This window comes from Pongo abelii, chromosome 5 (assembly GCF_028885655.2).
Source record: "Pongo abelii isolate AG06213 chromosome 5, NHGRI_mPonAbe1-v2.0_pri, whole genome shotgun sequence".
NCBI lineage: Eukaryota > Metazoa > Chordata > Mammalia > Primates > Hominidae > Pongo > Pongo abelii.
The window spans coordinates 40,514,489-40,586,407 of record NC_071990.2 but is presented as its reverse complement, the minus strand read 5'-3'; the positions used below and the strand labels follow the sequence as shown (position 1 = coordinate 40,586,407).

The window sequence follows — 71,919 nt, the reverse complement described above, 5'->3', positions numbered from 1 at the left end:
CCGGCTTCAGCCTTCTGCAGGGGGCCTAGCCTCTCTCTTAATAATGCATGGTCCACACCCACCACAGCCAGACACCCAGCGATTCCCAATGAGAAGCTCGTTATGCTGTGCTGCAGGAAGGAATCAGGAACTTGTCCACCCTCTGATCCTCTCAGGGGAGGGCAGCAAGAGCCACACAGAGGTGTCAAGGCCTGAAGTCTTGTGAGAAAATGAACCTACCTACGATGTCACTGCACATGAAAATGACCTGTATCCTCCCTCCTACGGGTACCAGCAGACGGTCTTTTGGTTTCTGGCTTTAATCCTGGGGTACAAATCCTGTAGCCGTCTGCTCACCAGATCCCTGAAGACTGCACTGTTCTCTGTGTATAGAGCAAGCTGCTGGTTAGAGGATCTGAAGCTACTTAATGCACTTGCACTGTTTGCAGAACCTTCCTCTGTTTGTAGAGCCTGCCAATGCAGAAGGAGGGCTGTTGGCAGACTCTGATGCTGTTGGCTACTTCTGCCCCCAAGACACTCACAGTCAATGCCCTTGCTCATACACGTAGGGCTTCCCTTGGTCCCATATCTTAGCTCCCACTTGGTGCCCCATCCTTCTGGCTGCTCTGCCTGCCCCAGGGTCTTCAGCTCTGACTCACTGACCTCCCATGCCAGAGGTATTCCCCACCTACTCTCCCCCATGTCACATCTGTGTTCACAAATGCCTTCTCATCATGGATCCTGAAAATTAGCCTAGGACCTAGAGGTGTCTAGGGTGGGGGTGTAAGGATGCTCCTGAAAGGACCCCGTGCTGCTCAACAATGCCTACTGGTTGAAGTCCTCAGTGCCAGGGGTTTGCTTTTAAAGCTCCAAACTCAAGACATTAATAAGATTCAGTGTCCGTTTTATTGTAACACATTCTTGTTGGTTTTGTTTTGAATGTCTGTGGGGTGGATGATTGGAAGCAAGCTGTGGTTGTTTAGTGGTTTTTAACTTTAATAGCTTTGGTAATGTAGCTAAAGTCTGTTCAACTTCTGTTGCTACTGTTACCCAAATGCTTCAGGCAAATCATGACCAGGTCATCTGATTATTTCTCTAACAGGCCAGGCTTAAAGCTTGCAGATAGTTGGAATATTGTAGGACCTTTGTTGGGGGTTGGGGGCAGGGGATGGCCCCTCTGTGGCTAGGGCCAAGACTGATTACAAAGCTGTGCCTCCTCATAGGATGGCCTTCCTTAGTTTCTTTTTAGGAAACTCATTTTGTCATAGACAGGCTTGAAATGGCCAATGATGCTATTAATTACAACTGGCAGATGACAAGGCATTTTCACAAACATTGTATGGGATGTTTGTGAAACAGGTAAGAAAAAACAACTTCAGAAATGTTCAGTGACTTCTCCATAGAGAAGACCTCAAGTCTACTGACTCCAAATTCAATGTTCCCTGTGTAGGTCTATACTAGGAGTTCTTAACCGAGGTTCTAAAGAAAACTTCAGCTTCTGCAGAAGTTTCTGTTAACTATTAGAATTTATTTACAAAATACCGCATTGCAGATGTGTGTACACTTTCTCCTGGGGAGGGGGTCTACTGCTTTCCCAAGATGCTCAAAAGGGGCGCAGAGGAGTCAGAGACCACCATGCATGTGTGGAGGAGTCAGAGACCACCGTGAGCGTGAGGGGAGTCAGGGACCACTGTGCACGTGTGGGGGAGTCAAAGACCACTGCGCATGTTATGCCTTGTCCCCCACACCCAGATCCATGAAACCAGTGCCCTCTGATGCTCATTCAAATGTCTATTGAGTGTCTTGAAGTGCCAGGCACTGTCTCGGGCCCTGGGGAAACAGATGAGCAGCATAGACATGGTTCTTGCCTCATGTAGTTTTCAATCTAGTTGAGGAAGAGATAGGCGAGATTTCACTTAAAGTAAATGGAAAGGGAAGTGTTGGGTTGTGAGAAGTGCTATGAGGGAAATAAATGGGGGAGCCACTGAAATTTCTGCAGCTGGGTCTGGTATGCGACTGGCGAGTAAGGATGCACCACTATTTTGTCATCCTGAAATATTGGCGAGTCTGGAATGCTCTTTAATTTGGGGTTCATTCACTCAGTTATTTAAGAGAGACCTTTCCACTCCTGGCATCTACAGCCTGAAAACTCTGCTCTTCCTGTCCCTTTGAGGAAGGGTTATGTCCCTTTTCAATCCTTACAATTTCTTTCACAGTGTCATATTCTGAGCATAAAGACATTTTGGCTGAAGCAAGCCAGAACACCTCCTCCTGCCCACCTGCCACCTCTGCCCCTCAGCCCAGCACCCCATCCCCCTACTCACCAGCTCCATGCTTTAGAAAGCTCCAGCAGGCTGGCCCATTTCCCCTTCACAGCTGAGCATGTAACCAAAATTGGCTGTTGTAATGGCAAACTAAATGATGCCCTAATACCCAGATCAATCTTCCTGTGAAATAACTCATTATTCAGGCTCCAATTGCAGGGGATGGAATTAAAACCAGAACAGTTCAACAAGGAACTGCAGCGGCAGATAGCATTTGGAAGGTGCCAGGTGGGGTACAGGAGAAAGGCATGGAGAAGGAGGGGGCTGGGCTTTGGGGAGGGGCCATCAGTTGAAGACAACTCCCCTTTCCTTGAGAGGAGAGGAAGCCAGAATGGGGCTACACATCTGCAGGAGAACAGGCAGAGCCAGCAACAAGCTACAGGGTTCTAATCGGAATCACTTTGTTCTGGTCAAAACACAAGGCTCTGAGCAGACAGCAAGCCGCAATGACAAGAGCCCTGGCCAACACTCCCTAGGAGGAGGCTTTGTTCTCAGAGAATGGCCTTGGTCCTCTAAAGATATTTCCACAGAGAACAATGAAAACGGCCTTTATGCACACAGGAGAAAGAGGAGGGAGAAAGGCCACTGACTCCCCAGGAGTGGTGGAAGGGTCACAGGCAAGATAACAGTGCCAAAGACCTCCTCTGGGGACCCCAGGCATGTGGAGGTTGGAGCAGGGGTAGAGCAGGTCAAAAGGAGCTGCAGAAAAACAAGTAGTATTGTCTGAGTAGCTCTCCTCTTCCAATAGCATTCATTCATTCATTCATTTATCTAACAAGCATTCAGTAGTCTCCTACTATGTTTCTGCCACTGCCTCTGTGAATGCCGTAATGTAAAGAGCATTGGGCCAAGAGTGGGAAAGCCCAGGTTCTAATCCTAGCTCTGGGACAAGCTGGCCACATGACCATGAAGCAGCCTTCTTGGTACTTTGGACCTTGGCCTCCCATCTGAAAAGTGAGCAGACTGGAATAGAACAGGTAGTGAAGCTCTCATCCAGCCCTGATGCTTCAGTGTCCTCAAGGCTGAGCCATGGGAGGCCTCCCGGGAGGACTGAGCCTGGAGGCAAATTTGGAACAGAATATGAGCATGCTCTGGAGATGGGGCAGCCAGGGAAAGCGGCGCACATGTCAGTGTGAAGCCACGAACAGAGTGGGAAAATGGTTGAAAGAAAGAGCAAGAGGGAGTATATTAATTAGACAGAGAGGTGGTGGAGGGAAAGACAGAGACAGGGAGAGTGTCAGACAAAGAGAGGGAAGAAGGGAGAGAGGGAGATGGGAGAGAGAATGGAAGATGCTCCTCAGAAGAGGAAAGAATTCAGCTCTGCCTGGCTCTATTCAGCACGTTCTTATTGGGTATCTACTATGTGCTAGGTACCAGTCTAAGTATTGAGGAACAAAGACTAATATGCTCTCTGCTGTCAAGGAACTTATGACCATATTATAACATGAAAAACAAGCAAAGCTTTAAAATGTCAACCATGTCAGTGTGTCTACTGCAAGGGGATCTTGACCTAGAAGATAGTAATTCTGGAAAATAGTAATAGCTAACACCCCATGCCCTTATTATTTCAATCTTCACAGCAACCCTATAAGGTGGGTATAATTATCACCTCTTTTATTGGTGAGGAAACTGAGGCATGGGGGGGCAAGGTCACAGAGTCCATCAGTGGTGGGGTTAGGATTCAATCCAGAGCAGCCTGGTTTCAAAGCCTGAGCTTAACCATTGCTCTCTACCTACAGGGTGGGAAGCAGGGTATGGAAAAATGGAAGCCACCCTCCTCCAGCCTGAGATGGGGTAGAGGAAGCTCACCTCTTACTAGGTAGCTTTGCCCCACAAAGAGCTGATTCCTTCCCTTGCATCTGCTTTGTATGACAATAAGAAGTCTGTTGCTTTATAAATACACGCACCTCACAAGAGAAGGAGAAAGGAACAGAGCTCTGTGGGGACAAGCTCCAATTCTCACAGCAAGGGCCAGACCATGGCAAGATTGGAAGATGTGGCACATCTTCCCTTGTGTTGTCTCAAGCTCTCTCTAAGTGGTAATGAAGTGGTGGTTTGAGTAAAAAAATTCTGGTATCGAATCCTGAATTTGCCACTTATTAGCTCTGGGGCTATGGGCTAATGACTAATTATTTCCGAAACACAGTCTTCCCATCTGTACTGCAAGCAGGTTGAATTAAGTCCACTTATTATTCACTCTGTGTCCTAGACTCCACTTCCCTCCTCTGCAGCTCATCTGTCCTTCATTTCTATTAGGTGCTACATTCTTAAATCTTGTATCAGAAACTGGTTCAGGCAGTGAGCTTGGCAAATAAGCAGCTTCCATCATGGATATCAAGAAAGTGGTAAGTGGCTGTGTCTTCATCAGTTAGGAACTAATTTGGCTACCTATATCTGAAAGACACACAACGAAAGTAGCTAAAACAAGATAGAAGCTTATTTCTATTGTAAAAGAAATTCAGAGATGAGCCAACTACTCAGAAAGATGAATCCTCAGTGTCAGAGACCCGGCTTCTTCTGTCTTGTGTCTCTCCTAAACCCAATATGTGGCTTCCACCTCATGGTTCAAAATGGCTGCTAGAGTTCCAGTCTTTACATCTACATTCCAGCTAGTAAGTAACAGAAAATAAATTAAGAAAGTTGTGCCCTCTCTCTTTTAGGAAGGCTTCACAGAAGTCTCACACAACACTTCCACTTAGCTGTCAGTGGCTAGAACCTAGTCATATGTTACGTTGCTGGTGAGGAACTGTGTTCCTTTGGAGGAGGAGAGGTGCTCTGCTTTTTAGAGTTTCCAGTTTTTCTGCCCTGTTTTTTCCCCATCTTTGTGGTTTTATCTACTTTGGGTCTTTGATGATGGTGATGTACAGGTGGGTTTTTGGTGTGGATGTCCTTTCTGTTTGTTAGTTTTCCTTCTAACAGACAGGACCCTCAGCTGCAGGTCTGTTGGAGTTTGCTAGAGGTCCATTCCAGACCCTGTTTGCCTGGGTATCAGCAGTGGTGGCTGCAGAACAGCGGATTTTCGTGAACCATGAATGCTGCTGTCTGATCGTTCCTCTGGAAGTTTGTCTCAGAGGAGTACCTGGCCATGTGAGGTGTCAGTCTGCCCCTACTGGGGGGTGCCTACCAGTTAGGCTGCTCAGGGATCAGGGGTCAGGGACCCACTCGAGGAGGCAGTCTGCCCGTTCTCAGATCTCCAGCTGCGTGCTAGGAGAACCACTGCTCTCTTCAAAGCTGTCAGATCGGGACATTTAAGTCTGCAGAGGTTACTGATGTCTTTTTGTTTGTCTGTGCCCTGCCCCCAGAGGTGGAGCCTACAGAGGCAGGCAGGCCTCCTTGAGCTGTGGTGGGCTCCACCCAGTTCGAGCTTCCTGGCTGCTTTGTTTACCTAAGCAAGCCTGGGCAATGGTGGGCGCCCCTCCCCCAGCCTCGCTGCCACCTTGCAGTTTGATCTCAGACTGCTGTGCTAGCAATCAGCGAGACTCCGTGGGTGTAGGACCCTCCCAGCCAGGTGCGGGATATAATCTCCTGGTGCGCCATTTTTTAAGCCTGTCGGAAAAGCGCAGTATAAGGGTGGGAGTGACCCGATTTTCCAGGTGCCGTCTGTCACTCCTTTCTTTGACTAGGAAAGAGAACTCCCTGACCCCTTGCTCTTCCCGAGTGAGGCAATGCCTTGCTCTGCTTCGGCTCGCGCACAGTGCGCTGCACCCACTGTCCTGTGCCCACTTTCTGGCACTCCCTAGTGAGATGAACCTGGTACCTCAGATGGAAATGCAGAAATCACGTGTCTTCTGCGCTACTCACACTGGGAGCTGTAGACCGGAGCTGTTCCTATTCGGCCATCTTGGCTGCCACAACCTAGTCATATGAACACACCTAGCTACAAGAGAGGCTGGGCAATGTAGTTTTATATGTAAACTGGGTTTCAAGCCTGGTGCTCAGTTGAGGGTTTTGTTGATACAAAATAGAGGAGGAATGGGTATTTTGTAGACACTTAGCAGTCTGAGATCCAGGACAATGGAAATGATCATCTGGGAGGTTTATCGTCAGGAGGTGGCATAGCATTCAGGGATTGGAGTCCAAAGTTCTAGACTTATCTAGACTGCAAGAAGTTGAAGATGTGGTCAATGCCACAAGGCAGGAGCTCCCAGAAGGAAGTACAACAGCTGTGCTACCCCCACCCCACTCCAGGCCCTTCCAACTTCCTGTGTCCTGGGCAGTAGCAGCCCTATCTAGGAGCCAGGCAGCTCATCACACCAGACACGTGGCCTGGGAGAAAGGCAGGTGGTGAGCAAATTGAAAATGTCAGGTGCTTAGACCAAGGACAGAAAAGCCTGGACTCCTCATTCTTAGGAGCTGAAGCTCATTCTCAGCCCAGGGGTGGGTCCACATAGATGGCAGGGCTGGGCCACTCTTGGGGAGCAGGAGGGGGAGGGTCTCAGAAGCTGGCTAATAGGAAGCCCCCTCTGCAATAGCAATAGTATTCTAAGCAGGAGAATAAAGCTCGGGAGGCAAAACAAAGCTATTCCACTGAATAAATGTTCTCTGCATTAAAGCAGCCAGAATAGCAATGAATTAAACATCAGGTCTGAATGAAAGGAAAATGCCGTGATTTATAATTGCTTCAGGCAGGAGGCAGCCTTGGAGAGAGGCTGAAGCTTCATCAGGGACCCAGTTTCCCCTGCAGAGCTGCAGAAGTACTGAGAGGAGATGCTGGCCACCTTCAGGGTGGAGAGGACTGGTATAGAGTCTTCTAGAAAAGAGGACATCCTAGAGAGATGAAAGGAACATGCTCCAGAAGTCAGAAGGCCTGGCTGTTAGCCTCCGTTCTGCATGACCTTGATTAAGTCACTGGGTGTCTCTAGGCTCCTTTCCCGTTCTTCCAGTGGGGATAGTAACACCTGCCTCATCTCACTTGGTTCTTGGAGAATAAAGAGACATAATAGATGATAAAGGGTTTTGCAGATGTAATAAGCTGCTATTACTTCTTGGTCTCAGCATCACCACAAAAGCAGTGGCGAGGTTCATGCTGAGCTCTGGCAGCTTCTCCAAGGTGACCAGTCTTTAGGAAGGGGGAAGATGGTGGGGGAGAAAAGCAAGATGTGTTGGCAAGCTCCACTTGGAAATGCCACTCTGGAGATGCCTGTCAAAACTGCTCCATGCCAGATGGGTGCATCTACTTGCAGGGCAGTGTGTTGCGGTGGTTAATATCCTGGATGATCTGAGTTTAAGCCCCAGATCACCCTCTGGTTAGCATGTGACCTCAGGCAAATTAAGCAAATTTTCTGCACCTCAGTTTCTTCATCTGTAAAAGCAGGATAATCATAGTACCTCAGCTCATAGCATCCTTGTAAGGATTAAATGAGTTCATTTAAGTAAGACACTTACAGTGTTGCTTGGCACATAGAAACTTACCTGTAACTGCTAGCTCTTATTAAGTTTCTAATACCAAGTGCATCAACTAAACTTCTGGAAAAGAAGCCATGGGCTGGCTTTATAGGAACCAGAATACTGCCAAACCCCAGCTACTCATACTTTACTATGCATAGGACTCCCCCAGGGATCTTGTTAAAATGCTGATTCTGATTCAGCGGGTCTGGCCTGTGGGCTGAGATTTTGCATTTCTAACCAGCTCCCCAGGGATGCCGGGGCTGCTACTCCTGAGACCACACATTGAGGATAAAGAGGTGAAGGGATGCTACTGGCTGAATTTCGTGGCACTTGCCTCCCCCAGCACAGATATTTGGCTATTTCAGGAGGCTGGTGGGTCAGCGGCCCTGTGCTGCTTCATTCCGCCCCCACCTCCCACCTCCAGGGAGCTGCTACCCAGAGCTTCCTTCCTGGGGAAAAGGAATGATCTGCATACAAGAGGGATGAGCCTGGATTTACCACCCAACAGGCTCAGGCAATCTGTCTTGCTAGGATATTCCTGATCTATTAGAAATGACACAGAAATCCATTCCTAAAAATTCCTAGCAGCTGAGGACGGTGAGAAGGCTGCTGGGAGAAAAAGCAGTGAGTGGGTGGGTGTAGCTCCCCACTGGCTGCCCCAGATCTTTACAGGCTGGGCTGGTAAGTCTGTCCCTCCTGAGCTGTGTGTTTGGGGAAACTTACCTTCCCTGAGGAAGCCTGGCTTCCTCAGCAATAAGTGGGAATCACAAGAAACCCCACTTTATAGATCAGTATGCATGCATGTGAACAGTTCAAGACTGACTGTTAAGTTGAAGAAAGCAAATTGCAGCAAAGCATAATTTCATTTTTTAAAAATGTACAATCGTATTTGCAAACCCATGGGAAAGTCTAGAAAAATACATATCAAACTGTTAAGAGTAGTTATCTTGGGGAGAGAGAGGTGGGATTATAAGATACTTTTACTTTCAATATTGTGAATATTGTGAATTTCCATATTGTTTGATTTAAAAAATAATGAGTATTTATTACTTTTGTAATCGGAAAACCTCCATTAAAAAAAAAAATCTGCTTCAGATGGCTAGTGTCAGCCTTCTGGACCACATGGGGAGAGAGGGATTTCCATACGGTCCCTTCTCCTAAGCAGCACAGGCCACAGGGGCTGGGGGCAGAAGCTCTGGCTGAGGGGCTTGGCTCTGCTTCGCAGTCCTGCACAGGTTCCTCCATCTTCCTGAGCCCCTGGTTTCTCATCAGCAAAATGGGAATAATAACGACCTGAATCAGGAGGTCAGCATCCAGGGAACACCATGAGGACTGAGTGATAGCACCTTCCTCCAAGCCTGGACACTCCCCTCCTCCCCACAGAAGAGGAGGAGGGCAGGGCTGCAGGAGGGCCTGGGAACTCTGCTAGGCTTCTTAGGGTAGCACTGAAAGCTCCCACAGTTGGGCATTCCTCAGACCAGGAAAGGAGAGGAACAGGGCCTGGTGCCTGCAATATGACAAAGTCAACTTACCCTATGTTCCACTCTAACTCTTTCATGCCTCCCAGCCTCTGCTCATGTTGATCCCACTCCTGGGCTTGCTGTTCCTGCCTCCTGATTTGCCCTTGACTCCCTCACCTGCTGCTTCCTACTCACCTTTCAGGAATCCTCTAGGAATCTTCCCTGAGCCCCTGGTGAAGTTGGGGGCAGGGAGCCCCTCTTGGCTGTTCCATCAGCAGGCTGCATTTCTCTACCCTTCTGGGCTCACCTACTGCACAGTAATTACCTGTCTCCTCTTTGAGACTGAGAAGTGGGCAGGTAGGGGTCTTATTCACCTTTTAATCCCCAGCAGCTGGCAGAATGCCAGGCACTTATTTTTACCTACCTTTTCCCTTGTAAACCTTTTGACATAAACCTCTTAGATTATCCTGGGATTTCCTAATTGGCTCCTTTCTGCCAAGTGCGATCTGGCAGGACTATAAGGAAGGTAGAGGTAGGAGTGGGCTGGAGACCTGGGGTGGCAGTGAGGGCATGGTGCCCTCTTGCGGCCAGGTGCAGGGGTGGCTGCAGCATCCTTGCAGAAGAAAGGGAGGAGAGGACAGGTGGGCCGGTGAGCTAGATAAGATAGAGGAGGATCCCCAGGAACAAGTAGAGGAGTGGGAAGACCACTGCATTGGCAGTTTCCCCAGCACAGCTAGGAGTGGTCCTTCTTCCATAGATCCCAGTGAGGGGCTGTGGCTTAGCTTAAAAGCATGAGAAAAGTTGGAGGAAGCCCAGAGACTGCTCCCTTGTGGAGAGGAGGACGCCACTTGGAGGTGCATCAGGGAAATGCTTAGGCACGAGGATGGATGCAGAAGTCCTAGAGGTGTGTGACCCGGGAGAGGGACACTGGTGCAAGGCTCCTGCTCAGACACCGATGGAGGCCTGGAACCGAGAGGCCCTCCAGCGAGAGTAACCAGATCAGCTTACTCCTGCAGGGAACTCATACTTGGAAGCCTCTTGATCCTCCTCTCTGCTCCAGCCTTTACCGTGAGTAGGTCTTCAGCACACAGGATACCATTTTGTGCTTTGAGATGTTGGTGAGGGACCTGGAGGGGGCTCAGGCATCCTCTGGGGTATACACATCCGTTTCCAGGTGACATCTCTAGGACATCACACCGCATTCACAGTCCCTCCTCTATCTGCCCCCAGAACCCCACTTTTCCTGTGGTCTCAGAGATTAACTGGGGGAAGCGGCAGGTGAGAATGTAGGAAGTGGGGAAATCTAGGGAAGGCGGGTGGATGAAGCCGGCCAGCTAGGAAAGTGCTTACCCTAAAGGAGCCCCCCATGAGAGGCCCCCCTCAGCAGCCCTGCCTCCCACACCAGCCCTCTACCCTTAGCTCTCTCTAAAACAACAGAAAATCTTGCCTGGCTCCTCTCACCACCCAGCCCAAGAGAGGAAAAGCTTTCTTTTCTCTTTTCCTTCCTGCCCCTTCCCCATTTCTGGCCCCATCACCCCTTTCCAGGCCTCTATCCTTCTCCTGTGTTCATCCTGACCTCTCCCCGGCCTCCTGGCTCTCACTTTAAGAGTCAAACATGAGCTGGTTGGAGAAACACTGGGTCAGACGTCCAGGGACCTGGGTATGCTGCTGACTTCACCACTGATGTTCTAATTTCTGAAAGCTCCCCAGAGCTCAGTGTCTTCACTTGTAAAGGGGTGGGAGGTTGGACTGGATAATCTGCCACAATCCTTTGAGTTCTGACATCCTGGGATGCATTAGGCTCCATCAATCCTTGGTGACCCCTTTCCTAAAGCTGATCCCAGGGTCATAGTTAGAATGCATCAACTGCCTTAACTGGTGTGAGACATTTCCTAGGGATATAGCCATATGGGAGATAACCTAGAGGAAATGTGAAAAGTATCCAATTCCTGAAACATCACTGCTTCCCCATGCCATGTGAGGAATCCCCACCCACAGAAGTCATCTGCTCCAGCCCCTGCATCAGGCCCAGAAACCAGAGCAGACAGACCTTGCTCAGGCTCCTTCCTTGCTTGTCATATGACCTAGGGACAGTATCAGATAGCTCCTGCCTTTACAGCCCTCTAGGACTTCACATTTCCAGTCATCCTTGTGCCCGGCCCCTTGTGGGACAAGGGAGGGGCCTACCAGGGCCTCCTGAGAAGGGGGGCAGCGAAGGGACGTACTTAGTTCACCAGAAGCCTTCATCAAGGTTCACTTCCTGGAGTCTAACTTAAACCTTTTTTGCTGCTGTATAAATCAATGTCCCCCAGTTCTGGCCTCCCCACACTCCTCAAACTAAAGAGCTGCTCATTTGCATACACCTGCCTCTCCCAGCCCCATTTAACTCCCACCTCTCCTGGACTTTTCCTACAGGTTCTATTTTTTTCAACCTTTCATCATTTCTCCTATTGGCTCTGGCTCTGCTCCAGAGCTTCCAAATCCTTCTTAAATGTGACAGCTAAAATTAGATGCCGGGAGAAGGCCAAGTGCAGTGGGATGATCACACCCCGCCTGGCATGTGCCGCTTCCTCCTTCCTGGGTCCTGTCCCAGCATGGAAGAGGCTGGTCTTTCCCTAAGGATGTTATTAGACTCCCAGTCCCCTATGATCCTGGGTCCGGTTGGGTTTCTCCTCACCTCTCCCTGGATTGATGAGGCTCGTGCTGAATTTCTACAAGCCTTGCCTTGTATTTCACCCATCCTGAACGGATCATTTTTCTAATCTGTCAAGGTTTCTCCGAATTCTATTTCCACCCTCTTGGACTGGGTGTTTTCCTTCTGGTGCTCCAGGATAAGCCATGATCTCATTCTAAGATGTTCTTAGCTGGTCCTGGGTTATTCATTTGCTCACTCACTTGTTCATTTAGTCAACAACTATTTACTCAGTTTTTCCTTTGTGCCAGCTACTGTGCCAGGCTTGGGGATGCCTCCATGGAGATTGCAGCCTTAAACTGGACAAAGGCCACTCAAGGGCCTGTGGAAGAATATAAGAGGGGTCTCACTCTGCTTCTGGGAGAAATCATTATACCATATAGCAACTGTGTTTTGGTAATACCAGGCTATGCAGTGTTTTTCGTTGTCGTTGTTGTTGTTTGTGTGTTTTTAAAATTAACCTCTGAATCTTGGTATCTTAATACAATAAAAATTTACTTTTTGCACATGTAAATTCCAGTGTAGGATGTCTGATTCTCCAAGGCAGCTGTCCTCTCCTTGGGGATCCCTTCTGTCCACTGATGTCATGTCAACATGAGTGGGCTTCAGCTTACTGTGGCAGGAAAAGGAGAACTTGGAGAACTCACACCTGGTTTTAAGTGCCTTGGACCAGAGGGGATCCACTGCTCACAGCCCATTGGCCAGAACGGGTCACATGGATGGGTCAAGTTCACCTCAAAGGAGGCTGGGAGATATAACCTTGCCACATGCTCAGACAGAGGAAATGGGGAGGTGAACACAGAGCATTGTCTCTGCCATAGCAACTCATGTGGCTGGATCCCAGAGAGAAAAGGTCGGGAGTGGCCATTACCTCCAAGATATAGGTTTAAGAACATGGTAGGAGGGGTTCCCAGAAGGTGAAGAAGATGAAAAGAAATGTGGGAACAGGGTGAAAGAGGTGGAGAGGAAGCAGAGGCGCTGTTACCCACAACCCCTCCCTCGCCTCACACTGACTGATTCCAGCGGCCAGGGACCACACCTTTTTCCTCAGCCACCTGTCTGCAAAGCAGCTCTTGGTCCTAGAGAGGAGGGCTGGGACAGAAAGCCAGAGAGATCCTAGCCAGGATGGGCAGTCAGGGTAAAATCCTTGGCTCCATCCCTAGCCAGATCCCAAACCAGGTCCCCAACCAGGTCCCTAACCAGGCTGCAGGATCCTGAAGAAGTTGCTTCACAATCTCAGTACACAGTGGTCTGGAAATTCCCTGGTATTGGTCTCCTGCCTGTTTGTCCTCAAGGCCTTCCTCAAAACATACAACCACCCACCCTCCTCTGCAACTCCAGACTCTGTGCCTGTTGGGTTCTGTTTCCCCTGGGGGAGTGTAGGGTTCGGGGAAGAAGCAGCAGGTGTCTTTCCTGCTCTCCTTTCTGGGGAGGCTTATCTGGCAGTGGCCTCAGCTCCTGACCTGTAGGCTGGCATGGTTCCAGCTCTCACGGGTGGCCCTGGCTCCCAGGCACTATTAACACCACTCCCCTGCCACCAGCCCTCGAGCTGGCAGGAGCTTCCTGAGGTTGCTGATTTTGAAGTTTCTTCACTGTCCCACTTGGCTCTTGGCCCCTCCAACACCTATAACCAGGTCACTGCATTACCTTCCTTCTGTCATGTCCTGCCATTAACTTGATTTCTGTTTTCCTGTTTAGACCCTGACTGCTGTACCATCTACATGGCAAGACCCTGGTGGGGGAAGTGGGAGGAACAAGAGGAGAGAGAGTGGATGTTAACTGAGGCAGAGAATATGAAAAACAGAAATCAGATACCAACAGTGGTCTCCTTCCTACCCAGCCTTTGTGATCTCCACCACCTGCACTCACCTTCCAAAGGTCTGTGTCCTCCACATCGGCCCTTGGCCATGGAGGGCAATAAACATGCATCAGGGCAAGATGTAGCTGCTGCCCTCCTGGGTGGGTCCCAAGGCAAATGGTAAAATAGGCAGAGTTGAGCCCTCCAAGTGAGAACAGAATTTTTCTAGAACTTCCTGCAGGCAAGGCCTGTGTTGCCTCATCCATTCATAAACCCTGTGCTGGGGAATCTTCGGGGGAGATGTTTTGGAACAGTTAGGGCTTTGCTGCATCACAAAAATCACCCCCAGGAAGGCGACCAGCTTCTCAGCCAACTCGGTGGACTAAAGCTGTACATCCATCCAAGCCCAGCTCATGGCGGCCCCAGCAGTGCAGGCAGCAGACAACCTGAGTTCTCTGTATGCAGAAGAGCAGCTCTGAGGTGGGGAAATAAATAAAATCAGAAACCATAAATAAACCTGCTGGCCTCACACAGGGCGAACAAGCAGCCCCCTGGGGAGCTGGGCTCTGCTTCCAAGGAGGTGATTAAATTCCAAACCAACCCAGCAACTTCCATTGGAAAGGCAGGGCAGGGACTCTGGGCTGGGGGAGAGGGATACGATCATACAATATTAGAAAACTGAGATTTTAGAGTGAGGATGAAAACTTTAAAATTGTAAGGGATCTTCTCAGTGGCTCTCAACCCTGACTGTGCATTACAATCACCAGAGGTGGTTTGTTTAAACATAGCAATGCCAGACACCGCCCCTCCCAGTCCCTGCAGAAATTCACTCCTTAGGCTGGATGGGGGCTGAACACCTCAGATGATTACAAAATACACCCCAGGCCAGACGCTCTAAGCTCTGCCGCTAGGGAACTCAGGGGTTCCCAGAGCAAGGTCAAGGGTTTCCTCCACTAAAATTGAATCATGCAGCTCTTTTTTCAGTGCACAAAAGAAATCAAGTTAATGAATAGAATGTTCTGTATTTAAAGTCCTCCCCCTATAAATTTTTCTCTGCTTTTGGCACCTGCTGCTGCATGCTTGCCAGTATATTGGTGAAAAAACAATAGGAACAGAAAATCTCAGAAGCCATTGATCATGTCTGCTTTGATGGCTTTTTTTTTTTTTTTTTTTAATTTGGTAAGTTCATGTGCTTGAGCCTGTGTTTTTGTATTGTGTTTCTAGCACAAATTTAATTAAAGGTAACATTTCTAGGCAATATAAGCTTTGGAAAACTAAATCAGATAGCAGTACCCTCGAATCCTCTTTAGAGAAAAGTGGGTTAGGTGTAAATAAATAGGATTCCATCTTTTGCTGAACCTCAACTTCTAGGTGGTACAGCCCCACCAGGGGTCAAGATCACAACTCCCCGAACTAGCATGTTGAGGGGTGAACGTCAACCCTACTCCTAATGAGACACCTGGCCTTGGGTAAGCTAACTAGCGTCTCTGGGCCTCAGCTTCCTCATGTGAGGAACAGGGATAAGACATAGTCCTCACCTCATGTGGCTTTTTTAAGTACTAAATAAGTGTATATTTGAAGCTCTGTCAGCAGCACCTGGCAGTAATGCTATTTAGCTGAACACATTTGAGGACTCCGTGGGAGGTGGGACAGCAGAGTTAGTACCTTCAGAGAGGATGTTTTAGTCAATAAAATCGGTTTTCTTCCATTACTTTTTAATCGCCCATTAACACATGAATCATTCTCATTTTTAAAATCCAAACAATATAGCAGATTAGAGAATTAAAAAGTAACAGTTCTTCAGTAGTGACATCCCACCCTGATCCTGCTTCTTCTTGGGGGTGGGTAACCACTGTTCCCCTAGTGGTATATACCTCTTGCTGAAGCTTTTCCTGGTTCGTTTACAGTCCTGGGAACACACAGGAAACTAAGACATATCCTGTTCTCTAGGGACTTACATTCTGGAAGGACAGACAGACAAGAAAACAAAGCACAAGGGAGAGTGGGGACTGGTAGGAAGAGGCATCTAATAAGAGGAAGCACATGCAATTTCTGACTTTACCTGTGAGGAAGGTGGCAGAGGGATTCTGGCGCCAAGTCAGGAGCTAAACCAGTGGTTCTCAAAGTGTGGTCCTCGGACCAGCAGCAGCTGCACCTGGAAGCTTTGCTGAAATGAAATTCTCAGGCCCACCTGGAACTCTAAGTCAGAAGCTCTAGAATGGTGGGGAGGGGGTGGGGGAGCAGCTTGAGTTTTGTCAAGCCCTCCAGTGGATTCTGATGGACCCTGAAGCTTGAGAACCACAGTCCTAGAAGAACTATTGACCTCTAAAATCATTTCTCAGACTCCCTGTCTTCCTGCCTGTAAATCGAGAAGGAGGGATCAGGCTGGAGCGGCTGTGGAGCTGCCCGGGAGAGACGTGCTGAAGGCTGTGAGCACAGTGCAGAGCCAGCTGAATGGAGTACTGAAAGGCGCAGGGCAGCCCAGTGGGTGAGGGGGAGGGGAGGAGTCATTTTAGCCATTTTCCCTCCCGGGCCTGACCTTATCCTGGGAGACTTGTCTCAGCCCGTTCCCTTTGCTTAAGGGAAGTGCCGCTGCAGACTGCTTAACTGATACCTCTGGGGGACTCCGCAAAGTGCACACACCATCCATTATGAATGAGCCCATTTCCTGTGCAAATCAGGCGGGAGTCGGGACAGATTAGCCCTGGTAATGGAGTTAAAGTCAAGCTCATTTGTTTGCAAGATTATTCGGAAGTCAGAGTCCCTTCCTGTAGCTCTGTCTGTTAGGAACAGAGCGGGGGATGTTTACTTGGTTAAAAACACGTGTTGCGTGCGTGCCTGCCTGGGTTCATTCATGCGGGTACGTGTGTATTTTTGCATAGACATTTTTAGGAGAGAAAGAGGAATACAAATGTCTTGTTCCAGAGCCTGAGACCCTGACTTGGTACAGTCATGGCTGGGACCCTTCAGCCTCCCCGCTTCCATCCCTGCCCAACCCAGGACCCAGTTCTGGCCCTGCCCCCAGCCTGGTGGGCAATGAGTAGGAAGTTCTGCTACTTTCTCAATGTGAACTAACAGTTTCTTCTTCAAAGGTCACCTATTCCTGGATTCCCAAATGTTACAATCACAAAACGACCATCATCTCCCATTAAGACAACTTGGATCCTTCAAAGTCACCCACCGGCGGCGGCGGGGGTGGGAATGGGGGTTGAATCACTAGAAAGGTAGTGCAGTGAGAGCTGGAGTGCTCACCTTTGTCCCCACAGTCGCCCTCCCTTGAGGCTCTCCCAGTAACTACCATGGGACAGTTAGCTAAGACCTTACAGGAAACTCAGGGATATAATAGGAAGAAAAGAAATACAGAGAATCCCATGCAACTGGCCCATTTGGTTCACAAGGCTCTCCTCCTCTGGGGTGGTCTGGCCCCTTTCCATCCCCACTCCCTGCCTGCCTCGTGGTGTGGGCACCACTTTGGTTCCTGCTGCAGAGAACTCCTGCCTGGGCAAGAGCTCTTTTGTGACTGAGACCCAGGAGGACAAGACCTGGAGATAGACTGATGTTACTTCTGGCTGTCTAGGAACTGCCTTCAGCATTCCAGGTCTCTAACCAAGGACTCTACTCTTCTAGGTATGACTGAAAAGGATGTAAGGACATTCTCTTTAGGAGAAACCTTACTCCTTCCCCTTGAGGATGGAGGGTGTGGTCCCAACAGGCACTAACACCTCCAGTCATATCCCATTAAACCTAAATCAACTCCCAAGATTTATCTATATCTCTGTTTATTTATAAACAGTGAATCAAGGACCATTACCCTGGAGCTAGGCCCACACCCTTGTTTGGTCCCAGAGAGAAAACACTGACCTTTACCAGGCTTCTAACACTTTCCTCTACTTTGAACCTATGCCCAGAGATGTACCTGGTCCTGCCCTCCTCCCTCCCTCTCTTCCCTTCTCCCCTGCTGGTGGCTGGGTCTTTTTTCCCTGTCCTGGGCCCACAGTCTCCCTTCCCAACTGAGGTGAAATATCCTATACCTCAGCTGTGATAGGAGAAGCTGCACTGCAGGTTTCCAGAAAGACTTGTGAGAATCTATAGCAAAAATGGGCCTCAGCTCATACAGCATAGAGCCCAGGAGTGGGCTTCAGATGCCAGCAGCAAGGCAGGCCCCAAGGAGGATGGTCCAAGGGCCCAGACTCATGCTGCTTCTTCCTGGGAGATCCAAGGTTTCAGGTAAGAACATGCTGTTCCCCACTGGGGAAGGTACCCCTGCCTCTGTTTAAAATCCTCTATGGCTCCCATGCCTACTGTGGATAAAGTCCAGACAGCTCAGTCCAGTCACATGTCCTTTAGGACCTTGCCCCTCCCTGGACACGGGGTCTGTCCATTTCCAAGTCCTCCCCCATGCCCATTGGCTGGTCCCACACTAGGCTCTGCCTGGTGAATTATGGCCTATCTGGCAAGACACAGCTCAAGTGTGACCTCCGTGGGGACCCCCTCCCTGAGTGCCCCACCCAGAGGGCTTCCTCACTTTCTCTGTGTTCTCCCAGCACCTATATTTTCCCTATTTCTCCCACAGGACTTCTCACACCTTCGGTAATGATTTGTCTATGAGCCAAACTCCCACGGTGGGTTGTGGTCCCCCAGGGTGGGTGGGGGGATTCCTGCACATCTTTGTCTCCCCAGTGCCCACGCAGTGGAGGTCACATGGGAGATGCCAACTGGACAAGGAACTCCATGAGGCTCAGCTTGAGCCCTAGCTAGGAAAGCTCACAGAGCTCAGAGGACTGTGGATTCCCCAGGGATGCAGCACTCTACAATGACAGCCATCTTCTCCTCCGAGCAGGACCCACTTTCATCACCAGAATGCCTTTTTCCTCCCAAAATGCTAAAACAGAAACTGTGGGGGAAGGAGGCACGTGGAAGCTCACTAGATGACTTTCTTCATTGTCTGTAAGCCAGGTGTCCCTGGAGGGTCAGGGCCCACTCTCTACTCTTCCCACCTGCCAGATGGCTCCTTTGGAATTGGCAAGTCTAATTTTATAGCCAGAAGGAGGCTGCAAGGATGGAAAACTCCTGCCTTGGGGACTTTAATCCCCTTGTATCTTGCAGGATCAGGCTCCTTCCCCATTGAGCAGGGCAGATCCATGGCCATCTTCAGTCATGGGCAGAAGAGGTTGTTGCCTACAGTGTGATTGAAGAAGGGAGGCTGTTTCAAAGAGTGCCAACACCCTCCATTTCCCTTGAATTCATCTCTCCCCACTGACTATAATGCTGTTCCAAGGCCTGTCATTAGCACTTCACTCTTTGGGACCTGGATATGAATAGACTCTAGAATTCAGACATCCCTGAGAGAGATAACAACTTAAGTAATTATCAATAAATTCTTCATGGAAAGTTACATTAACAGATGATGAGAACTGTCTTGGCTCAAGCTGCCATAAGAAAATACCATAGACTGAGTGGTTTGAACACCAGGGATTTATTTTCCCACTGTTCTGGAGGTTGGAAGTCTGAGATCAGGATGCCAACATGGTCAGAGTTTAGCAAGGGGTCTCTTCCTGGCTTGCAGTTGAAGTCTTCTTCCTATGTGCTCACAAGGTAGAGAGAGAGAGAGAGAGTTCTGGTGTCTTTTGCTCTTCTCATAAGGGCACTAATCCCATCATGAGGGCCCCACCCTCATGACCTCATCTAAATCTAATTTCCCTAAGGCCCTATCTCCAAATACCATCACAATGGGGGTTAGGGCTTCTGCATATGAATTTTGGAAGGGGAGCACAATTCAGTCCAAATCAAGGACAATGCCCTGCAAGAACAAAGGGATTTACCTAAGGCTCCTGACCACAATAACAGGGCCAATTCCTTATTTGTGCATAGTGCATCATATCCTAAAAACAGGGCCATGTGTATGGTTGTTCAGGTTGTGTACTGCACAACCCTAGTGGTTACCAGTCACATAAGAGAAGTTGTAGATTTGAAAGTTTAATATGGCCATTTTATGGCAGATGGCTCTAATGTGTTTTATTCTAGGGAAATCAGTATGTTAGGATAACTAGTCAATGGATAGCAATGAAATGTCCTGAGGAAGGGTTTCTTTTTTCTTATCTACATAAAGGCACTGTATAAGCTAGATGGGCTCTTCTGTAAAGTCTCCTTTTGAAATTCTATCTCAAGATAACTCTGTGATTAGGTATTCTGGGTCCATTTTACTGGTGAGAAGATAGATATGGGCAGGATCAAGGTAATTCGGTAGATAAGGAAGGAACTAGCGACCTGCAAAGCAAGTGCAAAACAGAGCCCTTTCCCACTGTGTTTTGGCCACTGTGGACATGGGTCCTGTGTCTGGTTCCATCACCTTCCATGAAGATGTTCCTACTGATGGTGCTGTGCCAGGCATCCACTCCCCAACTCAGTGCCCCTGGGAGCTTTGGTTCCTTCTGGCCACACAAGAGCCACCTGGCTCAGGAGGAAGGTGTGCTGAAAGCTGCCATCCTCAGCCCCAACTCATCCTGATGGTGGAGCTCAGAAAAGGAGGAAGTCACTTTGGAACCTGGGGATTTCCCTTGTTGGAATCTGGGAGGCGGAGTGAGGGGAGAGGAGAGCCCCGGAATGGTCTCTCAGTTAAGGTCTAGCTAAAGCACCTGTGCAGAAATATGCGGAGAAATGAATGGGAGCCTCTACCTCAAACCTCAGATATGGGAATCCTTGGGTTCTCTTTGGAAAACAGAAATTAATTAATAAAGAACAGCATAGACTTGAAGGGCTTAGAACTTTTGTCTATCAAACTTGTGAATGAATTTTTTTTAATTGAGGTATGATATACATAAAGTATACAGAACATAAATGTACAACTTGATGAATTCTTATCTGTGTAAAGACCTGCAAAATCACCACCCCTATCAAGATATCTAGTTTTTGAGCCTCCCAGTCTTCCTGATGCTCCTTTCCAGTCTCTACCCACCTCAGAGATAACCACTAGTCTGGTCCCCATCACCAACATTAGCTTTCCCTCTTCTTGAACTTCATATAAGTGAGTGTACATAGTATGTTCTCTTTTGTGCCTGGCTTCTTTCACTCAACAAAATATCTGTGAGATTCATCCATGCTGTTGCATGTAAAAATAGTCCATTCTTTTTTTTTTTTTTTTTTTTTGAGATGGAATTTCGCTTTTGTCTCCCAGGCTGGAGTGCAATGGCGTGATCTTGGCTCACTGCAACCTCTGCCTCCCAGGTTCAAGTGATTCTCCTGCCTCAGCCTCCCGAGTAGCTGGGATTACAGGCGCACACCACCACATTTGTTGTTGTTAGAGACAGGGTCTCGCTCTGTGACCCAGGTTGGAGTGTAGTGGCATAGTCTCAGCTTACTGTAGCCTCAAGCTCCCAGAGTCAAGCAATTCTCTCATCTCAGCCTCCCAAGTAGCTGGAACTACATGCAAGCACCATCACACTCACCTAATTTTTGTATTCTTAGTAGAGACAGGGTTTTGCCATGTTGGCCAGGCATGGTCTCGAACTCCTGACCTCAGGTGATCCACCCACCTCTGCCTCCAAAAACAGTGTGTTCTTTTGCCTTGCTGTGTGGTATTCCATGTATGAATATGCCACAAATTATTCATTCATTCTATCGTGGATAGATATTAACTTGTTTCCAGTTTGGGGCCATTAGGAATAAAGTTGCTGTGAACATTCTCATGCATGTTTTTCCATGGCCATAAGCCATCATTTCTTTAGAGTAAATACACAGCAGTGGAATTGCTGATGCTTAGAAATGGTTTAACCGTGTGGTTAGATTATCTATAGGGCTGAGCTGATATGGAGTGGCCAGGAAGGCTTATTTCAAGTGCCCACTCAATCACCGTGTAACGTTGGGTAACTCACTTTCCCTTTCTGAGCCTCAGTATTCTTCACTAGTAAAATGGGTCTAAGAATCTATCTCTTGACTGTGTGTGGTGGCTCGTGCCTGTAATATCAGCACTTTGGAAGGCCAAGGCAGGTGGATCACTTGAACCTAGGAGTTTGAGACCAGCCTGGCCAGCATGGTGAAACCCCGTCTCTACCAAAAATACAAAAGTTAGCCAGGTATGATGCTGCTTGGATGTAGTTCCAGCTACTCGTGAGGCTGAGTTGGGAGAATTGCTTGAATCCGGGAGCTTGAGGCTGCAGTAAGCTGAGATTGTGCCACTGCACTCCAACCTGGGTCACAGAGCAAGACCCTGTCTCAAACAACAACAAAAAAGGATAATATCTCTCAGGTGATCAACAGGAGAGACAAGCCTTGTTGAGTGCCTTTAACAGTACCTGGCACACTTAAGAAAATGATAGTCCCTGTCTACTTTCCTTCTCCATTCATATTTCACTTGACCAAGCCCAGCCTCTCAAGAAAAGGGTGGCTTAAAATCTATATCTGTGCTTATTACCCATAAGCAGGTGAGGCTCTGTAGGTGAGGAACCTCATGGTGAGGACCTTCAAAGCTGTCCCTGTGCTAGAACAATCAGCCCTCTGGGGTGGACGTGCATGGTTCATTCTGCCCAGAACAGTATTCCTCATCTTCCTAAATGCACATGGTTCTGATGAGAGCTGCTAACCACTGGTGCCCCACCCCTGTTCCAAACCCCAACTCCAGCCACGGTGATCAGCCCAAGATGGCTCACATGATGCAGGCCTGGCCAGTCAGACCCTTTCCTTAGAATTTTCAAGCATGAGCTCAGAAGAGAGAGCCCTCTTCTGCCTGGCCAGAAAGTTTCCAGATGGATGTGGGTTCAGAACTGGTCACTGATCAGTTTCTCAACAACTCCCGACCCGTCTACCTACAATGTGGAGAAAAATGGTGAGATGAGACTTCACACAGGGAAAAGCTGGGAAGTAGAGGAGAGAGAGGGAAAGAGGCAAAGCTTCTGACAGTTGTGTCTGTGCTCCCGGTATTCTTTGCTGGCCTTCATCGTTATTTGGTTTCACGAGACAGTAAATCTCTCATTCTATTTAAGCTACCTTGAGTTAGATTTCTGTCAGCTGCTCCCATGACAGTTCTGACAAATATATCCTATACGGAGGGTTTAAACCAAAGCCCTTGCAGGTATTCCCCTCACCTTTCTCAAGCTACAGGTGTAACAGCTCTCTGTTTATGAAGTAGAGGCCAGGGGTCACCTATTAGGCACACAGCTGGTGTGCACCCAGCCCTGGTGTGGGCTCTGGGTGTATGGAAGGCAGGTGCATGGCCTGGCCACTGACCTTGAGCTTTGCTGCATTCGTGTACAATTTCTCATAACTGCTTTCTGATTTATGCTTCCTTCCTTGGCATGGTATTGACGAATGGAAGATTTGAAAGATTCTCTACAAGCCATCTATTAACATGCCCTCAGGTAATTCAGGAAAGAAATGGTGTTCTGTTTTCAAGTGATTGAACTCCAGCCACATTTTATTTTCAGTAACATGCTCAGATACCTAAACAGCCACTCTGGCCTGAGCTTGGAAGTGGATGTGTTGGATGCAGTGAGATCAGCCCTGCTTGACTGCTGCCTTCCTAGGCGGTCCCTGAAAACTATAAAACTGTGTTACTAGCAGTTTTAATCCAGGGCAGGTGAGGAGTGCGAGAGGGAGTCAGATACATTGACTCTGACGCTAAGGCCCAAATAGGATTGAGGAAGGAGGGAGGAGGGTTCTGTTCATTCCTGCTCTGGTCTCCAAGGGATACCCTAATGGATGATTAGACCAGCTGCCTGGCATGGCTCCTGTAAGAGGGCTGCCCGAACACCAGCTGTGATGGATTACATCACTTGGCTCCAATTCTTTGCTTCCCCTGGTACTCATGCCCTTTGCTGTGTAGCTTTGCCACCATTATATCACCTGGTGGGGTGATATACTCCATCTCTCGACTCTGGGTTTGCCATGTGACTGGCTTTGGCCAATGAGATATTTGTGGGTAAAATACAACTGAGGCTTGAAAAGGTGCTCTCGAACCACTGACCTTGCCATGAGAATATGCCCAGTACAGCCTGTTGGTGGATGAGAGAACATGGAGCAGAACCAAGTTTCTTGGTCCCGCTGGCCAAGGGTAGCTTGCAGCAGCCAATTGCTAGCCCACCTCCAGGCTCCAGGCATATGAGCAAACCTGGCTGGGATCAGAAGAACCATACAGCTAAGCCTCATCTAAATCACTGACCTACTGTGTAAATGTTCATGGTTTAAAGCCACTGAGTTTTGGGATGGTTTATTAGATAGCATTATTGTGACAATGGATAGCAAATACACCAGCTCTAATGTAGAGATTGTCAAACCACACATTTGCAAACTAACCAGGTAGAAAAGAATGCTGAACTACTGAGAAAGCTGAATTCATTATTTCCAGGAAACAGATTTTTGGAGAATTGCTTCTTAAGGCCTATAATAACTTAAGGTAGATGTTAAGCCATTTTCCGGTTGAGGAACATACTTACTTTAAGAAAAAAGATAAAATAAACTTGTAATTTGCTTATGGAGATGGCACCAAGAGTTACTAAATGGTTTAGAAATAACTTTAGTTGTTAGTCATATGGAATATTTTTCTTGCCAACAGGTACAAACCCAGGCACAATTTTTCTTTTTTTATGAAAATTTTTTTGTTTCTTTTTGTTTATTTACCTCCCTCTTTGAACACGTTCTCCTTCACAGGTGCCCGCTGTTTTGAGGTTGCCTGGGGTACCTCACATAAAAAAGAAGGTAGTTAAGAAAACTAACTCAGGTTAAAATGTGGCAAACTTTTACACATTGGAACACTGGAACCAGAGTAGAATATACAGCAAATGCTTCTTACAAAATCCTTTTTTTTTTTTTTTTTTTTTTTAGATAAGGTCTAATTCTGTTGCCCAGGCTGGAGTGCAGTGGCACAATCATAGCTTTCTGCAGCCTAGAACTCCTGAGCTCAAGTGATCCTCCCACCCCAGCCTCCCAAGTAGCTGGGGCTACAGGCACATGCCATCATGCTTAGCTAGCTAATTTTTAAAATTTTTGTAGAGATGGGGTCCTAAAATACTTGCAATAGTAAAGGAAAGGAAAAGTGGGCTTCAGGGGAACTGGAAAAAATCTATGCTGGCCATGGTGGCATGTCCTTAAAGATTCATATTTAATCTAATAAACCCATGTGAAATTTGCCAGTGATTCTGCCTTGATGATGTCACCAGGAGCCTTGCAGAAGCAAACACAAATCTTTTCTGAGGAATATACTCTAAACGCAGATCTCAAAGAATTTTCACAGATAAAATGCTGACAGGGCACAAGCTCACAGTTTAAAATCCCCAAACCCACAGGGAGACAAGCCACCATGAGTAAGAGTAACAAAAAATGTTTAAAAAATAGGAAGTATTGTAATAGTTCGTTACCCAGCATATTAGGGTTATCTAGAGAAACAAAACCAAAAGGATATATATAGATATACAAGAGGAGATTTATTATAAGAATTGATTCATGTGATTGTGGAGGCCAAGGAGCCCTATAAAGACGTCTGCAAGCTGGAGAACCAGTAAGGAGGTAATGTAATTTACTACAAGGCTGAAGAACTCAGGATGGGGGCGGGGGCGGGGGGGGGGGGGGTGGGATGGGGAGGACAGGTGTTAGTCCTTGAGTCTAAAGAAGCAGAACCAGGAGCTCCAATGTCCATGAGCAGAAGATGGATGTCTCAGCTAATGAAGCAGGGGTAGGTTGGGGGGAGTCTGCCTTTCCGCCACCTTTTTGTTCTATTTTGGGCCTTCAATGGATTAAATGATGCCCCTGCAAAATGGTGAGGACAGATCTTCTTTACTCCATCTATAGATTCAAGTGCTAATCTATTCTGGAAACACCCTCACAGACACAGAACGAAGGAATGTTTACCAGCTATCTGGGCAGCCCTTAACCCAGTCAAGTTGATGCATAAAATTAACCATCATACCGAAAGTAGTACGAAAGTAGTATGTTTTATATGTTTTAAAATTAAAAGGGGACTCAAAGTGTGTCAGATCTATGAAAAACAATAAAAATGGACTGGATAATTTGCAAAAGAACTAACTATAACTTTTATAACAAAAAATAATTGATGTAATACACTCAATGAAAAGGAGAAATAATAGCTTTCTTGGTGAAGCAAAAATGTGTGAGCTGGAAGATAGCTTGGAATTGGCCCCACTGCCTAGGAAACTGGTCCCTGGAATTCAGAGTCAGTCTGGAGGCTGAGTGTTGCTGGGAGGATGGCTGGCAGCTGCACCCAATCCAGCAGCACCTTGTGACATGCAGGGAGATGGGCAGATGGAAAAGCACCAGCCATTCTGCTTTCTGTATCAGAGAGGGGAGGTATTGTGGGGACAGAGAAGTTGGGAGAGGTCTGGCCTGGCAGATAGAGCCCAGCAGTAAAATAGGGTATGTCAGAGAAGACGACCCAGAATCACAAAATGTCCCCAAAGTCAGACACAGCTGGTGTTCTGCTTATCTACTGCTATGTAACAAGCCACCCCAAATCGTAGGGGCTTAAAACAACAATAATCATTTATTTTGCTCAGGAATCTGCAGTTTGGGTAGGAGTTGGTGGGGACAACTTGCCTCTGCTTTACATAGCATTAGCTGAGTGACTCAACTTGGGGCTGGAAGATCACGTTCAAAGTGACTCACTTGACTGGCAAGTCATTGCTGGCTGTCAGCTTGGAACTTGATGGGCCCTCAGTTTATCTTCACGTGGGTCTCTCCAAAGGCTAATTGGGCTTCCTCACAACATGGTGGCCAAGTCCCCAAAGAGAAAGGCAGAAGTGCATGACACCTGTATTAGCGTCAGAAGCTACATTTTGTCACTTTGGCTACATTTTCTGGGACAGGCAGTCACAAAGATCTGTCCAGATTCAGAGAGGGAGTGTGAATGTTCTAAAGATATTGCTGTGCTATCTTTGGAAAACACAGCTTGCTAAAGATGATGCCAATCCAGGATCAAGTGATGGTTGGAGACCTAGATAAGTAGTCAATCAAGCTGTCATCCCTGAGCTGGGAATCAGTGGCAGAATTACAATCCCTACTCAGGGGAGCTGACAAAGAGCAAGGCCAAGCCTGGAAGTCGGGTTTTTAGCAGATGGTATAACACAGTGGTCAAGACCAGAGACTCAGGGCCAGAGAGCCTATGTTTGAATCCTGGCTTTACCAATTAATAGTTTATAATCTTGGGCAAGAAACTTAAAACCTTCTTTGCCTCAGTTACCCCATCTATTAAATGTGATAACAACCATACCTATCCTATAGGGTTATTGTGAGAATTTGGCAAGTTACTATAGGTAAAGAGCTCAGAACAATGCCTGGCTTGTGGCAAGGGCTGTGGGAGGGTAAACTAATATTGTTAATAGGCTCCTAATCCTTTCCTATAAAATAACCTAACAAGGGACCAATTTGCCAAATGGTGTATCAGAGCTCAGAAGCGAGACAACCTTCCAGTCGTGGGAACTGGTACACATGGTCTAACCCCTCCAAAGCCTTCCTACTTCCCATCATCATGGATCCTGGCACCAACATTAGGGCAGGCAGAGCCCCTCCCTGGGGTGGGAGGGGGTCTGAAGAAAGAAGGGAGGTAGGGCCTGACCAGGAATCCTTGTTGAAATAAGGGCGGTGTCCTTGGAGCAGAGTGATTTACCACACAGCTCTGGCCTGGAGGTCCTGCCAGGCTTAGAGGCAATACCAAGTCCAAACACTATAAAATTATCTGCAATGTTGTTTGAGCAGTAAAAGTGGTGAAGAGACCTAAGGCTACTTAGATACAGAACAACTGCTTTCTCCTTAATGAGCCACCATACGCAGCGTTTAATTAAAACTGCAGGAGCATCCTGAGAACATGGACTGAGGAGCATGGAAGTTGTGGTGGCAGTCATCATGTGTCAGGGCTGCTGTGACCCCCAGAGACTGGACACAGTCACGTCCTCCTCTCTGAACTCCTTTCATGTAGACCCCATGTCTACTACCATGTCTCCTGGTTCCTGGTGAACTGTCTTAATCCTTTTCCCTCTTGCCATCATTCAAGAGCACCCAGTGAATAGTCACACTCCACTAGCTTCAAATATTTATGAGCAACATAGAAAAATTACTTTAGTTCCCTGAGCCTCAGCTTCTCCATCTGGAAAGTGAGGATAAGGATTCCTTCTTCATGGAGCTGTTGTGGAGATCAAATAAGATACACGCAGGAGTGGCCTGACATTCACCCTCTTGCACCCCTGGCATTCCTGATCAGAAGGATTGAAACCAATCTTGATGCACTGATCTTGATTCCTGACCAGAAGGATTGAAACCGATCTTGATGCACAGATCTTGATTCCTCACCAGGAGGATTGAAACCGATCTTGCGTTTGTTATCCAAGCCATGTCCTGTGAGATGCTCCTTGGATAAGTGTTTCCAAAGTCAGATAGGTTTGGGAAATGTTGTGCCCTGCATATACCCCTCCTCCCTGGGGGGCTGCCATGCACATGGTCATTTTAAAGAGTCTAAGAAGTCCTGATAGAAAGAATTCTGCTTTGTTGAACCCAGTGTTTTCTGAAATTTCTCACCATGGAAACTTTGTGTGTATTTTTCTTTATTTGTTTCACCCATTAGCATCATTGGGACCATCTCTGGAAAACACAGGGGTGGCATAAATCACATGTGCAAAGTTGTGCCATCTCTCTGAACTCATTTCTCATCTAAAAATGAGGATAATCAATGCCCACCTTGCAGGGTGCCGTGAAGATCAGAGGTAGTGAACACGAAACACCCAGCCCAGGGCCTGGCACTCAGTGGGAGGGCAACATGCATGGACACTGGGATGAGGCAGGGAGGACGCAGATGCAAGGAATGACACCAAGGGATGCAGATGCTAAAGGCGAGGACCAAGGGCGGGGTCTTGACCATCAAGGGCAAGACCACCACAGGCCGGCGGGGGCCAAACCAGCAGATTTGAGACCTGGAGTCTGATATAGTTTGGATGTGTGTCCTCTCCAAATCTCACGTTGAAAAGTGATGGGACCTAGTGGGAGGTGTTTGGGTCATAGGGGAGGATCCCTTATGAATGGCTTGGTGTCATCCTTGCAGTAATGAATGAGTTCCCACTTTATTAGTTCACTCCAAGAGCTGGTTGTTAAAAGGAGGCTGGCACCTCCTCCCCTCTGTCTTGCTCCCTCTCTCTCCATGTGACACACCTGCTCCTCCTTTCCCTTCTGCCACGAGTTAAAGCTTCCTGAGGCCTCACCAGAAGCTGAGCAGATGCCTGTGCCATTCTTGTACAGCCTGCAGAACCATGAGCTAAATAAATCTCCTTTATTTATAAATTACCAAGCTTCAGGTGTTCCTTTAGTAATGCAAAACAGACTAACACAGGGTCCTTACATCTCCCAGTCGAGCATAGGGATTGTTCCCAGCATTACAGGCAAACTGGGTCTGTGGGAGAGGAATCTGTGGCCTTGCCAGGAGCTAGGTGGACTACTGGGCACAGGGAGAGATTGAGGAGTCATTTACCAACCCCTTCGCTTCACAAATATTTATTGAACACTTGCTACATGTGAGGTAATCCTAGCTACATAGGATACATCAGTGAAAAAAAAAAACACAGCTCCAGCCTTCCTGGAGCTTACACAAACAACAAATAAGCAAATTAATAATATTTTAGATGATAAGTGCTACAAAAAATAAGGCAGGGTTAAGGAGAGTGTTTGGTGGTGCTATTTTACCCAGGGTGGTCAGGGAAAAGCCCTTTTGAGGAGGTGATGTAAGCAGAAAGTGGCAAAAGGTAAGTGATTACACTCATGACCCGTCATCATTATCATCACATCATCATCATCATCATCATCATCACCATCATCATCAAACCTCCTCCATCATCCCTTGGAGTAAGCGCCTCTCAGGACAGGCTTTCCCAGGGTGTAGTTCCAACAATGACCACGAGGTGGAGGAGTGACTCTAACCCCGTCCAGGGGCTGGGCGTTGGTTGACTAATCTCAAGCCCCCAGCCCTAGATCCTGTCAAGGTTGAGTCGTCTCAGGCCTAGATCCTGTCAAGATTGAGTCGTCTCAGGCCATCTGCAGCCATAGGAATCCCATGTAGTTGGGTTGCCAACTTGACTGTGTGCGGGGGCTTTGGCCCTTTGCCACCAGTGAGGTGCGAGGAGGGGGAGGGAGAGCCACAAGGAACATCTGGAGAAGCCAAACCAGGGAAGGGCACACAGCCCCCAGCACAGGGTCCGGGGGTCGTGGGGCTGCGGTGGGCGTGGCCACCAAGAGAGCGGCTCCAGGCCAGGCTTGTTCGGTCGGTGACTGAAGGGTCTTTAAGGCGTTCTTCTGCCTTCAGCTACGGGAAGCAGGTGAGGAAGCAGAATTGGAGAGGGAGTGAGGGGGTTCAATAGCCAGGCTGGAGTGAGGAACAGCCTATCTTCGTGTGTTTTACGCCTTGCTGGCGCTCCTATAAATTCGTCTTAATGTTGGGAGAAGGCAGCTGTGAGCCTGCTGCCTGCCCCCTCTGGGGAGAAGGGGACCCTCTCGGGCTGCCGCCCCTGTTATCCCCTGGAAGCTGGCTACAGGACCAGCGTCCAGGAGATAACAGCCCAGACCCCCTGTTTGGGGTCTTCTCTGAAAAGGGCCAAGCCTGGCTTGCTCTGCTTCGCAGCCTCATCTTGAAGATTGATTATCCTCCCTGGCTCCTTCCAGCAAGGCGGAATGGTGGGGTTTCTAATTTCGCTGGCCTTTTGCTCCCTGATATCATGTAAACAGATGCTGTAGGGTTTTCTCTGAAGACCCTTAGGTAGGTAGGGAGGGAGAGCCTCCTGGTGAGGTTCTTTGACTCTGCCTGGGAGGAGGAAATCCATTTCTCATTGCTCTGTGATTTCACACTAATCTGCGAATGCATGAACTGATGACAGGGTGTGGTTCTACCCCTGCCCCAACTTTCCTCTTCTGCAAATGGGGTGAATAATGCTTACCTTGTGGAGTCATCTGCATGACTCAGTAGCTTAGCACTGGTAACACAGCACCTGGGACCAAATCAGGGCTCTATAAATCGTAACTACTTTCATGTGTAAGAAGTGCAGGTCCTTCTTCATACATCTATAATATTGTGTATTCCACAGAACAATCCCATTTGGTGCATTTCTTGTTTCTTATTTTATTAATTTTTTTCACATAAAATATCTGAAAACAATCTTCATCACAACAGAGTCAAGCACTGCAACAATACTGGAAGTAAAATAGGAATGTCTCACCCCCTCATAAACACACACCACACACACACACACACACACACACCCTAGAGTTAACTACTGATATAAGTTTGGTATTTATCTTTCCAGGCTTCTGTTTCACCAATACAGTTCTTGGGGCTGTAAAGCTTAGTTCCATGTCAGTGAGCATTAGGTGGAGATAACCCTCTGAATAAGCTTACTGGGGAGTGTGTAGACACAACTCTTTCTCTTGGCAGCACTTAGTTCCATATCAACCTCAATGTGTGAATTGCAAATGAGCTTTATTTTAAAAGGCCCTCAAAGTGGCTTGGCAACACTTTATAAAACACTAGTATTAATTCCTAGAAGGTCAAAGAGGCGTACGTGTGTGATTCTCTAACTCACTTTTCTACTGAATGACTGTGGCCTCCATTCCCAGTTCGGATTAGGGGATGTGGCTGCAGAGCCACTGGACATAATTCGCTTCCTGCCAAACAGAGAGGACATGCTGGCTGCCTGCAGGTGGAATCAACCCTGAATGCTGGGTTTTGAGCTCTGTGTGAGCAGGGAAGAAAGTGCCCTGTAAACTCTAGGGACTAGAGTCCTAGCCACAGAATCACAGAAGTGGGCTCTCCATCCCCTCTCCACTTGCCACCTTCACTTTCCTCAAGCCTCCCAGGGGCTGGAAGCACAGCACATGCTGAACACACCCTGTTGAGCGTCTGCAGGGCGTTCTTCACCAGGCTGCGTGACTCATGTACACTCTGTCACGTGTCTTTCATGTGCATCTCATGCCAGCTTGAGGAGGTGGGTACCATGATTAATACTCCCCTTTCATAGATGGAGAAACCGAGCTTGGAGAAGCAATGTGTTCGCCCAGGAACATACAGCTAAAATGCAGCAGTACTGGGACAGGAGCCTGCTTGGTTGATCCTTCCAGATCTTTTCTGTACACATAGAAATACACACAGAGTTGCTATTTTAAAAATATAAAAGGGATCACACTATACAAATATTTCTGTGACTTTTTTCTTAACAATGTGTTTCTTTCCAGATTCATATATCTGGACCTATTTCCTTTTTTAAATGGCTGCACAGTGTTCCATAGTATGCCCATACCATAATTTCACTAGAACCTTATTGATGTTTGATTTACTCATATGTAAACTAAAATAATAGTACCTGCCACATAGGATTATTGTTAAACAAGATGATGCATGGAAATTGCTTAGAATTAAGCCTGACACATAGTAAGTGCACATGCACACACGTACATGCACACACATCATATACCTATTGGCTTTCATAATCTTTATCAACATCATCATCACTATTATTGATAGATGTTAATATTGTTCCCAGTTTTTTCCATTCTAAACAATGCTAGTGTGAAGATTTTTCTGCTGATATTTTGTGTGTATGTGTGTTTGTCTATGGAATAGATTCCTGGAATGCTGGGGAACAGGAGGTTGAAGGGTGGGAGGAGAGAAGAGAGAGGTCAGGGTGTTCCTTTCCTGCTCCAGCCCCATGCCTCTGGTATTGGCATTGTTCTAAAACTACAGCTCCCATGGGGTGGCCCCTCTTCCAACTTCTACCTCTTTAGCCCCTTCTGCCTCTTTAGCCATAGGAGAGATAACAGCTTCCTGCTGCTGCCAGCCTTGGGCGCTTCATCATCCCTTGCCTATTCCTTTAACTCTGTCCATTTCTTTACAAGCTGATGCTTTATTTAATTGCCGTCATTTGAACCATCAGGGTGTAAATTCTGTGTTCTGCCTGGGTCTTGGCTGACACATTAGCCTTTTCTTTTTTTTCTATAAATTGCCTGTTCATATTCTTCACTTATTTTCTATAGACTTGCCTTTATAATTATTTATAAAAACTCTATATTACAAATGTCAATATTTTGTTAAATATAGTATAAATGTTTTATCTGAGTCTTTGCTTCTTTCCTGTCAGCTTGACTTCAGCGTCTTCTTTTCACTGTCCTTTGCCGGAGCCTCCACCTTGGCCCTTCCTCCAATGCTGGGTGCAGTTCTGAGACCCTCTATTTTTCCCTACCTGTACCTTCCTTTGATTCCATGATTTTAACAACCCCCCACCTGCTGCTGCTCCCCAAATTTATATCTCTAGCCCTGGCTTCTTCAGTGGCCTCCAGACTCCAATATAGAACCATCCATTTGCCATTGTTTCTTGGATGTCCAATGGCATCTCAGACTTAGCATGTCCCAAAGCAGAGATCTTGATTTCCCCACCACAGATCTGTACTTCTCCTTGTCCTCCCAGTCTCTACATGGCACTGCCTTCCACCCATTGCTCAAGCCCCCCAAACTAGGAGTCATTCCACTTTTTCCTTTTCCTTCACATTTCACATCCAAATGAAAAACAAATCCTGTTGGCTCCAATTCAAAAGATAACTCAAATCTGTTCTCATATCTGCATCTCCACAGCCTCTGCCCCACTCCACACTACCACCATTGCTTGTGTGACCGATTGTAGCAGCTTCCTAACTGGCTTCCTGCCTCTTCTCTTACGCATCCAGGGTGAGGTTTGGTTTTACCATGAATTGTATCGGCCATTCTCCTGCTAAAATGCCCCAGTGACTACCCATCACACTTAAAATACTGCCTGTTTTATCAGAGTTGATGAGCCTCACTCCATGCCCAACCCCCTGTCCTTGGAATCAGCCATTGCCCTTCACTCCATTCCCCGGCCATGCTGACCCATGACCCTGCTGCAGAGTATGGCACCTGCTATCTCCTTCGTGCCTGAGATGTCATGCCCTGGGTCATGCCATGGCTGCATCCTTCTTGTCACTCCGTCTCAGGCCAAAGCTTCCCTCATCAGTACAGTCTTCCTGTTCACCTGATCTAGATGACCCATCTCTCCTGCTTGCTACCATATCACACTCTTAGTTTCTTCAAAGTAATGATCACTACCAGAAATTACATTGTTCATTGTTGTGTGGGGAGGCTGAGGGCCTGGATTCTGGAGCCCAAGCACCTGGGTACAAATCTCAGCTTCGCTGTTTGTGGCTATGGGACCTCCAGTGACCTATCTGGTCTGTCTGTGTCCTACTTTCCACATTTGTGAGATGGGGATGATGTAAATCACGGGTTGGCACACAATGGCCCATGAGCCAAATCCAGCCCGATGCCTGTTTTGTTCTACCCTCAAGTTAAGAAAGGTTTTTACATTTTTAATTGGTTGAAAAATCAAAAGAAAAATATTTTGTGACACATGAAAATTAAATATCATGGTGCCCATAAAGTTTTACTGGGGCACAGCCATGCCCGTTCATTTACGTTTTGTCTACAGCTGCTTTCACACTGCAATGGCGGAGCTGAGCAGTGGTGACCGAGATTATATGGCCCACAACGCCTAAAATGTGCACTATCTGGTTCTTTACAGAAAATGTTTGCTGACCTCTGATAGAAAAACCTGTCATCTACAGCTGACATAAGTGAATAAATCTATGTAGAGTTCTTAGAACAGTGCCTGATATATATGCATGTAGAGATATATAGATGAATAGAGATATATGTAGATGTCAGCAACATGCACTGTTGTTACTTAATATCTGCCTCCCCTCTACCACCCGCCCACTAGCACATTCTAGGACGATGGAAAGGCTCTCTATCCGTACTGTGCAGTGCACTAGCCACATGTGCCTATCAAGCCCTCGAAATGTGATTAACGTGACTGAGGAACTGCATTTGTAATTATAGTTATTATAATTAATTTTAATTTAATTTAAAATGCCACATGTGGCTAGTGGCTATCATATTGGACAGGGCCACGAGAACATTCATGCCTGGCATATGGTAAGAGCTCAATTAATGGCAGCTACACTCATTTCCTCCCTCTTCCCCTTCTCCCAGCCTCTGTTCTCCCTCTCCTCTCTCCTCTCATGGCCCTGGGCTTTTTCTTTCCTCTTTGCATCACTTTCTGTTTCGGGATCACCCCTCCTTTCCCTGCTTCTGTCCCCATCCCTACCCCACCCCCATCTAGCAGGCCCCTTACTCAGTGCCTTTTGACATCCACACCTCATCCTCAGCTGACTTAGCTGTCACTGTAAATCAGCCCCAATCATTCGCCATCTGGTCCCAGCTCTTAGCAGAGAGCGGAGGGAGCCAGGTGGATTCTGGCTGGAGGTGGGTCGGGTAACCAGGCCCCTGGGGTGGCAGCCAGAGATGCTCCATAATTTCCGAGGCTGGCACGGCACTCATGCTGCGCCTGATGCCAGGAGTTTGTGCCAGGCCTGAATGGACTGCCAGTCACAGAGAAGCCTGGGCCTGGAGGGTGGAGAGTGGCCCTGGGCCTGGCTGCAGGTGCTGCAAGTGGGCGGCAGATGGATGGTGTGGAGGCAGCAAGGAGAGGGCTGCTGGGTAGCATCTCCCTCCTGGGAGCATGATGTTAGGGACTTAGGGCCTCATTACCATCACTGCGGCTGTGCAGCCTTCATCAGCTACAGGAGAGGCATTAGGGCAGCCTTGTTGGAGAGTGAAGTTCCCATCTAGCCACAGACTGTGCTAGGCCACTTTGCAGCCACCAGCCCTCCCCTCACACAGAGCTCATTGGCAACAGGGTACCAATGCTGCCAAAATCCTTGGAGACAGGCCTGAGGCCATAGCAGGAAGGCGCCAGGTTAGACATGAGCGAGGGGAGACAAGGGTCTAGAGCTCAGACAGGACATCTAAATAAATTGTGGTAAATGAATGAATGAATGAGTACTAAGCCATCCCAATTTTTTTTGTTTTTGTTTTTGGAAAAAGCAAGTGTAACAATTAAGGAAACTCGCGTTTTAGACTTAGCTTGGCCTCTCACAACTAGCTGTGAGTTTCTGGATGAGTCACAGTCCTCTATCTGGAAAATGAAGAAATTGATTGTATTGGGGGTTCTTAACTGGAGACAGGAGGTGTTTAGAAATGTGTGGGGGCACTTTTGTTTGTCGTAGTGATTAGGAGGTGTGATGGGCATTGAGTGGGTGGGATCAGGGATGCCAACATACTGCAAAGGGCTATTGTCCCACACAAGGAAAGTCGTTCCAACCAATGCTGATAGCACCCCATTGGGATGGTCCCTTCTAATTCCTCCAGCTGGGACAGTCCTTGGGTCTGTGGTAATCACTGTTGGAGCTCCATTCGCATGCCCCTGGTCTCACCATTGTAGCCACTCTCCTTGGGCACTGCCTGCATCTGTGTGCCTGGGGCCTTTTTCTGGCAATTGCATCCTGTTCTGCCTGCCATGTGGCGGCATCCAAAACACTGGGGGATTATAGCCCCTGGGCGTAGCCCTCAACCAACAGCTGATGGAGTTGGTTTATAAGTGCCCCAGCTCCCTGTTGCTTCAGGGTCCACTCTGAGGCATGTCCCACATGGTCTTCCAAAGGTCTGCAGTGAGACTGAGCCGCAGTTGCTCACAGTGGAACCTAGGGTATGACTCCAGTGCGGAAGCTTCCTGCCCTTCCTTGCCTCATTTCCCACCTCCCCCATCTTCACTCAAATCCTTGACTCAGAGTCGATTTTTAAGGGAGTTCAGACTAAGATGGTGACCATGAATGACAGCTGGACCATCTGGTGAGACTGGGAAGATGTGCCTCTTCCTGCCTGGGGAAATTGGAGAGGCCCTGAATGACAGGTAGGCACTGTGAACCTAACCAAACTGGGATGGGTGGAGGCTGGGTCAGGACATGCAGACAGAAGGAACTCCTGGCTGCTGGCTTCCCAGTGTCCCACGCAGACACAGGGCAGCTGCAGGAGCCTTGGATTCCATTTCTCTCCTTGGCACCCTTCTGCAGGCCCATCACCCAGTGAAATTGCCCACTGGCCAGGAGAGGGAAACAAACACATCAAAATACATCATTCTCATTATGCATGGCACTCAGTTACTGATGAAATCAGATAATGCCTGCTTCACCTGCAAGAGAGACTTCTTTCAAAAGGGAGATTAGTGGAGGGGATAAAATGGGAAAGCTCCTGATTGTTTTCCATCCCTCCTCATCCATCTGGTCTCAGTGGAGAAGCCCAACATTCACCCTAAATGGTCCCAAAGACCAGGGCCACTCAGGCCAGCCGTGAGTTAGGAACAACAAAGAAAGTGTGTAGTGTGGGCAGGGGCAGAAGTCAGCTCCTCTACAAAGGAAAAAGAAAATGAGGTTATGTCTCTGTGGCAGACTGCTGGCTGCCCACTGCCCATCCCTCACCCCACTGTCCTCATTCTGCCCTCCTCCTTAGACATGCTGCTTTATGACTGTTCTGGACAATACATTCTAGTGGAAGTTCACTGGAGTGTTCCTGGAGACAGCTTTGGCTGACCTGATAAAAGTGCTCCCCTGCCCCCACCTCCACCATGCTTCCACCTTCTTTCTGCTGGAAGTGTATATGTGACGGCTGGAACTGCACCAGCCAACCAGCCATGCTGCACTCACAAGAGAAAGACTAACAATCTCAGATTTTGGTGTTGACATCCTTGAACCTATGCCAGCAGCTGCCTATTTCTATATTTCTTCTTATAGGAGAAAAATAAGCCTCTCTTTTGCGGGCAGTGGAGTTGGGTATTCTGATGGTTGCTGCTGAGCACAGTCCTTGCTGGCTGTGCTTTCTTGTTCTGTTACGACTGCATTGTGAATCTGACACTCATGTGCCCTGCCTCACAGCCTCTCAGCCCAACCTTTCATTGTGGCCATTGCTGCAGAATCAGCCACATGCGGTGTCCTCTCACAGCACCTTGCCTCAGCAGCACCACTTCTCTCTACACCTCGGCAGTGACTGCCCCCAGGAAGCTGCACAGCCAGCTATACAGACACAGGCACAACGCCAGAGGTGTGAGGATGTCAGCACCCCAATGGCAGGGGGCAGCCATTGCCCAATGGTGGCCAGAAACCAAAGGATAAATGGTCCCCTCTTTCCCCTCTGGAGTGGACCCTTCTGAAGCCCTCAGCAAGCCCATCATGTGATGGAACCTACACTGCTCACAGCAGAACCCAGCTTGGTAGGGCATGCTTGCGCTGGCTTACTGTCCTTCCTACTTTATTCTTCCAGCCCCTATTTCTGTCCCCTCCCAAAATATACTATCTGCATCTAAAACCGTGTTTCAGACTTTTCAGACTTTTGGTGGGGAACCCAGACTAGGACAGTTTAGGTTGCTGGGCGACCTTGGACAGCCTGCTCACTGTTTCTGGGCTTCAGTCTTCCCTCCTGCACAGTAGGTAGACATTGGACCACATGCTGTCTGCGATCCTTCCCTTGTCATCCCTGCGCCCTATCCTTGCCTCTCTATGTCAGTGTGTCAGCTCCACTGCGGGATCCCCTGGCGCAGGGTCCACAACTGCCTCAGCCTGTCTTGGGGAGGACCCAGTCCCAGATCACACATACAGTCAGTGGAGGAGGGAAGAGAACAGTCAGAAGAAAGCATTAATTACTAAGTGAAGCAAGCAAGCAACCCTCAAGCAAGCAACCCTCAGGCTGGAAGCTAAATCATGTGAAGGGAGAGAGGATGGAGGTTGCCAGGCAGGCGCTGAGCCCATTAAATGGGAATGGTCAGGAGTGGAGTGCCAGCTAGGGCAGGGGTCAAACACACAGCAGGGTGTTAATTAGCTGCTGTGGCTTTGGTCACAGGTCACTGAGAGCAGAAAATGCTCAGTCCTGCCAGGGCATTGCAGAGGGAGCGAGGGTGAGGGCAGGGAGAGCTGCAGACGGCTGAGACCTGGCATAGGCTGGAGGCACAGGGCAGTCAACTGTGGCTGGTACTGAGCTCTCCGATCCTCTGAAAGCCACCCCTGGCTCCCAAGCCCTGCCCAGAGAAAAGTCAACAAGCCTTCCCTGAGCCCACCTGTGCCAGGCTATGCAACAGAGGGGACGCAGCCCCTGACCTCATGGAGGGTACCATCTAATGTGGAAAGAGCTTCTAGGTAGGAAAAGCAGGAGGCCTGGTGAGCACTCATAAGGGATGGAGCTACAAGAAAAGTCTCCAGGAAGAAGTGTCTTCTTTGTTGAAGCCTGGGAAAAGTGGTCCAGTAAAACCATATGGAGATGCTGGAGAGAGGGAAGGGCATGCCAGGACAGGAAAGCTTATGCAAAGGCCAGGAGGCAAGAGAGAGTATGGCAGGTTCAGGAGCTGCAAGTCATCCTGGAAAACTCTCCCTCAGCCAATTGCAGAAGCCACTGCTCCCTGGGGCATCTACCTCTGGAGGGCTCCCCCTATGGCCATGGCTCCCACCTTGCCTGAGGCCTCCAGGGTACCAGATTTGAGCAGCACAGGGAGTGGCCCAAGCTAGGTGCTTAGATCCTGGGCCTCCAGTTTAGGATTCCATTCAAGATGAGACAAAAAGGGAAGCTCTTAGGTTAACTTTCTTTTTTTTTTTTTGAGATGGAGTCTCACTCTGTCGCCCAGGCTGGAGTGCAGTGGCATGATCTTGGCTCACTGCAAGCTCTGCTTCCCAGGTTCACACCATTCTCCTGCCTCAGCTTCCCGAGTAGCTGGGACTACAGGCACCCGCCACCATGCCCGGCTAATTTTTTTTTTTTTTTTTTTTTTTGTATTTTTAGTAGAGACAGGGTTTCACTGTATTAGTCAGGATGGTCTCGATCTCCTGACCTCGTGATCTGCCCGCCTCAGCCTCCCAAAGTGCTGGGATTACAGGTGTGAGCCACCGCACCCGGCCTTTAGGTTACCTTTCCACAGGTCAAGTGGCAATGAAGCTATGTCATTCATTCATTCAACAAACACTAAACACCTACTGTATGACAGCCTCTTTGCTGGGTGCAAAAGACACAAAGATAAATAAGCCTTGTCAGGTCCTTGCCCTCCCTGAGTCCCCAGCAATAAGAAGATAGACATATATACAGATAATTACAGAAAACCCAAGATAAATAGCAGTCACTGACGAAACACAGAAGCTTATTACTACTTTATATTAATCAATTTCAGAAGTAGTCAGCCTGCATCTGGTATGGCAGCTCCATACTCATCTGAGACCCATGTGCCTATCTTGTTTCTCCACCTTCCTCAGCACATAGCTTCTACTGTGTGATCCAAGATGGATCACATTCCAGCCAGCAAAATGAGAAATGAAGGAAATGAGAAAGAGAAGGGCATTCTTCTCTTTAAAGACACTTCCTAAGTGTCCTTAACACTTTTCTAACTTTAGCTTATGTCCTATTGGCTAGAATTTAGTCAGAGGACCACACCCACCTGCAAGATAGAATGGGATTATAGACTTTATTTCAGGAGTTTGTGAGCCCAGTTAAAAATTGAGGGATACTTTCACCAAGAAAGATGGAAGAAAGAGAGATTGAGGGCATCTAGCAGTATCTGACACAAATCAGAACACTTCATGGCCAAGGATGGCAGAATCCTGAGCTAGGAATTTCCACTACTGCATTTGTTTTGGGCCAAGGGGGCTCTGATAGATGGCCTCCATCACAGAATCTCAGATTCTTGTTAGGGACTAGAAGACTGGATCCTTAAAGGGATGACATCTCAAAGCTGACTCCCTTGCCCAATCTTTCTCCCTTTTTCCTTCTCAAGTGATACTTCTCAAAAAATCTTTTGCATTCCCAATTCCACTTTAACTTCTACTTCCCAGAGAGTACAACCAGCTGGGGGTTGGGGTGGGAGGCAGCAGATGCTCTATGTGCTTCATTGTATTAGTCTGTTCTCAGACTGCTAATAAAGACACACCTGAGACTGGGTAATTTATAAAGGAAAGAGGTTTAATGACTCAGTTCCACAGGGCTGAGAAGGCCTTATAATCATGGCAGAATGCAAAGATACGTCTTACATGGCAGCAAGCAAGAGAACATGTACAGAGGAACTTCCCTTTATAAACTCATCAGATCTCATGAGACCTATTTGCTATCACAAGGACAGCACGGGAAGAACCCACTCCCGTGATTCAATTACTTCCCACCGGGTTCCTCCCATGACACGTGAGAATTATAGGAGCTATAATTCAAGATGAGATTTGGGTGGGGACACATGGTATGGGGAGCCATGCCATGTTGTTCCATCCCTGGCCCCTCCCAAATCTCAAGTTCTCACATTTCAAAAGCAATCATGCCTTCCCAACAGTCCCCCAAAGTCTTAACTCATTTCAGCATTAACTCAAAAGTCCACAGTCCAAAGTCTCATCTGAGACAAGGCAAGTTCCTTCTGCCTATGAGCCTGTAAAATCAAAAGCAAGTTAGTTACTTCCTACATACTATGGGGATGCAGACATTGAGTAAATACACCCATTCCCAATGGGATCAATTGGCCAAAATGAAGGGGCTACAGGCCCCATGCAAGTCCCAAATCCAGTGGGGCAGTCAAATCTTAAAGTTCTAAAATGATCTCCTTTGACTCCGTGTCTCACATCCAGGTCACGCTGATGCTCCCATGGCCTTGGGCAGCTCCACCTCTGTGGATTTGCAGGGTACAACCCCCACCACCACCCCCACCCACCCTGGCTGCTTTCATGGGCTGGTGTTCAGTGTCTGCGGCTTTTCCAGGTGCACGATGCCAGCTGTCAGTGGATCTACCATTCTAGGGTCTGGAGGACAGTGACCCTCTTCTCACAGCTCCACTAGGCAGTGCCCCAGTGGAGACTCAGTGTGGGGGCTTCCACCCCACATTTCCCTTCTACACTGCCTTGGCAGAGGCTCTCCATGAGGGTTCTGCCCTGGCCGCCAACTTTTGCCTGGACATCCATGCATTTCCACATATCCTCTGAAATCTAGGTGGAGGTTCCCAAACCTTAATTCTTGACTTCTGTGCATCCTCAGGCTCAACATCAGATGTAAGTTGCCAAGGCTTGGGGCTTGCATCCTTTGAAGCCACAGCCTTAGCTTTACCTTGGCCCCTTTTAGCCACAGCTGGAGTGGCTGGGATGCAGGGTACCAAGTCCCTAGGCTGCACACAGCAGGGGGGCCCTGGACTCAGCCCAGGAAACCACTTTTCCCTCCTAGGCCTCTGGGCCTGGGGCCTGTGATGGAAGGGACTAACGTGAAGGTCTCTGACATGGCCTGGAGACATTTTCCCCATTGTCTTGGTGATTAATGTTGGCTCCTCATTACTTATCAAAATTTCTGCAGCTGGCTTGAATTTATCCCCAGAAAATGGGTTTCTCTTTTCTGTGGCATTGTCAGGCTACAGATTTTCCAAATTTTTATGCTCTGCTTCCTCTTGAACACTTTGCCACTTTGAAATTTCTTCTGCCAGATACCCTAAATCATCTTTTTTAAGTTCAAAGTTCCATAGATCTCTAGGGTGGGGCAAAATGCCGCCAGTCTCTTTGTGTGGCAAGAGTGACCTTTATTCCAGTTCCCAATAAGTTCCTCATCTCCACCTGAGACCACCTCAGCCTGGACTTTATTGTTCATATCACTGTTAGCATTTTGGTCAAAGCCATTCAACAAACCTCTAGGAAGTTCCGAACTTTCCCACATCTTCCTATCTTCTTCTGAGCCCTTCAAACTGTTCCAGCCTCTGCCTGTTACCCAGTTCCAAAGTTGCTTCCACATTTTGGGTATCTTTACAGCAGCACTGCTCTCTACTGGTACCAATTTACTGTGTTAGTCTGTTCTCACACTGCTGATAAAGACATACCTGAGACTGGGTAATTTATAAAGGAAAGAGATTTAATGACTCACAGTTCCACATGGCTGGGGAGGCCTCACAGTCATGGCAGAAGGCCAAGGAGTAGCAAAGGCATGTCTTACATGGCAGCAGGCAAGAGAGTGTGTGCAGGAGCTCCACCCTTTATAAAGCCATCAGATCTCATGAGACTTTTTCACTATCATGAGAACAGCATGGGAAAAACCCACCCCCATGATTCAATTACCTCCCACCAGGTCCCTCCCACAACACGTGGGGATTATGAGAGCCACAATTCAATATAGGATTTGGGTGGGGACACAGCCAAACCATATCAATTGTATAATCTCCTCATCTCTGCCTCTCCCTTCAGTCCCTGCTTCAACCAGCCTCGTGCAGATGCAGCCCAACAGAACTCACCTCTGCCTGTGCCCTGCCTCTCTCACTTCCTGCCCAGGGTTTCTCTGATACCAATTCATTCCCATTGGTACCTGTTTCACGCTCAGGCACCTGTAACCAGGAAATGCAGGTCACCCGTGGCCAATAGGAGGTGACAGCCAAGGGGTAACTTTTTCTCCCTTTCATCCTGTTGGGCACATGGTGCTGAGACATATTACACAAAGCTCCAGAGATGTCCCAGAGAGATCACACACCAGTTGCCTGCAGGAATGGCCAATCTGATAATGCAAGCTTGGATGGGCTTTCCTGCCTTCCCTGTTTAGTTTTCCTTCTACTCCCCTCCTGCTCCCTGAGATTACTTCCCAACTAAATGCCACCAGGAGGTAGCCTCTGTTTCAGACTCTACTTATAGAGCAACTCCAGACCAGGATGTGTAGGAGGCTTTTCTCTCTTTCAGTTTTATTTCCTCTCACAGATAAGAAACTATCCTAGGAGTACTTGACTGAGCTCTGAAAACCCAGCTTCAAGTCTGATTCTGCTGCTTCTCAGCTATGAGCCCTTGGGCTCAGCCTCTCTGTGCTCCATTTGTCTCCTCTGTAAGTTGGGAGTAGGTATGCTTACTTGGGCCCTTCTGGGGCCCCTTACTGGGGATCCCTGAGGATAGGGCTGTGTCTCCCCTCAGACTGGGCCCTCTCTTACATGTGCACCTTCAGGGGCACCACTCTCATGGTGTCCCATATGAATGATGTCCCCTGGAGTCAGGCAACATGTGACCCTGGGTACACCACAGGGGGTTAAATGAGTAGCTAGGTGCCTCTACCATGAAGCTTGGTATAAAGTAGGAGCTCAATGGAGTTTAAATCACTTCCTTCTGCCATCAGTTTGGGGACCTCCTGAGACTAAGGGATCTGTCTTTCTCATCAGACTGAAAGCTTGCTGAGAACAAGGACTGTGTCACCTCTATCAGATAGAGTGTTCTGAGAGTAGGTGCAGTGTCCTTCTGCCATCACGCTGGGAGCTCCACCATCACCCTGTGAACTGCTAAGAGCAGGAATCACATCTGCCTCTTACAGGAGGCTTGCTGAGACCAGAAGCTTTTTTTCCTGTATCAAACTGGGGCTTCCTGAGGATGGGACTGTGTCTGCTCTCAGACTGGGGCTCCCTGAGGACAGAGCTGTGTCTCCCTCAGACTGGGACCACCCAAGGCCGGGGCTGTGTCTCCCCTCCGACTGGGGGGTCCCTGAGTAAGGGCTATGATTCCCCTCAGACTGGGGGCTCCCTGAGGACGGGGCTGCGTCTCCTTTCAGACTGGGGCTCCCTGAGTACAGGTGTTGTGAACTTCCCTATTCCTGTCTCCAGCAGCTGTCTCATTCTGGCTCCCGACCCGCCTGGCCATGCTGCAGTCCCTTTCTGCCCTAGATGATCACTGCCGTCTTCCTGTTCAGCATGCCTCTCTCCTGGCACCTGCCTCCCACTGCTGTGGCTGAATCAAGGCCTGCTCCTCCCTGCTTGCTCTGTTCTCCTCACCAATGCCTGTGTGTATTAGGATGAACATGTTGTATTATGCTAACTGCTGGCTTACCCTTTGGTGATTAAAAGGAACATCACACTGCAGGCAGAGTAATCCTAATTACAAGGTAGAAACCACTGCTTTTTTACTGAGAGACAAACAGGGATGTTTTGTATCTTTTCCAAGTGCAAGGGAGGATGTGCAAAGCTGTCACAGGCTTCTAGGGAGCTGGGGTGGGTGGGGCTTCCCTGAGGACTGTGTCAGGCAACCTCTGGTCTCTCCATCCCCCATAGGCTGACACAGCAGCCTGGGGAGGAGAATGACCTTTGCAGGAAGGAAATGAAATCCCTCTGCAGGTCAGGTTCATTAACAAATATCAGTGATCCACAACCACAATCCTTCTCCCTGGGAAAGTATGGAGGCTTCAGCAGGAACAGCATCAGGCTGGAGACAGGAACATGGGGGAGTTCACAGAGCCCCAGCCACTGCAGCAGCCCTGCCCACCCCTCACAAGGGCTCACTCCTGCAGGTCAGACCACCCCCCACAATCCAAGGACCCCACCTATCACCAGAGATGCAAGAGCCTTCTGGGACCCAGAGTTCATGCCCTGGGGTTTTCCATGACTCAGTGCTACTATCTGTGTTCATTTGCTCTTTCCCTCTCTCACTTCCTTCCTCCCCTCCCTCCTTTCATCAATTATCATGCGCCAACTTTGTGACGGTGCTAAGCTCTGGGGAAATCACAGTGAAGGAGGATAGACAGGATTCGAACCTCATGGGACTTTTATTCTAATAGAGGAGACAGAGATTAAATGATTACACAGAATATCAGTCAGTGTGATTATGGTGGGTGTTACAAGGAAAAAGGACAGGATGCTTTACCTAATCTGAGGTTAAACTCATGCCAACAAGCTAGAAGTTACTATGTACCTGGTGTTGTTTCCATTCATCCATTCATTCACTACTTCCTGAGCACCTGCAATTTGCCAAGTACTGTCACCTGCATGGTGAGGCAGCCAACAGAATCCTTCCCTCAAGGGGCTCACATTCTAGACCAGAAGACAGACAACGGACACATTTAAACAGTAAGTGGTTAGGCTCACACTCAGCCAGGCGTTGTGCTGTTTCATATGCTTTATAGACATTATTCCTTATAACAATTGGGGGAAACATTATTATATTCAACCTACAGGTGAGGAAACCGTAACCTCCAGGAGGGCAAAAACAGTTTTTGGAATCTCTGTGTTGCCCAGAGTGGTTAGAATAAAGAAAATATTAAATTCTGGTAGTTGAGAAAGAAGTCTGACCCTTCCTGGGGGCAGCCAGTCGCCACTACCGTGCTGGTTCCATGTCCACCTTCTCTGGCGACACTGCTCCCTAAGGCAAGGCCTGACACACCATTGCTGAGCAGGTGAAGGAGGAAAGCACCATGGGACCACACAGCTTCCTAAGCCCACATGCATTTCCAGGCTCGACAGAGGCACATTTCTTTCCTTGATAGCAACAGTTCCCGAGGCCTTCAGGGGAAATCATTTTCTATGTAATGATTTCATTTTACATATGTCTATTGACTTTTCTTCATGTTCCATTGGCATCTTTCAATACCTAACCTGCAGAACAGCCCAGTTACACCAATTCCAAGCAAACAAGGACGTACATATTCAGACATATTCATCGCCATCACCTCCCTGCTCCCCAAGCAGGGGTGCCGCTGTAGCCTGTCAGGACTCAACCTTTGAGGCAAGCATCTCTTTACAGATGAGGCATTTGGGCCCTTCCTTCTCCTGCCTCCACACCCTGCCTTGTGGCAGTTCCTTGTTCTCAAGTCCCCCAGTCAGGCAGGATGGACATAAGACTTAACTCACTGATGTCTGTTGTACTGCTCAAAGCCAGGGGTGGGTAAGGGGCCAGGCAAGTGAAGCCATCCAGTCAGGTGAGGTCTTTGTCTCATCTTTGAACTTAAATCATGCACATTCAGGCCTGACAACATGTGTTCTGTGTTGGGATTGAGGATATGCATGAAATGAGGCTACAGGGGCTGATCTGCATGCCCAGGGACAAGAGGTAGAGGGGACATCACCACTTGTTCCAGGTATTTCAGATCTTTCATTGCTCACCACTCTGGGTCTAGTTGTTTTGATTTCTAAGCCAGAAGTGAGGATCTCTGTTCTCTTCTCTCGTTTAGGAGGTTGGGGTTTCCATACTGAACATTGCCAGAGCCTCACCCATATCTCCTCAGTTGCACACCAGCCGACTTCCAAATGCCTTCTTGCACCTGAGTAGTTTTTTTGGTTTGTTTTTATTATCTATATATTTTTTTAGGGCTTTCCTTATCCTCTAAAGCCTTCTTTGCCTGTTCATGGCAGGCTGGAAGAGCTGAGGAACTATCAGCCCAAGAGCAGCTCTCAACCTGTGATTGATGGGGCTTGGTATATAAATACCCCAGCTCTGTAATCCCTAGGAGGCATATAAAACCAAGGTGCATGCTCAGCCCTGGCTCCTAGTCCTGGCAAGCAGGATTAAGCTCTAGTTGGCAATCTGCTTTCTAATGCACCCTGTATTGGCTTCCTCCTTTTCTCTATCCCACTTCCCCTCTCCCTTTCCTGTGTTTCCTGAGATCCCCCAAATAAGCTACTGGTGCTCAAGTCCTTAACTCAGACCTCTTAAGATTGAAGACAGGGGCATCATTGTTAAGTGTGTGGATTCAAATTCTATTTGTGCCTCTTAGACCTTGGACCGCTTACTTAAGCTGTCTTTGCTTCAGTGTCTTCACTTGTAAAATGGATATAATGACAGGCCTTACCCATAGAGTCATTATGAAGACTAATGAGTGACTACATGGAAAGCCTTACAATAGTACCTGGCACGTGGTGAATGCTCAAATGTTATTAACCATGAGCCCTGCTATAGTTTCAGGGGCATTTTCAGCCTCCACCCTATGTGTGCTGTTAACTGTTCCTGGACAGGGTGTGGCAAGTATTTACTGAATTGAATTCTTGTCCTGGCTCTGACCCAGGGATTCCTGACCCTGGCTCCTCATCCATCCTGGCAGCATGTTTTGTCACTGAATGTGCATCCCTAGACCCTGCTGCCTGGTTTCCAGCCTAGGCTGGCACCTGCCACATAATGAGCTGCTTTGTGTTGTTGTTGTTTAAATCAATGATTGTTGCTAGGCAGGGTCTCCTGAGACAATTTTCAGGAGACCCTGCCCTCTAAAGAAACCTGTCCAAGCCAGCGGTGACATCTTCATATCACACACAGCCTACTCTCAGGCTTCTGTTCCTTTCACCCTAGGCATAGGTACCGATAAGAGGCCCCGGACAGCCTCCCTTAAGACTGCAATTTCTAATTAGCCTTTGCTCTGTGAAAAGAGTAAACTTCTACACAAATGTTAGTTTCTAATAAAAACAATTAATCTTGCTGGGGTTGGGGATGGGGCCAGTGGAGCCTCCCAGTCCTCCTTGATGAAGGCAGCACAATAGAAAAAAAGGACTGGAAGGAAGTGGACCAGGAATCCAATCCCAGTCTGTTACTAACTCCCTCAGTGACTTCGGACAAGGTACGTCCTCTCTCTGGGCTTTGGTGTCCTCATTGATGAAATTAGGACTTTTTTTGAGACAGGATCTCGTTCTGTCACCCAGGCTGGTATACAGTCGTGTGATCACAGCTCACTGCATCCTGAACTTCCTGGGCTCAAGCAATCCTCCCACCTCAGCCTCCCAAGTAGCTGGGACCACAGGTGCAAACCACCATGCTGGGCTAATTGTTTTTTTTAATTTTTGGTAGAGACAGAGTTCTCTCTATGTTGCCCAGGCTGGTCTCAAGCTCCTAGGCTAAAGTGATTAGTCTACTTGAGCTCCTATAACAAATTTGCCAGAGACTGGGTGGCTTAAATGGTAGACATTAATTTTCTAACAGTTTTGTTCCTTGGATTTCCCGTCTTGGCCTCCCAAAGTGCTGGTATGACAGGCACAAGCCACAACACCTGGCCAACATGAGGGTTTCAACAGCCATTCCCTTCTCTGATTCCAGGGAGAACTCATCAAAGATTGCAGCAGGGGGCCAGATATTTACTACCTGTTATGTGCTAGAGGATTTTCTCCAATGAACTAATTCTGCACTGTGACCCTGTTATATGATGATTAACTCCTGTTTTATAGATGGGGACATCAAATTTTGGAGAAATCTCATAACTCGCATAATGTCACAGAGTTGGCAGTGATGGAGCTGGGGAGTCAGCCTTTCCATTGTAATAGGTTTTCTCCCCTGTTACCTCTGGCCAGGTGGGAAGAGAATCTTTATTCTCTCCTGGGAACTCCCTCAAGGGGTCCCTAAGAATGAACATGGGTAGCAGGAAGAAGTGTGCATGTTTGTGTGAGTGTGCACACATAAGTGTGTTTGTACATGTGCATGCACATGTTTGTGTGTGCATTTGTGATTGTGTGTGCATGCATGACCATGTTTGTGTACATGCACGTGAACATGTGTGAGTGTGCCTATTTACATGTGTGTTTATGTGTATATGCCTGTTTATGTCTGCTTATGTGGGTCAAGATGTGTGTGTGTGTATGCACATGTGTGGTATCTGATCAATGTTTAGTTTCTCTGAGACTAACTGGACAGCAGGCATCCCATGTCTGACTCTCCTCTTGTTTTCCCTTTCTTTCTTCCCCTACTCCTTCCTTCCAGTGTATGGGCAGGACCACCTGAATTGGTTTTCTTTTGCAAGGAAAACAAAGCCTGCTTTTACCTGCTGGAAAATCCATAACAATTAACCAGATCTGCCAGGGGAAAGAAAAACCTGGGACCTGCTGAGATGGCTTTAGCAAAGGCAGGATGTTCTCCAGAGGTGGGCGCTGGTTAAAAATTCAGAAGGAGCATTGGCATATGATATGAGGCGCAGTCTTTTACTAAAGAGATTTAATGGCCCACAATTCAATTTGAACTGAAAGAATCCCCCCAATGACTCCTTATAAAGTCTTCCCGAGCCCTGAATCGATATCTATGGGGCTGGTGAGGAGCAACTATCGATTAGCTGTCTCTGCCAATGAGCATTACAAGCCAAAGAGGTTGGAGGGGCACCTTGTGCACCATTACACGAGCAGCACCTAATAAAATTGGTAACTATTGACTGGTTGCAGTGCCATGTAGGCCAGGACAAAGGGTGGCTAATGCAGGGCCTGATCGCTAATCAAATTCCCTGGGAACCCATTAGAACAAATGAATTGAGCCCTCTCTCCTACCTGTGGGCACATAATAGGGGGCCCCGAAGCCATATTTCCAATAATTTCAAGCCAGAAGATCCTGAGGGTAAAGCCAGAGTTTCATTGTGTTTAGAACCAGTTTGGATCACAAATGAAAACAGAGAAATTACTGCATTACCAACCACACTTTCCTTATGCCACTTATTTGACCTCAGCTGTCCAAGAATATGACAAGGATTCTAGTATAAGAAAAAATGGCTTCTGGGCATTTACAAAGTCCTCATGATAATGTCTATGCATTAAAATCCTAAAAAAAGTCTATTTAAGGAAGAGCAATTCAGGCTGTCACTCAGAACCTATTAACTCTTGCTTTATACACAATTCTAGCGAACTTGATTTTTCTGGTCTGACATAACACTTTAGTACTAGTAAATAATGGGTAAGATTGAATTAGGTAAGGGATGGCTCTGCTAATGGTAGCAACCCTGTCAGCAGCAAGAGGTAATAACTGGCAGAGCTAAGGCAAAGAAACTGTAAAACGAGGGTGAGAGGGCACTGAAATTTGGAACCTTTTCAGGCAAGGGCTAACAGTTCTACTATGCTCTTGGGTCCCTGTATTAGTCTACTTGGGTGCCATAACAAAGTGCCAGAGACTGGTTGGCTTAAACAATAGACATTTATTTTCTTACAGTTCTGGTTCTTGGAAGTCCAGAAGCTAGCAGAGTTGATGTATTAGTCAGGGTTCTCTAGAGGGACATAACTAATAGGATAGACGTATATATATAAAGGGGAATTTATTAAGGAGTAATAAATATAATAGGCCATCTGCAAACTGAGGAGCAAGGAAGCCAGTCCAAATCCCAAAGCTGAAGAACTTGGAGTCTGATGTTCGAGGGCAGGAAGCATGCAGCACAGGAGAAAGATGTAGGCTGGGAGGCTAAGCCAGTCTGGTCTTTTCATATTCTTCTGCCTGCATTTATTCTGGTGATGTTGGCAGCTGATTAGATTGTGCCCACCCAGATTAAGGGTGGGTCTGCCTTTGCAGTCCACTGAGTCATATGTTAATCTCCTTTGGCAACACCCTCACAGATGCATCAGGAACAATACTTTTCATCCTTTAATCCAATCAAGTTGACACTCAGTGTTAATCATCACAGTTGGTTTCTGGCAAGGGATCTCTTCCTAGCTTGCAGACATTGACCTGTCACCCTATCGGCCTCTCTTCTGTGCATACACATCACACGTGCACACACACACACCAAGCTCTGGTATCTTCCTCTCTTATAAGGGCATCAGTCCTATCAGATTAGGGTCTCATCCTTATGATCTCACTTAACTGTCTCCTTAAAGGCCCAAATACAGTCGCATTGGGGGTTAGGGCTGCAACATACGATTTTAAGGGGACACAACTCAGGTCCATAACAGTCCCCAAGGTGTGCAGTGCCCAGCATGATACAACAATTGCTGCTCATGAAGTGTTATCAAGAGCAGTTTTAAAATCATGTGTAGTTCTTGTTAAGATGGTAGAGAAATAGGAGATGCATTTTATAAAGATTTCCCTTCAAAAAGAAGAGATGATTTGCCAAAACCCTGGTTTTTAAGGGAGAAAGCTCCAATTACTTAAAAAGAGTGTCACTCTTATGGAACAGTTCTAACTATCTCCATCAGGGTCCTGACAGCTGTTAAGAGATGTCACCCTCCAATGAGGATCATCTGAGGAGAGTTTAATAAAGGGGTTATTTACAAAGGTGGAGGTGGGTTGGGAAACCACAAGAGGGGGCTGCTGTAGTCCAGGCTGATGAGGGTGGGGTGGAACACCCCTCAGCCTGAAGCCCGGGTCCCTAAGACTCTGAGACAGAGGAGAGGGTTACTAGACAAGAACTGGAATCTTAGATCTAGGAAGACGGCCGACCTGCAGACCACAGGGAGCCCTTAGAAAGATGGGAAAGTAACTCACTTCACTCTTTCCTGCCAATCTCTTTCAGGGGCTCCCTACATGCTAAATCAACCAGAAGTCAGACATCAAGGGAGTCCTTGGGTTGAAGGCATGGTTCCAGCCTGCTGGGGCAGACGACAGGTTGGAGAAGGGTGGTAATACACAGGGGACAGTGAACAGAAGATGTCCCGTTGCCTTAGCTTTTACAAGGTGCAGCTGGCTGTGTGACAGGTGACCTTGTCTATCCACTGTGTGCTGAGTGCAGGTGCTGGGAGTAGTCAGCTCCTCTCCTCAATCCCCTCCTCCCAGCTCTCGCCCTATTTGATTCTCTTATGTTCCCCACAGCAGAGGAGAGCTCACCTGAAGTGTTTCCCCAGCTCCAACCCTCTGTGTCCCGCCATCAAACACACAGACACACGTCCACATCTTCAAAAAGAAGAGAAGCCCGCTTCACACCATAAGGTGTTTCAGAATAGAGCCTCATCATTGATTCCAGCCCCGCCCAACCTAAGAGACTCCTGAGCTGCTGCTGCCACCGGTGCTGAAAAGAACAGAGGCGGCTTCCCCACACCTGTACGGGCTGATTTGCACCAAACCGCTCTAATTAGCACATTCCATGCTCTGATTAGGCTTCCAGGGGAAGAATGCCAAATGCCATTAATTATGGATGTGATCTTAAATTATTCACTTGAAATGTTTTTTTCCTTGATATGCCCCTTTCATTTCCCACTAACTTTTTGTCACATCCAAGAATAGATCCAATTAAGCCTCAAGAAGCGGAAGTTGGTTATGTTAAAGAAAAGATAAACTGAAAATGAATCACTTTGTTTTTCCTCCCAGTCATGGTGTTGGTGGAAAATCTGGAAGCGACCAGAAAATAAAAAGGGATATGGTGTTCGTCCCTACCTCTTCTTTCTGTGGATCTTGGTGCGTTACTGCTCGTCAATGCCATCTTGATCATTTCTGATGGGAGCCTGGATGGTGATTTCTTGGGCTGGCTCCCCAGAAGCAGATCCTGAGCTGAGAATTCATGTGCAAATGACTTATTCAGAAAGCTGGAAAGGGGTGGAGGAACGAGGACAGCAAAGGAGAGAAAGCCAGGTGAGGCATGAGTTTAGACACTATCCCAACCTCAATCTGATCCTGCCAGGAACTCGGGGGTTCAAATTACACATCAGCATTTGCAAGGCAAAGGAGTTGGGCTTTCAGACTCTAGCACTAAACAGTCACTGTTTGCAGACTGCTGGTGGCTGGAAGAGGTGCAAATTCCCAGGCATCTTCCTACCGACTGCAAGTGTGGAACAAGCAGTTCCAGGAACCCACAGGCAGGTCTTTAATGAGATTTCCAGGTGTGGGTCATTAGAAACAGAGTAGAAGCTGGAGGCTGAGTACACAGAACTACTAGAGAGATCCAAAGGGATCTGGGTCAAGGAAACATAGTCTCCATTAAAGGGGGCTCAGCAGGGTCACAGGCGGCAGAATAAAAAGTAGAGATCAATTTCTTTTCAAGCCCCCAAAGATCAGCACCACTGTCCTATGGTCTGTCACTCAGATGCTCTAAGCATCCCTGGGGACCCAGCACTGTGTCCTGTGCTGTGGTGGAGACAGAGGCAAATCCTGCTGTACTTTCATTCTAGTGCCAGAAACTAGCCTACATCAATGGGAATAAAAATTTGAGGATGTTGAGTTAAATACAGAGCTGTGAGGCTGAGATGTAATTGCTAGAAGAGTTCATAGATGTGAAGAGTTTCCTGGGAGACTTAGAACTTGAGCTGGATGCAGGAGGATGGGAAGGATAATGAAGAATTTCTTACTTACATGTAGTATTTCATACATTACAGAAAATACTCTCCCATCTATTTTCTCATTTGTGCTTTGAAAGAAGACCCTCAGGTGATATGATATCCCCATTCTTATAAATGAGAAAAATGGGGACTCAGAAAGGTTATGGCACAGACTTGTCCAAGTTGCCCAAGTACTTTATGATGAAGCCTTGCCTTGAGTTCACATCTTTTGATTCTAAGGCCTGTGTCCTTTCCACTATGCCATGTTATCTCCCCAGTGCCTAGAACCTAGCAGAGCAGAAAGGAGAAGGAAGGGCGTTCTTGGTGGGGAAAACATCAGCAAAGTCTTGGAGGCTGAAATGCACATGTGAAGACTTTGAGGAAATTGACATGGTGTGATGAATATTTCTCTTGCGGCAGAGTTGGAGGTAAGTTGTTTCCACCTCCTTGATATGCCCCTACCCTGTCACAAAGGAATAAAATAGACCCCCTGTAGAAGGAATCCAGGCCTTGAAGCAAACTCCAAGTGGTAGTGGCTGCCCATTCAGGCCTTTGTAGTGTAGGCAGAGCAGAGCAAGGCCAGGGAGGAGGCCTAGAGGGCCTATGGCCAAGCCCTGTAGGGGAAACAAGCAGGAGGCTGAGGTCAGAGGTGTATACGGAAAAGGAGGACACTGCTGGTCAGAGACCAGGCCAGCGAAGCCTGCTACATGTGTTCCAAATAAGCGAGAGCCCAAGAGCAGGAATTTGCAGCCAAAGAGGTCCAGGGACAGTGCTGCTCCCAAGGCAGGGGCTATCTCCTGTCCCGTTGCAGCTTCAGAGTGGCATTGGGTAGAGGTGAGCTGTCAGTTTGGTTCAACAGACATTTATGAAGCATCTACTGCATACCAGACACTGGCCTAGCTATGAGGATTCAGAGAGGAGAGAATGAGTGCAGGTCCTCCCTTCAGGGTGGTGCACCCCGTTTCCCAAGACAAGACACATACTTTGAGACTGTGGCATTTTAAAATCTGTCTGCATAATAGTTAATATTCTTCCCTTCATGAATTCCTTGAATGAGCCTAATTCCCTTAAATGTGGGCTGGACCTAGCGATTTTTTTTCTAGTCCAGAGAGTGTGGTGGGTGTGACCATGTGTGACTTCCCAAGCTGGGTCATAAGGACATTACTGCTTCCATCTTCCTGTCTCTTGAATTGATCACGGTGGGGGAAGTCAGACAGCATGTTGTGAGGACACCCATGCCACCTTGGAAGAAGGTGACATGAGGGAGAACTGTGGCATCCCACCAATAGCCAGCATCAAGTGGCCAGCCATGTGAGGGAGCCACCTTGGAAAGGGCTCCTCCAGCCCAGATCAAACCTCGAGTGGTCCACCACTGCCCCACATCTCAACTGCAACCTCAGGACAGACCCCAAGCTAGAACCACTCAGCTTAGCTGCATCCAAAAGCCTGACCCAAAAACCAGGAGAGAAAATATTGATTGTTGTTTTAAGCCACTGAGTTTTAGAGTAATTCATTACACAGCAATAAATAACAAATACAATGGTGGTACGGAGTACCAGCACCCCAGCGAAAATGGCCCTTCTTGGTTCCATCTAAGGCACATATTAGCACAATGTCACAATAAAAATAACAGAAAACTTGGCTCTAAAAGTTTTTGAAAATAATGGGCAGCTTTGCTAAAGGTTCTCCAGAGGAGAAAGGAATGAAGTGGGAATTACATTTCACAGCAGAGAGCAAAACTTCTTTAAAATCCTTTTTACCCTCCTCTTCCTTCCAGAAAATGCTCTCCAGATGTGTCTGGTGTTTCCAGAACTTCTAGCCCAGCTGGTCTCTGTGGTCTCCCTAATGCTTCTACTGCTGCAGCTGTCCCAATGTCCTTTCCCAACCTGTCACCCAAGACCAGTACCACAGAGGTAACTCCCTAAGCAGCACAAATCGCTTGGAAGGTGGGGACGGCTGTGATCCTTTCCTAAGTTGGTCCTTGTCACAGCAATGAGAGCAGCAGTGGACAAACGGACAAGGTTAGTGAGTGTTCAGAGGAGAGTGTGTCTGGCCACTGAGGGCCGCAGGAGTTTCATAGAGGGACTAGCATGAAAGCTGAAATGTGAAATATTCCAAGAGGAGGGAAGAGTGTTCTACAGGTTGTACAAAGTCACTACCATGTAAGGGAGGGTGGCTTGAGGGAAAATGGTGCACAGTGGCTCCTGTACCTGAAGAGGAAACTCCAGCATTCAGGGGGCTCTGGCCAATCTGCCTGGCTTTGGGATTCTCAGAGCAACTTGAGCTCACCCTGACCCTGAATTTACTTCCACAAAGAGCACAAGCAGCTCTTTGAGGTTTCAGCTTGGTTGCTAATTAGTGGTGAAGTCTTTGCCAGCAAGCTCACCTCTCTGGGCTTCAGTTTATTCCCTTGTAATATAGGAGGGTATATAGGGTTATGGCTTTCAAACTGTAATTAACTTAAAAACTCCTGAAGAACTAGGCAAATGCTAATTCCTGGATCAACTCACCAGAAATTCGGGCCCTAAGAGCCAAGGCAAGGCCTGGAAATCTGAATTTTCATAAGGAAACCAGGTGCTTCTGCTGCAGGTGGCCCTCACATTTTACTAGCTCCTTAACTGTCTTGATGCTAGAATCGCCTGGGAAGTTATAAAGAGCATAGCTTCTGGAGCCTTCCCTGGAGACTCTGGTCAGTGAGCCAGCCTAGGGCTGTGGTTCTCAAAGTGTAGCCCCAGGAGCAGCAGCAGCAGCACTGGTGATTTGTGGGGCTATGCCCACGCTAGACCTGCTGAATCTGAACCCCAGGGTTAACAAGCCCTCCAGGCAATTCTGACGCACGCTAAAGTAAGAGAACCTCGGGCTCAGAGTTTGTGTTGTTTAACAATTATGCAGGTGATTCTCAGCATCCTGAGGGGTTGGGAAACCTTGCAAGTATCAAGCATGCTCCCAGCTGCCGATACCTGAGGTTCTAGGAAGGCCTGGATTGTCCTCAACTTGCCTCTGAGCCTCCCCAGGAAAAGGTGTCTGGGAAACAGCCAGGATATCCTTTTTATAAGCAAGCAACATTCAGAAGAGCCGGGGACCAGGTGACAAATTTCTCATCCCAGCCTCACAACTTATAAACCCATTCACTCCTCCACACCTAACCTCCCAGCATTCCCCTGAGAAGTGGAGGCCGTGGAAAAACTTCCCAAACCCAGGATTTACAGAGAATGGGGCCAGGTCAGCAGGGTCTACTTCTTTTCATTAATTCATTCCTTCCAGCTGACATCTCATTTTCTTGAAGGCAACCTGCGGAGGTTGGCTCCCTGCCCCACCAGCTCACCCCCTCCTTCTCTCTCTGCCAGGCAAGATCACCCCTCTAAGAATAATAAGGAGATGAGAGCAGGCCGCTGGGCCTAGCTGTTATTGGAAGATGAACTGCTCCCTCTACTCCCCCTTGTAATACATAATTCCGGGGCAGACCCACGATCTCAAGGCTGCCACAGGGAAGAGAGGTTCCTGGCCTCCTGCTCCTGTGTTCCCCAAAGCTGTGGTTCACGCAAATCCTCTCTCCCAGTCCTTTCTTCATAGGATGTCTAAAATTTCATCATGAATGCAGCTTTCCTTCTGTCCTCTCACCTACACACACATACTTTATTGATTTATTAATGCATTCAACCATTATTTACTGAGCACATTCTTGCTCTTGGTATTGTGCTAGGAATTGAGGATGCTTGCACAGTTGCATGTCATCTGAAAAAATATTTTAAAGCTTAGCAGAAAAAGCTTGACCCTAGAAGCTTCATCAGAGCTTCCAATAGCTGATAAGGAGATCTTATAGGTAGAAGAGATGGGCCACAGGCTCTAGAGCCTGCATTGTTAAAGAAAACCTTTTAGATTGTTTTCAAACCAAACTTGAGTCTGCCTGCCCAAACTAGCAAGCTAAACACTGACATTGGGATCTTCAGAGAGAGAAAGTGAGGCACTTACTGCAGAGTGCCAAGCAAGGAGAATCAGACACAGCTCATGCTTAAGACCCAAACTTCTCAATGGCTCACACGTAAGAGTTTGTTTTTCTTTTTGTTTTTTTGAGACAGAGTCTCACTCTGTTGCCAGGCTGGAGTGCAGTGGCACGATCTTGGCTCACTGCAGCCTCCACCTCCCGGGTTCAAGTGATTTTCCTGCCTCAGCCTCCTGAGTAGCTGGGACTACAGGCATGTGCCACCACGCCCAGCTAATTTTTGCATATTTTTAGTAGAGACGAGGTTTCACCAAGTTGGCCAGGATGGTCTCGATCTCTTGACCTCGTTATTCACCTGCCTTGGCCTCCCAAAGTGCTGGGATTACAGGTGTGAGCCACTGCACCCGGCCACATGTAATAGTTTTTAAAGGTGGGGCAGCAGAGGTTATAGGCAAAGTAATACATCAATACATGAAGATTATACTTTGGCTTTGGCTTGTCCCAAAATGGTGGGACATCTTACAGCAAAGGGCTTACAGGTCATAGGTGGATTCAGACATTCTTTAATTTGCAACTGGTTAAGGAAGCAAGGTTTTGCCTAAAACCTTGGGATCATCAGAAAGGAATGTTATAGTTTGGCCTGTGAGCATGACTGTCTCTAGGCCACTCAGGAAGAAATTTATAAAAAGATTGACAGTCGAAATTCAGTCCTTACTTCCCCCTTATCTGAAATCTACAAGACAGTGGTCAGCATGTTCCAACTGGTGGGGGTCCAGGTTTCTGAAAAACAACTCAGGGACACAGGTCAAGAAGTTATCTTTAGTTTCTATAGGGAACCAAATATCTTGTGGCTCTAACTTACTTGGGTGACAATTGTTTTAAGCTACCATTGCCTTCTTGCTTTTCAAGTTGTTCATTTACTTCTCAAGTCTAGCTAGGTGCCTGGGATTTCCCTTGAAGGAACTCAAGATTTTATTTCCATGCTTGGTGGGGTGGGCAGCAGGCCTCTAAGAGGGAACCCTGCTCTGTCTCAAAATGAGAGATGTCCTCGGGGAGCTTATGCTGGGATAGAGACATCAGGAAGGTCTGGGCCTTGAGGGATAGATGACATTATGCTAGGAAGAGATGAGGTCAGAGAGGATGTTTCCAGTTGGAGGAAGAACAAGTGCAAGGGTGGAAGAGAAGCGGGTGTGTTCAGGGAAGAGCGAGTGGCCCAGTATGGCTGTCTTCTTTCACATCCTCTCCAACCCTGGAGAAGCCAGCGTTTGGGTGCTTCAAGATGACAGCTTTCCAAAAATAATTTATCTTCAGCTTTGGTGTGTGTCTGATAGTTTTTTGCTCAATGATTCACATTTTACTCAGGGTGGTAGTAAAGTGAATTATTTCCCTGAGCACAGAGACTGGCGAAATTGAGTGTGTGTCTGTGGAGCGGGGGAGGTGGTGGGTGGTAGGGAGGAGGCCTGGCTGAGTGAATCTGGCCTGGGATTAAGCATTTTCCCCATATCTACCTTGAGCAAGACCAGGTGATAGAGCCTGGTGGGAGGTGGGGCTGGGTGGGGGATGGCTGTGTATGGATGTTCCATCATTCTCTCTAGGACAGCTCAGAATCTGCAGTCCAGGCCACTCTCATGGAGTTCATGAGACAGTGAACCTCTCTGGATTGCCTGTTATGTTATCCAACATCCTTTGTAAGAGCATCCCTGCAATAACTCCCTCTTGGAATGACAAATTGCTCTTTTTGAACTCTGAACAGAGACTACCCACTTTGCAGTAGAAATTTCATCTCTCCAGATAAGCTTGTTTGCCTCCTTTTATCTGCTACCACAAACTATATAACCTAACCATTGGCATCTTTGGAATTGCATCCTATACGTTTAACGTAGGTCTGTGTAATGGGCTACAGAAAACAGAGTGGTCCCAGTGGAAATTTCCATTGAGGTTGTGAGTGATCATTCTTCCTCGAAAAATACTATTAGACAAGATGGTAAAAATAATTTTGTTTTCCTAGAATATTAAACAGAAAAGTACTGTCAGAAAAAGCCCAGGGACTTCAATTTTTCCAGAAGGTTTGGAAGATCTTGAGGGTATTGACTCTTCTAGAAAGAAACATAAGATCTCCAGGACTGAGGATCCATGTTTGAGAGATGAATGAAGTCAGATCAATGTCCAATTGAGAACCACAGGGGAAATGATGTGAATAGGCACCATTGCATCCAAGGTGGACCAATGGTGAAAATGTGAGGTGCATCTGTCTGGAGACTGAGGACAGAGGGGCTACCCACCTGAGGAATGGGGGGAAACCCTTTTCACATACAGGTATTGGGCATTGCTGGTTCTGGCTCTAAGAGACCAACCAACCTCCCCCAAATCAGAACTCTTAACTACAATATATTTTCATTATTGCCTGGACTACCAAGACATTCAGGAGTAAAACTAGTGTTCAACTAGTGACTAGACATTCCATGTTCCCTACATGTCTATTTCTTTGTAGTTCTTTTTTGGTCTTTTTTTTTGAGATTGTACTGAAAAACAGAGGCAATACATAATAGTAAAATAGAATAGTTTTTCAAAATCAACTTCTATTCTCAAATAGTGACTTTTCATGAAGATCTGGAGAAGAAAGGCACTCCCCATACGATTAGTAAGAGGGCCTTTGCCCTCATGCGCAGTGTGTGTGGCTCTCCTCACCTTCAGGTGTCCTCATACTTGTCCTTACAGGGGCCTCTAATATGCATATATCCCAAACACCTCTAGCTCTTCCACATTTCTCAGGCTCTATCCCACCCAAGTCCATCAATCTGTCTATCTGTCCATTCATCCATCCATCCACCTCTTCCTCCCTCCACCCACCTACTCTACTCCACTCTCTTAACAAACATTCAGTGCTTTTCTTCTGTGCCAGGAATGGGGCTATAAAGATAACCGGGAATTGGTGCCTGCCTTCCAACAGCCTTTGCATGTAGTAATGGAGAAGATTTACCAATAGGTACCTTCAAGAGGTGTTAGAACAGCTAAAGGAGTAGTCAGTACAAGGTTCAGAGGAGGAGGTGAGAGCGTGGGCTTTGGGCCCAGGCTACCTGATTTTCAAATTCTGACTCTACCACTAACAGCTGTGTGACCTTGGGTAAACTACTTAACATCTCTGTGTCTCAGTCTTCTCATTGGTAACATGGTGCCCTGTTGTGCCTACCTCAGAAGGTGGTTATTCTGCTTATATATTGCTGCATAAAGCCAGCCATTTTATTATATTTCACTCTGTCCTGGGTCAGTCACTCAGGCTGGGTCTGCCACTCAGTGCATCTGCTCCACATCGTGTCAGCTGTTGTCACTCGACGGTGTTCAGCTGGTCTGGAGGCTCCCAAAAGGCTTCACTCACACATCTGGCACCCAAACGGGGGTGACTGAAAGGCTGGGTCCAGCAGGAATGGTCAACTAGAGTGTTCACAGGGCTTTTATTTATTTATTTATTTTGAGACGGCGTCTTGTTCTGTCGCCCAGGCTGGAGTGCGGTGGTGGGATCTTGGCTTACTACAGTCTCCACCTCCCAGGTTAAAGCGATTCTCCTGCCTCAACCTCCTGAGTAGCTGGAATTACAGGTGCCTGCCACCACACCTGGCTAATTTTTGTATTTTTAGTAGAGACGGGGTTTTGCCATGTTGGCCAGGGTGGTCTTGAACTCCTGACCTTGTGATCTGCCTGCCTCGGCCTCCCAGAGTGCTGGGATTACAGGTGTGAGCCACCGCACCCGGCCGACAGGCTTTTCATGTAGTATCCCAGGGCTCCCAAAGAGAGCATACCAGGAGATGGGAGTGGCAACATCTTTTAAGGCCTGGGCCACAGCATCATTCCTGCCACATTCTACTGGTCAAAGCAGACACAGGGCTTGCCTGGATTCAAGGCGAGATGACTGAGACCCTCATCTCTCCATAGCAGGAGTACAAAGAATTTGTGGCCATTCTTGAAGCCACCACAGGTAAAGATTAAATGAGTTAATACATAAAAAGTAGTTAGAGCAGTGACTGGGAGGGCAGGATTCCAAGTAAATGGTGGTGTTTGCACATATGACTTGTGGGCGATTTTATGAGAGTCATGGTCTGCTAATCAAGGTAGATGCTCAGACTAATCAATATATGTAAAACACATAACTGACTAGTAATTAAAGAGACACTTATACTCTCCAGGGACATCCCAGAACAACCTGGTGGGAGGCAGAGGGCAAGATGTCACTCGGAGACCTCTTCCCTGCCTTAGGACATGCAGAGTCCACTTGGAGTGGCTACTTGTGTGGTGCCCCGGGTTCACAGATCCCTGAATGCACAGATGAGCAGAGACGGCTTTCGGCTGCCTGTCTGAGATCCCCCTCCCAGAGCCCATTGCCTAATTGGAAAGGGCCATTTCAACATCTTTGCAGAAAATGGAGTTTTTCTTTCCTTGATGTTGTGATTTGACTGGGAGTTAGCAAAGCATCAGTAGAATCCTAAATGACTACTTTAAAAAATCAAGCCTTCATCTCAGCCTGGTGCGGGGCTCCCGCTCTCCCTTTGTGGGAGGAAGATAAAACGCTTTCATGCGTGTCCTCCCGCCTGTGAACACAGGCTGGTTAAACATTTCTGGTAATGGCTTAGCTGTGCCAAAGATTTTATCTTTTCCCAGGAACAGTTCCTGCCTTAAAAGGGCTTCCACAGGGCACAGCCATAACGCATATGCAGAACGCCGGCTAAGGAAGTCTTCGGGGAGGAGAGAATATCTCAGAGGGGCAGGTGCAGCCACAGTGTGGGCCTGCGTGCCTAGTGCTAAGCTGGGCCCATTACGCGTACATCACGTGATTTAATTCTCACTAAATTGCAAGCTGGGATGGGGAAGGGGGACTTGAGGGTTATTTTTTTAATCTCTTTTTGTAGTTGGAAAATCCTGGAGCCTAGAAAGGTGAAGCAAACTGCCTGAGGTCAAGCCCATAATGTGAAGTAGAGCTGCAATGTCTACTCAAGAGTGTCTGACATCTGGACTTTTTACTCTGCCAGGGTAAGCATGAGGGTCTTTCCACCCCTGTCATTGCATTTTACCCTGTTACTAACTTTTGTAAGGCCCCAAGCCTCAGAGGGTCCCCACTCTGGGGTGGACCCATGACTGGCGGCAAAGCTTGGTTGTATGTCTTACTTAGGAAGACCCCAAGGTATGGCATGTACTAAGTATGAATACGGGTGCGAAACCAGGACAGAGATCAAAAAATACATTGCAGGGTAAAGAAAGGGAGTAGGGAATATTTAGATAGCCTTAGGAGGAGGGAGTGGAGGCTGGGTGCGGTGGCTCACGCCTGTAATCCCAGCACTTTGAGAGGCCGAGGCGGCGGATCACAAGGTCAGGAGATCGAGGCCTTCCTGTCTAACACGGTGAAACCCCGTCTCTACTAAAAATACAAAAAAATTAGCCTGGTGTGGTGGCGAACACCTGTAGTCCTAGCTACTCGGCAGGCTGAGGGAGGAGAATCAATTGAACCCGGGAGGCGGAGGTTGCAGTGAGCTGAGATCACACCACTGCACTCCAGCCTGGGTGATAGAGTGAGACTCTGTCAACAACAACAACAACAACAACAAAAGGAGGGAGTGGATAAACAATGGTACTGCCTGAGGAGCCAAGAGCTGCAGGTTCACATCCCAGCCATGTCATTAAATCACTGTGACATGACCTTGGAAAAGTCTCCTCTACACCTGGAGCCTCTCAATTTCCTTTTTTTTTTTTTTTTTTTTTTTTTTTTGAGACAGAGTTTTGCTCTGTCACCCAGGCTGGAATGCAGTGGTATGATCTCGGCTCACTGCAACCTCCGCCTCCCGGGTTTAAGCGATTCCCCTGCCTCAGCTTTCTGAGTAGCTGGAATTACAGGCACTCGCCACCATACCCAGCTAAGTTTTGTATTTTTAGTAGAGACAGGGTTTCGCCATGTTGGCCAGGCTGGTCTTGAACTCCTGACCTCAGGTGATCCACCCACCTCAGCCTCCCAAGGTGCTGGGATTACAGGTGTGAGCCACTGTGCCTGGCAATTTCCTCATTTTTAAGTTGAGAGAATATGCTCTAGCCCTTCTGTGATCCCTTTTAGCCCTGAATCCGGGAGTCTATCAGGGCTGCTGCATTCAGCTGCACGGGTTGTACACTACACAACTCCAGGTAGGTGCTGCTCACGAACTGCCACTGCAGTGGCCCTAGATTCTATAAAGATGGATATAGATGAAAGAGATGGGAAGCAAGGACCTGAGAGGGCAGCAAAGAGGGGAGAGGGGGCTCCAAGCAGAGAGAAAAATGGCCTGTAATCACTCTTTTCTCCTTTCGAGAAGTAGATAAGTCTTTATACTACACGAAGGAGTGGTCAGGTAGGCGTATCTGGACCAGTGGAGGTAGATCTGTGGGGTTGGTCGCTAATCATACTCACTACTCACATCTGATCAAGCCCATTTTGGTTAGCCCTGATTTTAGACAGTTAGGCTTGGTCCACTGGGGAAAAAGTGAAGCCAAAACACAGCTGAGATAATGATCATGGACGTTCCTTCAGAGGGCCATAAAAACAGCAAAGAAACTAACCATGGTGAGATAACTGCAGAAGCAGCTCTTCTCATGAGAACCCTGAGGCCCCCAGATCTGCCCCACCCCCAACCCCCACCCCCCAGTTCATCTATCAATGTGCTGGTCTCTCCCTATGGTTTGTTTTGCTCTCTCTTATCACTGCCTGTGTATGTGTTGACTATATTTGCATAGTTGTTGTGTGAAAGCCTCACAATGAACCATGAATTTAAAAGTATTTAATTGGCCACTGAGTCATGGTGAAACCTCTCAGCCCTGGTCAGAATTAGTATAACTAAGCTGACTTGAATCTGGCATGATATGATGGGAGTAGGTTTGTTATAAAAGTGATTCCATCCCTCTCTTCCTCCTTTTCCCTATTTCTTTGACATTGTGCCATGGGATGATGCAGCAAGAAGGTCCTCACTAGGGGCTCCCTGGCTCTTAGATTTCCCAGCTCCAAAACTAAGAGCCAAATGAATCCGTTTATTATAAATTACCTAGTTCAAGTACTCTATTATAGGAGCAGAAAACAGACTAAGAGCATTGGTACTGAGAATTGGGGCTGTTTCTATAACAAATGTCTGTAAATGTGAAAGCAGCTTTGGAACTGGATAATGAGCAGAAGATGGAAGAATTTGGAGAAGCAGGTTAGAAAAAGGCTAGATAGCTGTGAATGGACCATAATGAGCAATTCTAGTGTGGTTGCAGAAAAAGAAAATACCTCAGGAAAGCCAGAATCTTCTTAGAGATTACTTAAGTGGCTGCGATCAGCATGTTGGTAGAAATATGGGCAGTAAAGGCCATTCTGATGAGGTTTCAGATGGAAAAGAGGAATATCTTATTGGAAATCGGTGTAAAGGCCCTCCTTGTTATGAGGTGGCAAATAACCTGGCCGAATTGTATCCATGCCCAAGGACTTTATCAAAGGCAGAATTTCAGAGTGATGAACTAGGATAACTGGAGGAAGAAATTTCTAAGTAAAATATTGAAGGATCTGCATGGCTACTTCTAAATGCACATGGTAAGATGCAAGAGAAGCAAAATGATGTAAAGACAGAATTTTAAGTAAAAGGGAAGCAGAGCAGAAAGGGTTGGAAAATCCAAAGTCTGGCCATGTAGAGTGAAAAGGCGGCCGGGCTTGGTGGCTCACGCCTATAATCCCAGCACTTTGGGAGGCCGAGACAGGCGGATCATGAGGTCAGGAGTTCAAGACCAGCCTGACCAACATGGCGAAACCCCGTCTCTACTAAAAATACAAAAATTAGCTGGGCATGGTGGCACTCGCCTGTAATTCCAGCTACTCGGGAGGCTGAGGCAGGAGAATTGCTTGAATCCGGGAGGCGGAGGTTGCAGTGAGCCAAGATTGTGCCACTGAACTCCAGCCTGTGTGACAGAATGGGACTCATCACAAAACAAAACAAGAATAAAAAGGCATATTTAGGAGAACAAACCAAGGGTATGGCCAAGTGACCATTTGCTAAAGCAATTAAGATGGATAGAAGGAAGCCAAGTGCTATTTATCAACGCAATGAGAGAAAGACCCCAAAAGCATTTCAGAGATCTTTGAAGCTTTCCCCCTCATCACAGGCCCAGAGCAGAACCATAAGAGCAAAGTTTTCAGACAGGCATCTGTAGAACTTCAGCATTTGCTGCCCTGCACTGTCTTGGGGCTCTGTTCCCCAAATTACAGCATAGTGCCCCTTGGCCACCTTAGCCATGGCTTAAGCCTACCCAGGTTCACCTCGACCTGCCAGCTCTGGAAGGTATAAGCCATAAATCTTGGCATTGTCCACAGGGTGCTGACACTACAGGCATACGGAATGCAAGAGCTGCAGCCATGGCACCCTCCATCTGGATTTCAAAGGATGTCATGAACAGCCTGGAGGCCCAGGCAGAGACCTGTTTCAGGGATAGAGCTACTTTGGAAAGCCTAAACTTGGTCGATGCCCAGTGAAGCCATGGGCGTGTGGTAACACCCAAGACCCTAGGACTGTGGGGCCTTTCTTCTTGACTATTTCTCCCTTTTAGAATGGCAATATCTATCCTATGTCTCTTTCACCACTGTATTTTAGAAGTAGATAACTTGTTTAATTTCAAAGACTGACAGGTAGAGAAAAATTTGCCTCAGGATGAATCATGCTTTGATCTCATCTATACCTGACTTAGAGGAGATTTTGGACTTTTGAGTTGATAGTAGAACAAGTTAAGACTTTTAGGGCTACTGGGATGGAATGAATGTATTTTACATGTGAAAAAGACATGAATTTGGGGGGCCACGGGTAGAATGCTAAGGTTTGAGTGTTTCCCCCAGAAAGGCAAGTGTCGGAAACTTAATTCTCAATGTAACAGAGTTGGGAGATAGACCTTTAAGAGGTGATTAGGTCATGAAGACTCTGCCCTTGTAATGGATTGATTTTATTATTGTGACAGTGGATTTGTTAGAAGAGCAAGTTCAGCCCTCTCTTGCTAACCTCTCACTCTCTTTTCCTCTCTTCCATATGATGATGCAGTAAGAAGACCCTCACCAGATGTGGCCCCTCACTCCTGGACTTCCAAGCCTCCAGAATCATGAACTAAATACATTTCTATTTGTTATAAATTACTCAGCCTCAGGTATTGCTAGAGCAGTAGAAAACAGACTGGGAAAGGCTATGTCTCCCTCCTCAGACTAAAGGATCTTTGTGATCAGATGCTGTGTCTATATCCTTTGTTCATTTGTTTGATATTTGCTGAGGACCTTTTAAGTGCCAGGCACTATTCTAGATTCAGAATACTATGTTGAAAAGACAGACAAAATCACTGGTCTCATGGAACTTACAAGTTAGTTGCGACAAATGGCAATAAACAACAAAGAATTTTAAGTTACAATAAGTACTAAGAAGCAAATAAAAGCAGCATAATTGTCATGGTAGGAGTGGGGTGTTAACTGAAATGTGTGACTGAGGCAAGAGTCTCAATCAATCAAGGTTTATTAAGCTAGAGCTTGAGGGTATGTCTTGGAAAAACACAAGTCACAGGTGCATCTGTGGCTGTTTTTTCCAGAAATGTTTTTTTTTTTTTTTTTTTCAGGAGGCTTAGTATTTATATACTTTCTGAAAGGGAGGTTTGGTAAGTGAAAGAATGATTGATCTAATCTTGTCTTTGTTCTGTATCTGCAAAGATAAGCAGTATCACTGTGAAATCTAACAGACTTTAGTTTTAGGAGCTACACTTAGATTGCAGCCCTAAAGTTGTAATTGACATGTCCTTGTCTTGTGGGAGGATACGCATCTTGAAAGTTTTCAAAAGCATCTGGAGATGCTATAGGCCTTTTGCCTTTCTGGGGGGATCTGGCTAATGGATAACACTTTGACACAAGGTTGTGGAGTGACAGCTATTCATTTGGGGAAAAGATGGCAGTGTTGGGTCACTCAGTCTCCAAGGCTTAACTTTTTCTTTGGCATAATGAGTTTGGGGATCCTGAGATTTTTTTTATTTTCTCTTACTGGGTGTACATGTCTATTTCAACTGGCATGGTTTGGGCAGCCTCTCTGAGCAGGGGCTTCTTATGTATTTCTTTCTTTCTTTATTTTTGAGACAGAGTTTTGCTCTGTCGCCCAGGTTGGAGTGCAGTGGCACAATCTCAGCTCACTGCAACATCTGCCTCCCAGGTTCAAGTGATTCTCCTGCCTCAGCCTCCGAGTAGCTGGGACTACAGGCACACACCACCATACCCGGTTAATGTTTTGTATTTTTAGTAGAGATGGGGTTTTACCATGTTGACCAGGCTAGTCTCAAACTCCTGGCCTCAAGTGATCTGCCCACCTCAGCCTCCCAAAGTGCTGGGATTATAGGCATGAGCCACTGCGCCCAGCCAGAGGCTTCTGAGATGAGACCCGAATGATGAAAATGAGCCAGCTATAGGAGGAAGGTCTCGGTGAAAAGCAATTCTTTCAGGCAGAACTGACTGCAAATGTGAAGACACTGAGATAGGAGAGAGGAAAAGAAAGAAGGTCAGTGTGTCTGGACTTAGTGCGTGAAGAGGGTGGCACAAAGATGAGTGAGAAATGTTGGCTCAGGCAGTATGGAGACCAGGCAGGGCCTTGTAGGTCACCAGGAATAGAAGCTTGCAGAGAATGGGCTGTGACTCCTATCCTAGGGGGTCTCCCTGAACCCCTGAACTTTCTATGGTTTCTCTATAATATTCTGATGGGTATCTGAACATCTGAATGTAAGGACATTGTCCCCTGTCTCATGTTCCTCTGCCCAGGACACAGAACTCTGCTGACCCCAAGCAATAATGGAAGAAGTATCCTGCCCATGCCCTTTCTGCAGCTGCCTCTGGGTGCAGACCCTCTCCGTACCCTTTCCCAGCTTTGTTACTGCAGACTTGGTCCCCAGAGCTCAGCCACTCACTTCCTGCTCTTTAGCACAATCTTAGTGAAGCCAAAGAGCAAAAGACCTCCTTAATCCCAACTCTGGATTTACAACAGGGTGCCTGCAAAGCATGCAGCCTGGCAGACCCAGAAGAGGCAGCCCATCTTCAGCCTGTCTTCCAGACCTGGCAGTCATCACTGGAAGCCCCAGTGTCTCTTCTCTGCCCCTACAGCTCAGACAACCTACAACAAACATCAGTGAAGACCTGTCCTTGTCACGTCCCCCGCAAATGGGCTGTTAAAAGGCCAGGTTGGGAAGTCACATGGATCCATTGTTGAAGTCTGGCAAGTTATTTAAGTTCTCAGTTCCTCAGTTTCCCCATCTGTAAAACAGAGATAATAGTATATAGTTTTCAGGGTTGAAATCAGATCATAACTACTTGGCTCCATATGTTAAAAGGGGTAAAAATGATTATGCTTACTATGTGCCAGACACTGTGCTTAGTAATATCTCATTTAATTATCATAGCCATCATAGCTCAATGAGGAAGGTGCATTAGAATCCTCATTTCTCAGATGAAGACCCTGAGGTGCAGAGAGGCCACACAGCTCTTCAAGTATGCCACCTACCAGGTAGTGGTTCTCAGCCAGGGTTGGTACTATCTGCCTAGGGGACATGTTAAAACATGGGTGTGTGCTTTTGGGTTGTCATACTGGCTGGAACCACTGGGGTTGGAAGAGGAGGCAGGAGGGATTCCTGGTAAGTGTGCCCCCTTGGCAATGTTTGGCTCTTATCATGTGTTGAATAGTCCTACTCAGGAAAAACTAATCAGCCTCTGTTTTGAGAAACACTAATTACAGCACAATACCACGTTAACAGAAAAGGAACTGAGTCCCAAATAAAGTGATGAGTCCAGATTCACTTGGTGCATCACGCCAGAAGTAGGACAAGAGCCAAGCCCCTATCTTGACCACCAACCTTTACCATGTGGGGGCCCAAGCCAGATTCTGGACCACCTGTAGAGGCAGGCCAGTTGGCAGCAGTGGGTTGGTGCTTCCTCTCAAAAATCCATTGGGAATGGCCCTGTGATTTCCCCTTCCCAGCCTGAGGAAAACTTGCCCCCCTCCACCCGCTATCCGCTGGCTAGAAAGATGTTCTTTGTTAGCTTTGATTGGGTTCTCAGATTTCCATTGCCCAAGGCCAATTTCCACAAAGGGAAGGTGTCAATAATTACATTTCTGCTCTCCATACCCTGTAATTAATAATTGCAATTAATCTGGCACACTTAGTCAAATATTGTAGGGCCTAATTGGCTGCCGTGCCTTTCTTCTTTTGATTGAGACTCCTATTCTTGGCGGTTCTGCAGCCAGCTGCAGTGAACTCAGCAGGACCTGTCAAACGCTTCTGCTTGGCAATTTGCATGACATTTTGGGAGGCAAAGCAGAGCAAAGGGGTGAGGTAGCTGGGCCTTATGCGTTGGGGCAGAAGGGCTGAGATTAGGAGGCCCCTGGGTCCTGGGCAAGGTGTTGGAATAGATCTGTTTCACCCTTAACTTGCCCTGATCAAGACAGAGCACCTCAGGGTTTATTTCAGTTCCAGATGCAAGGTAGCCCTGTCCTCTCCTTTCTCATTGGATGTGAGAGGGTTTAAGGGGAGGTAGTCTGGTTCCCTCCTCCTCTTGTCTTCTTGTCCCAGCGGGCAGGAAGTTTGCTTCCTATCGGGTGGGGGAAAAAAAACAAAAACAAAAACATCATTGTAACCCTGGCCTCTGTCAATTCATCTCTCAGGCCAGAGGTGTGTACTGTAGCATTCAGTCCCTAGTAGATCTGAGTTGGGGAGTATCAGATTGTAAGGGAGGGAAAACAGTCTTTCCTCTATACATTTAGGTTTGCTAACTGGAACTTTGCAAATTAAACTGATGAAAGATTAACAAGAGGAAAACAGAAATTTATCTTAGGCCATACTTGCATTGCTATAAAGAAATGCCTGAGACTGGGTAATCTATAAAGAGATTTAATTGGCTCATGGTTCTGCAGGCTGTACAGGAAGCATAGTGGCATCTGCTTCTGTGGAGACCTCAAGAAGTTTCCAATCACAGCAGAAGGCCAAGGGCTAGCAGGCATGTCACAAGGTGAAAGCAAGAGCAAGAGAGGGTGAGGGAGGAGGTGCCACACACTTTTAAATGACCAGATCTCTTGAGAACTCCGAGAGCTCACTTATCACCAAAGGGATGGCCCAAGCCATTCATGACAGGTCTGCCCCCATGATTCAAACACCTACTACCAGGATGCACCTCCAAGATTGGGGATTACATTTCAACATGAGATTTGGGTGGCGACAAATATCCAAACTGTATCATTTATTAATGCACGCTTTGTGCATACACATGGGAGAAACCCGGTGATGAGTGCCTCAAAGGGGTGTTTAGAACTTGGACTTGCATTGCATCTTAGGAAAGAACAATAGTTTTGCAGAGAAGTGACAAGACAAAGGAAAATTCCTTCCAGCTTCTAGGGGAGACAAATTGATGGAAGGCAAATATATGGGGGAAGAAACAGTAGATAAGAGCTAGTTAGTAAGGTTTGTCTGTGTATATTCTTTCTTCTACATTGTCTTCTTCCTGGTATAATAAGCATTTGTGTATATGCATGTGTGTGCCTGTGTTGGGGTGGGGGTGTGGGGTTGGGGCACCTTTACAAGGGAATTTATGTTCTGTTTTTATGTAGTAGGAGGAGTCCAGAGAGCTTGTCCTGTGTCTGCCTTTTCATTATTGCATTCAGCTCAAAATAATCCTCATATACCTGAGTGGCATATTTTGGCACGGTGTACTCTGAATTCCTTTAAAATAAATCCCCTGTCTTCAAGTTTCTTCCTGAGATTTCCTTGCCATTCCTAATTACAGGTCTGAAATTCTACCATTGTAGGTTCATTTCTTTGGGACCTAGCAGTGGTGGGGGTAGTGGGTCCCCCTTTTCTGAGGTTCCTAATTGTATCAGTTAGGATCCTTTTTATTGTAAATAACAGGACACTTAGCTTGGTAGCATAACAATTTATTGGCTTAATGATTGAAAAGTTTGTAGAGACTCTGGCTTCAGGCATGGTTTTATCCAGGGGTTCCCATTGTCAGAAGGGCTCTGGCTCCATTTCTCTTTGAGTTCCTTGGCTCTGCTCTACTTCTAGGCCAGTTTTCTCTTCTGGCCACCACCCTCTTCCCCACCACCATGGTGGCTACAAAACTATCTGGACACACACAGCTTCTCTTCTGAGATGTTCCTGCAGAAGAAAAGGAAGAATCTCTGGTGAAGCCTCTAGCAAACATCTCACAACTCATTGACCTAGATTGGATTTTGTGTTCCTCTCACTTAACTCCCCCAATAAATCTCTGTGGTTCAAGAGGGATATGCTGACTCCCTCAATCCCCTCACAGTCCAGCTTAAAGTCATCACACCCAAACCACATGGGAGACAAAGGAGGAGGAGCAGTGACCCAAAGGAATGTCTGGTGCTGTTGGTCAGGAGGGCAGGGAAAAATGTGTCAGGAAACCACCAGTGAATATCCACATGTCCACTGAAAATCGGTTACCCCAGGGCAGAATCATCACATTTATTACATAGCATGGAAGTTGGCAAAATATAACCCTTGGACCAAAGCACATGATTTTGTAGGTAGTTTTATCTGAGCACAGCTAGGCTCATTTTTTTTGCGTATTGTCAATGGCTGCTTTCATACTACAACAGCAGAGTTGAGGAGTCGTGACAGAGAACTTATGGCCTATAAATGTAAAGTATTTGCTTGCTAGCCCTTTAGAGAAAGAGTTTGCTGGCCCCTGATGGAATGTCAGAGCTAGAAAGGGAAATCAGACATTAT

At 47.4% G+C, this 71,919-nt stretch overlaps 1 long non-coding RNA gene across 1 annotated transcript; it reads left to right on the top strand.

The window, feature by feature from the left end:
- The first annotated feature begins 53,476 nt into the window (after window positions 1-53,476).
- Window positions 53,477-66,699, top strand: LOC103890890 (uncharacterized). The gene is made up of 4 exons (XR_655178.4): window positions 53,477-53,626; window positions 54,976-55,219; window positions 62,043-62,163; window positions 66,207-66,699. It is a non-coding gene; the product is annotated as an uncharacterized LOC103890890 (long non-coding RNA).
- Window positions 66,700-71,919: the final 5,220 nt, after the last annotated feature.